Genomic DNA, 72,089 nt, shown 5'->3' with positions numbered 1-72,089 from the left:
TTGAGTGGTTTAGCCCAAAGGCTTGACCAAAGTTTCGCGGAGAGACAGACAGATGGAAATGTCCAGAATAAGGGTGCTCTGAGAGCAGCCAACAGACAAACACATCGACGGAAATACTGATAATAAGGGTAGATAGACTAGATTGACTACCCAATACATACACACACACACACACACACACACACACACACACACACACACACACACACACACACACACACACACACACACACACACACACACACACACACACACACACACGTGTATATGTGTGTGTCTGTGTGTGTACGTGTGTGCGTACGTGTATATGTGTGTGTACATGTGTGTACGTGTATATGTGTGTGTGCGCTTGTGTGTACGTGTATATGTGTGTGTCTGTGTGTGTGTACGTGTGTGTGTACGTGTATATGTGTGTGTGCGTGTAAGTGTGTGCGTGTGTACATGTATGTGTGTGTACGTATGTGTGTGTACGTGTGTGTGTACGTGTGTGTGTGTACGTGTGTGTGTGTGTGTGTGTGTGAGTGTGTGTGTGTGTGTACGTGTGCACGTGTGTGTACGTGTGTGTACGTGTATGTGTGTGTACGTGTGTGTACGTATGTGTGTGTACGTGTGTGTGTGTGTGTGTGTGTGTGCATGTGTGTGTGTGTGTACGTGTGCACGTGTGTGTACGTGTGTGTATGTGTACGTATGTGTGTGTGTACGTGTGTGTGTACGTGTGTGTGTGTACGTGTGTGTGTGTGTGTGTGTGTGTGTGTGCGTGTGCACGTGTGTGTACGTGTATATGTGTGTATGTGTACGTGTGTGTACGTGTGTGTACGTGTATATGTGTGTGTCTGTGTGTGTACGTGTGTGCGTACGTGTATATGTGTGTGTACATGTGTGTACGTGTATATGTGTGTGTGCGTTTGTGTGTACGTGTATATGTGTGTGTCTGTGTGTGTGTACGTGTGTGTGTACGTGTATATGTGTGTGTGCGGGTAAGTGTGTGCGTGTGTGCATGTATGTGTGTACGTGTGTGTACGTGTGTGGACGTGTGTGTGTACGTGTGTGTGTACGTGTGTGTGTGTGTGTGTGTACGTGTGCACGTGTGTGTACGTGTGTGTACGTGTATGTGTGTGTACGTGTGTGTACGTATGTGTGTGTACGTGTGTGTGTGTGTGTGTGTGTGCATGTGTGTGTGTGTACGTGTGCACGTGTGTGTACGTGTGTGTACGTGTACGTGTGTGTGTACGTGTGTGTGTACGTGTGTGTGTACGTGTGTGTGTACGTGTGTGTGTACGTGTGTGTGTGTGTGCGTGTGCACGTGTGTGTACGTGTATATGTGTGTATGTGTACGTGTGGGTGTACGTGTGTGTACGTGTATATGTGTGTGTACGTGTGTGTGTGTACATGTGTGTGTGTGTACGTGTACGTGTGTGTGTACGTGTGTGTGTGTACGTGTGTGTGTGTACGTGTGTGTGTGTACGTGTGTGTGTGTGTGTGTACGTGTGTGTGTGTACGTGTGTGTGTGTGTGTGTACGTGTGTGTGTGTGTACGTGTGTGTGTGTGTACGTGTGTGTACGTGTATATGTGTGTATGTGTACGTGTGTGTGTACGTGTGTGTACGTGTATATATGTGTATGTGTACGTGTGTGTGTGTACGTGTGTGTACGTGTATATGTGTGTATGTGTACGTGTGTGTGTGTGTGTGTACGTGTATATGTGTGTGTGTGTGTGTGTACGTGTGCACGTGTGCACGTGTGTGTACGTGTGTGTACGTGTATATGTGTGTGTGTACGTGTGGGTGTGTGTGTGTACGTGTGTGTGTGTGTTCGTGTGTGTGTGTGTGTGTGTGTGTGTGTGTGTGTGTGTGTGTGTGTGTGTGTGTGTGTGTGTGTGTGTGTGTGTGTGTGTGTGTGTGTGTGTGTGTGTGTGTGTGTGTGTGTGTGTGTGTGTGTGTGTGTGTGTGTGTGTGTGTGTGTGTGTGTGTGTGTGTGTGTGTGTGTGTGTGTGTGTGTGTGTGTGTGTGTGTGTGTGTGTGTGTGTGTGTGTGTGTGTGTGTGTGTGTGTGTGTGTGTGTGTGTGTGTGTGTGTGTGTGTGTGTGTGTGTGTGTGTGTGTGTGTGTGTGTGTGTGTGTGTGTGTGTGTGTGTGTGTGTGTGTGTGTGTGTGTGTGTGTGTGTGTGTGTGTGTGTGTGTGTGTGTGTGTGTGTGTGTGTGTGTGTGTGTGTGTGTGTGTGTGTGTGTGTGTGTGTGTGTGTGTACGTGTGTGTGTGTGTTCGTGGTGGTGTTACGTGGTTGGGAGGGCGAGGAGGTTGGGAGTACTTTAGACCATAAGTAAAGAACGTAGGCATACACACACAGCAGGGACTATTATTACAGGCCGGTTCCACGTCCACTCCGACGTCTGGAAGAAGCTTCTCGTCCTGGAAGATGGCGCTTCCAGTGAGAGAGTTTACAAGGGAGGACGAGACGTATTATGACTATGAGTATTATTCGTTCACAGCGCCCGACACGATTTGTGAGATTGATGACGTCCAAGTTGGTGAATGTGAGGAAGAGTGAAAGAACAAATAAACGTCGTGACGCGTTCTCTATATTATTAAATAATTCCTTCCAAACAAACCCATAAGGAAATGATTTCCTGTTCCTCCGTTCGCAGAGAAACGGCTCCAGTGCGATTGTTCAGACGCTCCGAGTTCCACTGAAAAGGTCAGAGAAACGATCCCAAGAATTTGGGAGGAAAATGAATCACATCTTTGATTTTGAACATTAATTAAATAAGTACGGCAAACTAAACACCTGGATGATGCCGCGAGTTCATGGAGTTCACCTGTTTGGTGTCGTCTTCACAACCAATGAGTCGTGATGTTGGCAACTCACGTTCGAATCCCCTGTACGTGCTGTATGTACCTGTCAATCGTCTATTCATGTCTACGTAATCCACACCTGTGTCTGTCTACTGTTGCCCTTGCAATTCATCTTAAATGCCACTGACGTGTGTGTGTCCTCACGTCTTTGTCCTGTTTGTGGTTTGTGTACAAGTCCTTGTACGAGTTTACCATCAAAGTAATCAAACAAGACGGACAAACGTCTGATGAAGAGGAGCTACATGGATACAGCACAATGGAAATATTGATGATGTCCACACGTATTCGGGTCGATGTTACAACAAGGACAAATGTGTCCAAGAGACGCGTCCTAAAGATTGTCTTCACCAGAAGAAGAAAAAACAAGGACAAATGTGTCCAAGAGCCGCATCCTAAAGGTTGTCTTCACCAGAAGAATAAGAAAAAACAAGGACAAATGTGTCCAAGAGACGCGTCCTAAAGATTGTCTTCACCAGAAGAAGAAAAAACAAGGACAAATGTGTCCAAGAGCCGCGTCCTAAAGGTTGTCTTCACCAGAAGAATAAGAAAAAACAAGGACAAATGTGTCCAAGAGACGCGTCCTAAAGATTGTCTTCACCAGAACAATAAGAAAAAACAAGGACAAATGTGTCCAAGAGACGCGTCCTAAAGATTGTCTTCACCAGAAGAAGAAAAAACAAGGACAAATGTGTCCAAGAGCCGCGTCCTAAAGATTGTCTTCACCAGAAGAATAAGAAAAAACAAGGACAAATGTGTCCAAGAGACACGTCCTAAAGATTGTCTTCACCAGAAGAAGAAAAAACAAGGACAAATGTGTCCAAGAGCCGCATCCTAAAGGTTGTCTTCACCAGAAGAATAAGAAAAAACAAGGACAAATGTGTCCAAGAGCCGCGTCCTAAAGGTTGTCTTCACCAGAAGAATAAGAAAAAACAAGGACAAATGTGTCCAAGAGACGCGTCCTAAAGATTGTCTTCACCAGAACAATAAGAAAAAACAAGGACAAATGTGTCCAAGAGACACGTCCTAAAGATTGTCTTCACCAGAAGAATAAGAAAAAACAAGGACAAATGTGTCCAAGAGACGCGTCCTAAAGATTGTCTTCACCAGAAGAATAAGAAAAAACAAGGACAAATGTGTCCAAGAGCCGCGTCCTAAAGGTTGTCTTCACCAGAACAACAAGAAAAAACAAGGACAAATGTGTCCAAGAGCCGCATCCTCAAGGTTGTCTTCACCAGAAGAATAAGAAAAAACAAGGACAAATGTGTCCAAGAGCCGCGTCCTAAAGGTTGTCTTCACCAGAACAATAAGAAAAAACAAGGACAAATGTGTCCAAGAGACGCGTCCTAAAGGTTGTCTTCACCAGAAGAATAAGAAAAAACAAGGACAAATGTGTCCAAGAGACGCGTCCTAAAGATTGTCTTCACCAGAACAATAAGAAAAAACAAGGACAAATGTGTCCAAGAGCCGCGTCCTAAAGATTGTCTTCACCAGAAGAATAAGAAAAAACAAGGACAAATGTGTCCAAGAGACGCGTCCTAAAGATTGTCTTCACCAGAAGAATAAGAAAAAACAAGGACAAATGTGTCCAAGAGCCGCGTCCTAAAGGTTGTCTTCACCAGAACAATAAGAAAAAACAAGGACAAATGTGTCCAAGAGACGCGTCCTAAAGGTTGTCTTCACCAGAACAATAAGAAAAAACAAGGACAAATGTGTCCAAGAGACGCGTCCTAAAGGTTGTCTTCACCAGAACAATAAGAAAAAACAAGGACAAATGTGTCCAAGAGCCGCGTCCTAAAGATTGTCTTCACCAGAAGAATAAGAAAAAACAAGGACAAATGTGTCCAAGAGACGCGTCCTAAAGATTGTCTTCACCAGAAGAATAAGAAAAAACAAGGACAAATGTGTCCAAGAGACGCGTCCTAAAGGTTGTCTTCACCAGAACAATAAGAAAAAACAAGGACAAATGTGTCCAAGAGACGCGTCCTAAAGGTTGTCTTCACCAGAAGAATAAGAAAAAACAAGGACAAATGTGTCCAAGAGCCGCATCCTAAAGATTGTCTTCACCAGAAGAATAAGAAAAAACAAGGACAAATGTGTCCAAGAGACGCGTCCTAAAGGTTGTCTTCACCAGAACAATAAGAAAAAACAAGGACAAATGTGTCCAAGAGCCGCGTCCTAAAGGTTGTCTTCACCAGAAGAATAAGAAAAAACAAGGACAAATGTGTCCAAGAGACGCGTCCTAAAGATTGTCTTCACCAGAACAATAAGAAAAAACAAGGACAAATGTGTCCAAGAGACGCGTCCTAAAGATTGTCTTCACCAGAAGAAGAAAAAACAAGGACAAATGTGTCCAAGAGCCGCGTCCTAAAGATTGTCTTCACCAGAAGAATAAGAAAAAACAAGGACAAATGTGTCCAAGAGACACGTCCTAAAGATTGTCTTCACCAGAAGAAGAAAAAACAAGGACAAATGTGTCCAAGAGCCGCATCCTAAAGGTTGTCTTCACCAGAAGAATAAGAAAAAACAAGGACAAATGTGTCCAAGAGCCGCGTCCTAAAGGTTGTCTTCACCAGAAGAATAAGAAAAAACAAGGACAAATGTGTCCAAGAGACGCGTCCTAAAGATTGTCTTCACCAGAAGAATAAGAAAAAACAAGGACAAATGTGTCCAAGAGACGCGTCCTAAAGGTTGTCTTCACCAGAAGAATAAGAAAAAACAAGGACAAATGTGTCCAAGAGACGCGTCCTAAAGATTGTCTTCACCAGAACAATAAGAAAAAACAAGGACAAATGTGTCCAAGAGACGCGTCCTAAAGATTGTCTTCACCAGAAGAATAAGAAAAAACAAGGACAAATGTGTCCAAGAGACGCGTCCTAAAGATTGTCTTCACCAGAAGAATAAGAAAAAACAAGGACAAATGTGTCCAAGAGACGCGTCCTAAAGATTGTCTTCACCAGAAGAATAAGAAAAAACAAGGACAAATGTGTCCAAGAGCCGCATCCTAAAGGTTGTCTTCACCAGAAGAATAAGAAAAAACAAGGACAAATGTGTCCAAGAGCCGCGTCCTAAAGGTTGTCTTCACCAGAAGAATAAGAAAAAACAAGGACAAATGTGTCCAAGAGACGTGTCCTAAAGATTGTCTTCACCAGAAGAATAAGAAAAAACAAGGACAAATGTGTCCAAGAGACGCGTCCTAAAGATTGTCTTCACCAGAAGAATAAGAAAAAACAAGGACAAATGTGTCCAAGAGACGCGTCCTAAAGATTGTCTTCACCAGAAGAATAAGAAAAAACAAGGACAAATGTGTCCAAGAGACGCGTCCTAAAGATTGTCTTCACCAGAAGAATAAGAAAAAACAAGGACAAATGTGTCCAAGAGCCGCGTCCTAAAGGTTGTCTTCACCAGAAGAATAAGAAAAAACAAGGACAAATGTGTCCAAGAGCCGCGTCCTAAAGGTTGTCTTCACCAGAACAATAAGAAAAAACAAGGACAAATGTGTCCAAGAGACGCGTCCTAAAGGTTGTCTTCACCAGAAGAATAAGAAAAAACAAGGACAAATGTGTCCAAGAGACGCGTCCTAAAGATTGTCTTCACCAGAACAATAAGAAAAAACAAGGACAAATGTGTCCAAGAGACGCGTCCTAAAGATTGTCTTCACCAGAAGAATAAGAAAAAACAAGGACAAATGTGTCCAAGAGCCGCGTCCTAAAGGTTGTCTTCACCAGAAGAATAAGAAAAAACAAGGACAAATGTGTCCAAGAGCCGCATCCTAAAGATTGTCTTCACCAGAAGAATAAGAAAAAACAAGGACAAATGTGTCCAAGAGACGCGTCCTAAAGATTGTCTTCACCAGAACAATAAGAAAAAACAAGGACAAATGTGTCCAAGAGCCGCGTCCTAAAGGTTGTCTTCACCAGAACAATAAGAAAAAACAAGGACAAATGTGTCCAAGAGACACGTCCTAAAGATTGTCTTCACCAGAACAATAAGAAAAAACAAGGACAAATGTGTCCAAGAGACGCGTCCTAAAGGTTTTGTCGGCTAAAAAAAAACAGCAACAACTTCCGATATTTCGTCACGTGCCTTGATTAAGCCAATAGCGAAACGCGTTATAATGTCTTTATGTATTTACGATATATCATGTATTTACGAAATATATAATGTATTTACGAAATTACAATACGATAAATGGAATAATCTTTAAATAGTAACGTGAACTTTTCGAAACTTTAAAGCAAATGTCTGAATATATTTAAAAGTTCATGACAGACGCTCTCAAAAGGCACCCTCAATGTGAGGATGTGTACAGGTGTTTAGTATTTAAGGAGATCCGGATCTCATATATACAAGAGCCGAGTCCTTGAGGTTAAGGTTTTGGAAGAAGAAGAAGAAGAAGAAGAAGAAGAAGAAGAAGAAGAAGAAGAAGAAGAAGAAGAAGAAGAAGAAGAAGAAGAAGAAGAAGAAGAAGAAGAAGAAGAAGAAGAAGAAGAAGAAGAAGAAGAAGAAGAAGAAGAAGAAGAAGAAGAAGAAGAAGAAACCAATGTCACCCCCAGGGTGACCCGTATCTTGCCAAAAGGTGACCACGTGTGACTTCTTTAAGGTCACACTGAGGTGAACAGAGCTGCTATCCACCAGGAGCGACTCCTTGAGGAATATCTGCCTACGACAGATTCCGATGAGAATCGTTATACAGAGTAACCATGAAAAATATGCTTTTGCCTCATAACGTCACCAAATGACGTCATAATGTCTCAAGCTTGACATATCTAGAAAGCACTCATCGAGGTGTTCAATTTTAGGTATGACACGATATGGTTCCTAAAACTTGAAAATTTGACCTTGGGGTCAAATATGTTTGACCTGAGGCACTAACCATGAAGGTCAAGGCCAATCTCCACCAAAAATTAATTAGCTGAGCACCAGACCATGAACTATATTCCCATGAAGTTTGAAGACAATCCGATCAAAATTACTCAAAAAATAAGGGTTTCGTCGACTCCCCTGATTTGCGACAAAGTGACCTTGACCTTTGACCTTGACCTTCAAAAATTTTTGCACTGAAAGGGACCTCTATAGGCCTCTGATATGCGAAGTTACAAAAATTTCCGATGATAACTGTGCTCTGCAGAATTTTTTATACGTGATTACAGACAAACAAACAAACAAGCAAAAAAAAAAACATACAAGCTGACTAACATATCTTGCAAAAACTTCGTTTTGGCAAGATAACAACAAGAAGAACAAGAAGAAGAACAAGAAGAAGAACAAGAAGAAGAACAAGAACAACGCCGAGCTCTCTTCGAGCCACGTTTCGCTACGCGAGACGCGGCTAAAAACAGCTCGGGGAGACAAAGGGAAATAAACAAAGTAAAATACACGGAATGTTCTCCCTGGAAAGGTCGTGGCAGCGGAAACATCTCAGATGGATTTACCTGGAATTGGATATCGGTACCGCGAGACATTGGGGGTTGAGAGAGAGAGGTACATCAACACTGGCAGGAGACTGGTCGCTAGTTTATGGTGATTGTATGTTCAATGTTCATGTGTAGTGATTGCGATGACTGTGTGAGTGTCTTGTTAAAAAACAAAAGGTGAATGTGCCGTCGGTGTTTGTTCATTGCTCACCCGACAACTGCCTTCATTGCCTCGAGTCAATTGCCTCCAAGAAGACATTTTAATAAATAAACACCCTGGGAGCATTCCTGTGCCTCCCCCCCCCTAGTGAAAAACAAAATCGTTAGACTAATAGAGTGTGCAGCATGATAACCAAATGGCCTGTTCCCATGTCCAAATTCCTTGGTTTTCCTTGCACATATGAAAGGGTGCAGGTCCGAGTACTGTGTATAGAATGCTGTGGACAGTGCAGCATGCTTCTTTTATATTCTATTAATTTTAGCAAATATTAAAGTGATGAAAGGCTCATGTAGGAGCTACTATAATTACTACACATTGATAAACATCAGTGTATTCTTAAAATAATCACAAATATATTAGCAGATAAAGGACAAATATATAAGAGAGAGAGAGAGAGAGAGAGAGAGAGAGAGAGAGAGAGAGAGAGAGAGAGAGAGAGAGAGAGAGAGAGAGAGAGAGAGAGAGAGAGAGAGAGAGAGAGAGAGAGAGAGAGAGAGAGAGAGAGAGAGAGAGAGAGAGAGAGAGAGAGATATATATATATATATATATATATATATATATATATATATATATATATATATATATAATTAATTTGAACCTGGGTTCTGCGCATCATGATTCATGAACCATTCCTGAATCAGATGGGAACGTTATAATTAACAGGCCAACCCAAATTGAATGATGTCAAATTGTCCCAAATGCAGCTTTTCTGAGTGTGTTGAAATGTAAAACAACAGAAAAACCAGAGTTGGTGTCAAAGCCACCCAATGCTCGCCTGTTTATACATTTATCGTTTTTAAAAGACGAGTCTAATAATTAATATTTTTTATAGAGCATTGCAGTGAAGTATAATTATAAAGCAATATATGTATTTGTATTTTGTAATCAGTAACAAGAGCGCAAGTGAGCACAATATACGCCCTAACAAGAAGGTATATACAGAATTGTGCTACTACATGGAAAACAGCATCCTGGTTGCCATGGCAACCACTTTAGATGACAAACGTATGTCATGACACAAGTCTCCACAGTCTGTACCTATGTACCAATTATGAAACGTGAAAGTTGAAAACTTTGGGAGTTAGAGTGCGGACAGGAACGGATGGAAAACAGCATCCCGGTTGCCATGGCAACCACTTTAGATGACGAACGTATGTCACGACACAGTCTCCACAGTCTGTACTATCTACCAAATATGAAACGTGAAAAGTTGAAAACTTTGGGAGTTAGAGTGTGGACAGGAACGGACGGACAGACAGACAGACAGACAGACAGACGGACGACCGGTATCACATAATACGCCCCGATATATATATATATATATATATATATATATATATATATATATATATATATATATATATATATACATATATACATATATATCGGGCGTATAAAAAATAGTGTGGTAGATAAAAACATTAGAAAGGAAACTAGAGGGGGAGCACTCGGGAGAGTGCAAAACCTCCACTGCCAATACTGCTGGGTCACTCAAGTGAACCTTATATCATATTCATTAAATATGATGTAAAAGTGCTGACAGAGTTATAGTTCTTTTCTCTAACAATGTTTTTTTCTGGTTGGAAATCACTTAAAACATGTATAAATGCAAAAAAAAAAAAAAAAATTCTCAAACAATTTTTTTTTGGGGGGGGGGGTCCAGGTCCATTGGGACCATACTCTGTACAGAGCGTTGGTGCTGCCGAAGCAGTCTCCTTGGCTATTGGGCACAATCCTGGACAGGTCGCCACTCTGACGCAGGATACTTGAATGACTCGGTCATCCCAGCAAGCTGGTACTCATTTTGCCGACCTCGGAAGGATGGCAGGCTGAGTCAACCCCCTGGTGAATTAATTCAGCGGGCAACGAGGCTTGAACTCAGGACCCTCGGATCCCAAGCCGCCACTCTAACCACTGAGCCAACACCAGGCATGGGGGGGGAGGGGTGGTTGGAAATCACTTAAAACATGTAGAAATGCAAAAAAAAAAAATTCTCAATTTTTTTTGGGGGGGGCGGACCAAGTCCAAAATCTAATGGCATGATCCTTGGACCATACCTAACCCCCCCCACCAAGTTTCGTCGAAATCCGTCGAGGAGTTTTTCCGTAATACAAAAAATTTAACATTTTCACGCTCACGCCGGGGGTATCGCTGTAGCTCTCTGTTCTTCGAACAGGTGAACTAAAAACCACACAAACCTTGTAAATCCTGTGAAGACCACTACTTCCCAGTTGTGAAACCGGGATTTCTCTCGCGAAACGATGTAACAGCCTTCGACCCTGGCTCGGTGCTCAGGACTCCACAAAAAGCCTTTCATTCCGAGGTCGACAATTTGTAGGAATGTTTTATTTTTGCTCGTTGTCGATTCTCGGAACAGTTAATGAAAACAGAGCTCCGTATGCACTTACACTGCACGTGCTCTGATCCTGCAAAATCTTGTTTTGAGTCTCGCCACTCATTAAGCCATGGGGGGTGGGGGACAGATGGGGTACAGCCATGGGGGGTGGGGTACAGCCATGGGGGGTGGGGTACAGCCACAGGGGTTAAAGACTCGGAAGGTGAATTTACCCTCTACCCTGGAGCCTCAACCCATCAACCATCCTGGCAATTTGGTATTTGGCTCGGGTGGGAGTCCAAACGTCTAACTCCAACCCACCCCTCCATAAACGGTGTCACCCAATATTGTGGTTATTCACGCTTTGGTAAACCATCAAGAAAATTGTTTAAAATTAACCCGGGAGTGCACCATGGCAATGATGGGCCAAAATTCCTTGTTTGGGTATATCCAAAATCGAGTTATCAACTACTACTCACCGCTGAAGGTTGATGCCTTCATCCGGTCTGAGTGGTGTCCCACAAGCTGTTGAGCTTGAGTGCAGGTGAACACTGTCACAGGTTCAATAAGAAGCAAGAAATGGTGGATCATCAGTAGGCCAATTCGGCGTCACGTCAACAAAATAATATGATCCACTCGGTGGACTCGGGTGTCATAAATGACCGGTACCCGTGAGAATAAACTGCTCACTAAAAGGGGTTCGGGAATCGTAGTCCCGAGGTTGAAAAGAGCGAAGACCCACTGAAGATAGTCCCATGAACAACACACATGGTTCGAAGCTCTGCGTGATGAAGACAGCAAATGTGTTTCTGAAGAGAAAGCTGCGAAGGCGGTTTAACTCCAGTGAGCTCAAATTAACTTTATTTTAACTCCAGTGAACTTCAGTTCAACTCCAGTGAACTTTAGTTTAACTCCAGTGAACTTTATTTTAACTCCAGTGAACTTTATTTTAACTCCAGTGAACTTTAGTTTAACTCCTGTGAATTTTAGTTTAATTCCAGTGAAACATGTCCGTGAGTTATTTCCACAACTGTAAATAGCGAGCCGCCAGGCAGGAAAGCGTCGTCACAAACTCGTTAAAGCCTTCTCCGCTCGTCCCAAAAGGGGGCTGTCCTTAGAACCCAGTCGTAGTGTGGCACAAAATGATTGGTTAGAATCCAGATTTTAGAAAAAAAAAACATGCCTCCACTACTGCCATTGGTTGGACAAGTAAATGTAACAAAGTTAATGATGTAAAAGTACTAACAAGTTGGCACTGATGAAAAGTACACTACAAGGTTGTACAGGATTGTACAACAACTAATTACACTGTGTCGTCCGGTGGCGACTGTGGATCTTTTTAATTGCCATTCTGCATACGGAATATAAATACTTAAATTGGATTGATTCTCAACAAATGATTCACCTTCAAATGCTGCAGGTATAAGGGGCGAGGCTTAAGCCAAGCTCCGCCCCCTTCATGGCAGAGGGTCATCTGCCAGCACAGTGTTATTCTTTGTTTTACCATCAATTTAATTAAGAATTGCAATTTTTGTTGTGACGTTGACTGAGCACGTGTTACAATCATTTCATCGAGCAAATTTCAGAGCAATTGGCCCAGGGTTATGGAATTGTATAAATATCAAAGAAAATGCTTTACACAGACACAACTCACCCTTATCTACATAATAAAGCAGGAGTGTCTGTCTGTCTGTCCGTCCGTCCCCAAACTACTCCCTCAGTTTTGGGGATAGCCCTGCCAAAATTTCTGAGGAACCTTTTGAAGACCCAATAGGTGTTTTAAGGTGGGTGGGAGGTTTCATAAATTTCTCAATACAATTATGATTTTGATTTTCCATTCGTACAAAGCTGCTCCCTCTCGGCATGTAAACTGCATTCACAGGTTCGGCGTCTCTGTCAGAGGCTAACTCGTTTGTTCAGTGTGCCACACCTCCAATATTCACCTCCTGTAACAATTCAGGGATGCGGCCAGAACATTCACATTGTCCCACAGGGGAACAAGGCTGGCCCTTATAACCCATGCTTGGCAGCAGCAGACCTTTCCAGGTGGTTGTTTTCAATGGCCTTGCCGTATTCTTCGATGTGCTGGGTCAAACTCCTTCCGGTCTCTCCTATATATTCCACACCACAGGCATGTGGAACAGGTCAGGTCAGGTCAGGTATGGGAGCATGCGCTAGAGCAGCGCGTCGCAGCAAATATGGAACAGTAAACTCTTTGTGTTAGACTGTAGCCTTAGCACTGGCATATGGTCCTCTTATACACAAATACACTCGAGATGCTCCATTGGGGGTAAGAAGACAGAGACAAAACTGGACATGATGGTCTTCATTGGATCATTAGGTCAAAACACCACAGACAATGATGTTTTGCGTGAAGAAATTTCAATTAATCTCTAATGGATGGCAAGCAGTTAGAACCCAAGCTTGCCATTGGCTGATCGTAGAATTGACGTTATGTCACGAGGTCTCGCTAAAACAGCTTTGTGATTGGTTGACTGATTGTGACCACCCTCTCCACCCCAGGTATATCTGAGAAATGATTAACAGGAAATTTGCTTTTGACAAAGGCTGGTGGAGGCACGGTTGACCTTATGTTGCTGGCCAAAAGGTTGAGCCGTTTGGTACAACTAGAGGGTGGAGTATTTATTATGGATTCTGTATATACAATTCCCAACTACCCATGGATACTATGTGTATATATATATATATATATATATATATATATATATATATATATATATATATATATATATATACATACATACATATACACTACATATACATATATATCTTCTTCTTCTTTCGGCTGCTCCCGTTAGGGGTCGCCACAGCGGATCATCCGTTATGATCCGCATACTGATTTGGCACAGGTTTTTACGCCGGATGCCCTTCCTGACGCAACCCTGGTCGCCTCTTACGACACAGGGATAAGGATTGTGTTTCGCCATGATTCTGGGCTGCCCTACACCCTCTCATAGCGCGACCCAGCGCAGAGCTCCTGTCCTCAAGCGATCCTCCAACCCAAGCCTCCGAGTAGCCGGATTACAGGCGCACGCCACTACGCCCGGTATATATATATATATATATTTATATATATGTATATATATATATATGTATATGTATATGTATATATATATATATACATACACACACACACACACACATACATATACACTACATAGCCAAAAGTATGTGGACACCTGCTTGCCAACATCTCATTCCAAATTCATGGGTATTAATATGGAGTTGGTCCCCCCTTTGCTGCTGAACATCTTCCACTCTTCTGGGAAGGCTTTCCACTTGATGTTGGAACATTGCTGTGGGAATTTGCTTCCATTCAGCCACAAGAGCAGAATTGAGGTCAGACACTGATGTTGAGCAATTAGGTCTGGCTCGCAATCGGAATTCCAATTCATCCCAAAGGTGTTCAATGGGGTTGAGATCAGCGCTTTGTGCAGGCCAGTCAAGTTCTTCCACACCAATCTCGACAAACCATTTCTGTATGCACCTCGCTTTGTGCACAAGGGCATTGTCATGCTGAAACAGGAAAGGGCCTTCCCCAAACTGTGACCACAAAGTTGGAAGCACAGAATTGTCCAAAATGTCATTGTATGCTGTAGCATTAAGATTTCCCTTCACTGGAACCAAGGGCCCGAACCAAGAAAAACAGCCCCAGACCGTTATTCCACTTCCACCAAACTTTACAGTTGGCACTATGCATTCGGACAGGTAGCGTTCTCCTGGCATTTGCCAAACCCAGATTCGTTAGTCGTATCGCCAAATGGTGAAACATGATTCATCACTCCAGAGAACGGGTTTCCACTGCTCTAGAGTCCAATGGCGGTGAGCTTTACACCACTCCAGTCGACGATTGGCATTGCACTTGGTGATCTTAGGCTTTTGTGCGGCTGCTCGGCCATGGAAACCCATTTTATGAAGCTCTTGACGAACAGTGCTTGTGCTGACGTTGCTTCCAGAGGCAGTTTGGAATTTGATTGTGAGTGTTGCAACCGACGACAGATGATTTTCCACGCAACATGCTTCAGCACTCGCTGGTCCCATTCTGTGAGCTTGCGTGGCCTGTACCACTTCATGGCTGAGCTGTTGTTACTCTGAGATGTTTCCACTTCACAATAACAGCATTTACAGTTGACCGGGTCAGCTCAATCAGGGCAGAAATTTGATGAACTGACTTGTTGGAAAGGTGGAATCCTATGACGGTGCCATGTTCAAGGTCACTGAGCTCTTCAGGACGGCCCATTCTACTGCCAATGTTTGTCTATGGAGATTGCATGGCGTGTGCTCGATTTTATACACCTGTCAACAACGGGAGTGGCTGAAATAGCCAAATCCACTAATTAGAGGGGGTGTCCACATACTTTTGGTAATGTAGTTGTGTATAAATATATTTATCGCTCTTATTATATAAAAATATTCTATCCTACATTATTAAATCAGGCAATTCTCTACGTATCGTGTGTGTGTGTGTGTGTGTGTGTGTGTGTGTGTGTGTGTGTGTGTGTGTGTGTGTGTGTGTGTGTGTGTGTGTGTGTGTGTGTGTGTGTGTGTGTGTGTGTGTGTGTGTGTGTGTATGTACATATGAAAATCATCGAAAAAAAAAAACAAAGCTCGCCAAATCCCCACCAAATTTTGCATCCGTGTTGGTCGTACCCAGGGTCAGGTCATGGGCTCAATCCTCCACCCCTCCCCCCACCCCACTCCCTTGCAAGTGGAGGGGGGTAGGGGGGCTAATGGATAACGACCACTTGCCGATGCTCACAGAGAAAGTGAGTGAATTCTTCACTTCTAGTGAAGTGAATGCAAGCAAAGGGCCGGTGCGCCCAATGTCCACTCCTCGACTGCAAAACAGCTCAATGCTGTGAGATGCTCGAGGATGCAGCACCTAGTTGCAGCCTTGCTCGATGGAGCGGCTTTAGTAGTATCCTGACTGCAGAGTCGAACCCAGGACCATTGGGTATTGAAATGTCAGCCCCTCTTTTCTGAAATCCCTCGGATGACTATTTTTATTTTTCATTCACTCCTAAAGTCTGTAATGACCGGACCAATCGGAAGGCACATTATTTATAAAGGCACTTTGTAAATCCCAAAAGCACACCGTAGGCTCCCCACAAAAGCTCCCACACTTTTAAACCGCTGGTCTGTGTTATCCTGTTGAAAATTATGTCAGTGACGTAAACAGATCGCTTGGAAAATGGGATTTGAAAACAATTATTTGCAATGACTGTGTGGTCAACCCGAATTATTGCAATGAATGAGCTCAAAGCAGGAGGGTGAAGGATTTCGATTCGAATTTTTATACGTTTCATTTCTCTTTCGTGTCTTTCAACTGCTCACAATACCTTGATGTACATGTGGCATTCAAAATGATCTTTTAGAGTAAAGACCAAGGAATGCCACAAAAAGTATAAAGAGGTGTTTTAATATATAAAACCATTAAATAACTAGAAGGGCACTCGGTAGAGTGCGTACCTCCGCCACGTCGTGCCTGATCCACGAGAGCATGTCAAGCCCAATACATTTTTTGAAATATCATGATATACAGTACTATATCGTTTTTGGCCCTATCAATGGTGAAGAATCACTTAAAAAATTAAATAACTCTCGTATCCAGATCCTGATTCGGTTCTTCACCAAAATCTAATCAGTTCGTCCTTGCTACACACCCAACCAACGTGCCTACCAAGTTTCATCCGAATCCGTCCACAACTTTTTGAATAATCGTGGTATATATCGTTTTTGGCCTGATTTCTCAATGGTGAAGGATCACTGAAATAATTCTAGTAGTCACATCTAGATCTTCACCAAAATCTAACCAGTTCGTCCTTATCACACACCAAACCTGTCCACAAAATTTCATCCGGATCCATAAACAACTTTTTGAGATAACCTGCACACAAACAAACAAGCAAATAGACAGAAAGGGGTGAAAACATAACCTCCTTCACCTTCGGTGGTGGAGGTAATGAATTTAATGGTGGGTGGAAATGTTCTGTTTTCTAGGAGGTGAAAAAAATCATCGCCCTGTTTGTTTCGACCCAAGTGGTGACATAAATTCTCCATGTAATTGTATATTGTGTCACGCTGCCTGCTGTTCATGCTGGGAATGGGTATCACTAGTTACAATAAAATAATATACATCAATTCTCTGCACGAAAATTATAATATACAGGTATCTTTGTAACTTTGTATAATACCGTCTGTCCCTGTATGCACCGCCAAACCGCTGGACAGAATGAGCTGAACCTTGTGGTTGTACTCGGGGTCTGGAGTGAATCTTTTAGAAAGTTTCGATGGTTACGATCAATTTATGTTTTAACATTAAAGTGAGCGAATTATCAAACTCTAGTGTTTGTTGGTTTTAACTTGTATCTTAACATTAACAATTCTCTTTATGTAAACCCATTCGCTTCAGGCTCAACTTTTAATGCCAAACTTGGCACATTCAGGGTCAGAGGAGTGCTCAGTTACCAAGCAGCAAGCTAGCAGTTGTCAAGCCAGCCATTCCTTATCAACGTTTTCGAATTGAGTGCTTGCACGAGTGCTTAAGCGAACTTGGCGAGTGTTCTGCAAAAAACTTGGTAACTGAACATACCCCTGGGTCCAGACAGTGTCGGCAGGAATTATTCTGCACATATTATGAATATTTTCTCAATCGCTGAAAAAGCCATGCTTCCAAAGAAAACAAAATATTGGCAGGAAAACAAGTACAGTACCATATTTTCATGCAAATAACCTGCGGGTTATATGCTCAATTAGTTCCAAAAATTCCAACTGCGGAGTAGGCTCGTGCGTGGGCCAAGTTACCAAAAATGATCAAGGAGAGACAAAAAGAGGTACTTTTTTTTTCCTAGTTATATTGTAATATCTATAAATTTCAGTTTTTTTGCATATTTTACAAACACATGTAATTCCAAAGCTACTGTATTTAAGGAACCGGTCAATCATCTTCCATAAAGCCCAAAAACTCCTCGTCTTCTGTGTCGCTGTGAAACAGCTGGAGCAGCTCGGAGTCGGCAAGTGTGGGCCGGTCGCAATCCATGGTGCCATCACTGTCATCTTCTAATCTTCTTCTTCTTCTGCAGAAATCAGGCCACTTTTCTTAAAAGCATTCACAATGGTTGATAATTTAATAGCATTCCATGCTTATACAACCAAATGACAAAATTCGCCATCGCTGGCCTTCTTCATTGTCGCAGAGGCTGTATATTCGTGCTGGTCCTCCATCATCCATTTCTCCCATCACTCGTGAATCTTCAGTTTGGACACTGTTTATGGTGATGTCAAGAGGTTGTGGCTTCTTTGTGAGGCCTCCAGAAATGACGGCAATTTCAACCTCGATTATTTTTAAAGCTTCTTCTTTGCCGAGTTGCATTTATGGGCTGACATTGAGCCATTTGAGTATCCTGTGTCAGAGTGGCGACCTGTCTAGGATTGTGCCCCTATAGCCAAGAAGATTGCTTTGGCAGCACCAATGCTCTGCACAGAGTATGGTCCCAATGGATGGATTGATGAATAGTCGAATACCAGAAGCAACTTATTTTTGGTAAAGAAGGAAGTTGGTCATCACCGCCTTCAGCCTACTCTTCAATTTCATCTTCATTCATCCAGCCCTTTTTGTTGGCTCTCACAAAAACGCTGGCAGGGAAATTCTCTTTGGGCAGGGTTTTTCTTTTGAATATGACCATTTTCTTTTGAAGTTTCAGTGATACAGAGGTCCAAAGTTTTTCCATTTTTCCAACATGGCTGCCATACCATGTGACCAATGACGTCATAATTATCATTAAAATATTCTTCATGAGAAGTCACACATACAGTATGGTGAAAAATTAGTGTCAATTGGATAAGTGGTTGCAGAGAAAACAGAGAAAAGTGGCACGGACGGATGTATGTACAGACAGACGTACATACGGAACCTGAAAACAATACCACCGGCGACATTGTCAGCGGAGGAATAAAAAAGATGCATCTAAAAGCTCGCATCGAGTTTACAAAAAAACACCTTAATGATACTGCAGGCATGTGGAGAAACATTTTCTGGTCAGACAAGGTAAAATTGAACTTTTTGGTCCAAATTCAAAGCGTTACTTCTGACGCAAGCCAAACACTGTACACCATCCAGTAAATGCCATCCATACTGTCAAGCACGGTGGTGACACCATCATGTTATGGAGTTGCTTTTCATTAGCAGGGACTTTGAAGCTTGTCAGGAAAGAAGGGACAATGGATGGGGTAAAGTAGAGCAGAATCCTTGATGAAAACCTGATTGAGACACCCATGAATCTGAATCTGGGTTGGAGATTCACATTTCAACAGGACAATGATCTGAAGCACAAAGCTAAAGCCACACTGCAATGACTGAATAAGAAGAAAATAAATGTTCTTGAGTGGCCCAGTCAAAGTCCTGACTTGTACACAATAGAACATTCATGATGAGACTTGAAGATTGCAGTCCATCGACAATTCCCATCAAACAAACTTGGCAGAACAAGAGCAATTTTCACAAGTATAATGGGCAAAGATTTCACCATCTCACTGTGGAAAGCTGGTAGAGATCTAACCACAAACACTCATAGCAGTCAATGCTGTAAAAGGTGTTTCCACCAAGTTCTGACCGAAGGGATCGAATACTTTTACAACCAGTGAATTTTGATTTGTACATGTGTTTTTTGCAGGTATTCCTGACATGTAACCTCCTTCAACTATAACAGTGTCTCGTTTGATCTCTTCAGTTATGAATACAAAAGTTCATTTGGAAAAAATTATTTCTCTATAATTCGTAATTCATCTAAATGTGGCATTATTGGTTGGGAGTGAATACTTATGCAGGCCACTGCAGCCCTGCCCGGATTGGTTTATCACATTTTACCATCCAGAGAATATGAATGACAATTTATGATGTTTGACTGATATCCTACTTTGTAAAATGAGGCAATTCTTCCCATGTGTTTATGGTTGATAATTATAGAATCGAAAATGGCTGGGCCAATCTGGGAGACGACTTTCAATTTTCACCTGTACATGTGTAATTGGGCAAGAGGTTTAACCACTGATCCCTTTCTCAGGGAGGGGGTATTGACACCATATTTCACTCCAGGTGGGGGGTGGGGGGGGAGTGGACATTACTAGTGAATGCAAATTTTTAAAATGACCATTATTTTACATGACTGCCTTGATGAGAGGTGACAGGATGGCTCAGATGGAACGCAATTGCCTTTGAGCTGTCAGGTCCTGGATTTGATTCCTGACTCGACTGTAAACTGTTAGAATGAAAACTCACATGAAGGGTGCTGCTTCAAAGAGTTTGCCTTCCATTGGCTAGGGACGTTCAGCCATTCTGCCAGTATTCATGGGTGCTGTTGGGTGTAAAAATAATCCACAGTGTCTTTCGTAAAGAGTAGGCCATTGAGTGGCAACACCCGATCCAATTTCTAATTCCCAACCCTAAAGCATGAGTCACATTTGCTCTACGGCTCGGATATGGTGGCTGTACCCCCCCCCCTGAATTGACAGTAACGTGCGGAGGCCGCAGAGTTTCTGAGGTGGCCTCAGGGTGGCACTACACCATATGGCTATCTCTTACAGGCCGTAGGGGTCTCCGTGGAATTAAAGCGTGGAGTTATAACTTTTTTCATTTCTAGGTTGGCCGTAGCAATTTGACAAGCCAAGCTGTGACGTAGATGTGTTCCACGTCGACCGTACGTAGGGCGTACAGTGGGCTTGTGTTATTCGTGCGTTTTCCGAAGGCTCTTATCAATGAAAAATGAATTTTGCCAACCCCCAAAAAATTACGGCGGCCGCACTATTTCCACGCTCGCCTTAGGGCCCCCCTGTGGTCGCCTTGTGGGCACATTGAGGCTACCTTGCATCTGCCTTGAAAATTCTATGGCCACCGCAGGGACGCCCAAAGGTCACCGTGCGACATCAAATCAAAGACCGTATGGCACCCCCACGTTTTCAGTCTCCACAATTTCTAAATACCCCGTGCGACTACCCCAAAAATAAAAACATATGTGACTGCTACATTGTGTGACCGTGGAAATACTGTGGCCGCCCTATAATTGCTAGTGGCCGTAGATTTTTTAGACCCTACGGCCACCGAGCCAAATGTGACTGAAGCATAACCAGCCATGGACCTCATGTGGGTCATCGTCCAGCAGTGGCCCCAAAAGCACACTCAGTGTGCTCAAGGACAGTAATTCACCTAATGCCGTTATCCTTCACTGCCCTTGTGCGATCGGCCTTGCAAAAAAACACACACACACAGACACACAGAAAAAGGACACCTTATCCTGCACAGTCTTTATAAACAAGGGCATGGGTGGGGTCTGAGAGCAGAAAATTTGATTGGTTAAGATGACGTTAAACGCCGCAATATTTTGTCGAAGTACTGCAAAAGGGATGGTTTAAGAAAGTGCCAAACTGGCGATTTGTGTTCTACAGTATTCAAGCATGCAAGTAAATTTAAATAAAATAATAATTTTAAAGGTCGCAGAAATTATATTGGGGGGGGGGTTTGCTGCCGTTGCTGCAGTGCCTTTCACACAACCTTATTTAACACTTTGCATTAGTTCTTCATGCCTGTTGTTTGTGTCCTTTATGACATCCCCACAAACAGTAAGTTTCCTGTTTGGAATGATTTTACTCTTTGTTTGACTGCCAGACAAACTAAAAAAATTACCCACTCCTCTCTGTGATTGCACGATCAGGAAGAGATGCCATACAATTTGCTAAATTCTTAACCAGTCAGGCTAAACTACAGGTTCGTTTTCCGATTCATGTTCTGATTTCTGTTCAAAATATAACATTCAATTCAAATTAAGTAGTTCCTTGATCATCACCGGACGTCTGCAGACATACTGACTGACAGACAGACAAAGTGAATCAATTGCTTAACCCCACTATTCGTTTCATCCGCACGGGGTAAAAATTCAAAACTTTGAAAGCCCAGGCCCAGACGGAATTCCAAACTTTTGGCTAAAGCAACAGGATGCTCTCCACAATCACTATGCTCGAGCATTCAACAAACTTATCCAAGAGGAAAAGGTAATGGATGAGTGGCTTACATAAGGTAACACCTTCCTTATCCCAAAATCTGAAGAAACCCAACTACCCCACAAATATCGACCAATAACATGTCCACGAACAACATGCAAACTTCGAATGGGAATCATCACAGTAATGATGTACCACCACCTAACACAAGAACAAGAAGGCCAAGAGGCAGAATAAAAGGGATGTAAGAGAGGAAAAATAAACCACCTACTACTAAACAAGACCATACTTGAAAGCTGTAAAATGAGAATAATCAAATTGTTCACAGCTTGGATTGACTACAAAAAGCTTTTGATAGCGTTCCACATTAATGGATGATAAAATGCATGCAAATGCACAAGATAAATCCCGAAATAATCAAACTGACTGAGAAAGCAATAGGGCTTTGGAATACCACATTGATATTACAGGACTCGGAATGAAAGATCAAAATACCCGGAGTGAAGATATGTCGCGGGATCTTCCAGGGAGACAGCCTTTCCCCCTTCATATTTGCTTGGCCCTGGACCCACTGAGCAACCAAATTTTTTTAACATTGCTCAAAACACATCCTTTTTGCAGACACTAGATTAAAAATCCATGTTACTGTTCTAGTTTGCCTATTTAAAATAAATTCTGGTTAATGTGAATCTGGTTAATTTCAATTGATTATATTTTTAAAGTGTGTGGAGGATATTAAGTTACTTGGATAAAAGCCCATCAAAAAATGACAGGTTGGAGTTATTTTATTCAACTGAAAGATGTGATGTTTCATAGTGTAAGAAGCGTTATTTTAAAACACTACGTGTACAAATGTGATTCTATTTTCTTGATCTTTTGGGACATTTTGTTTCGATGGTACAGCCTCACGAGAGTGTTAAAGTCTGAAGCCTCGGCCTAGTTTCAGGTGTGCTTATATCTTCTTTATTTATTAGACATCCAATGGACGTAAATGAACACTCGTTTTACTCTGCAAATGTTGCACATCACATGCAGCAAATATCACCTTCATGTGCCATGTAGTTATTGTTTTATTTTTTGTAAAGCTTCTCAACACTGCCTTTGAAGCTTGGTTTGCAATTCACCATCTACAATTCCAATAGAAGAGATGTAATTACATTTTTATGGGGAAAAAAATTTCATGTTTTTATTTATCCTCAAAAATAGACCATAGTGAACACAGGTGTGTTAAAAGATTGGCCTTTAAAACCCTACTTAAATCCTCCTCATGAAGGAGGCCAGACAATTACACAAATACACAGATACACACTGTGCTTTATATTAATAGAAGATTATAATGCACTATATAAACTTATTATTATAATAACCTCATTAATGAGCAAGGACAAGGATACACCCTCACATTCAATAAGAGAACGTCCAAAGAGACAAGAAAGGTGACACATTTATTGTACTGTTTATGGATGATTTTAAACTATTTGCAACAAACGACGAAAAATTGGCAGAACAACTCAAATTAGTGAAACAGTACTCCGACGACATTCAAATGGAATTGGGTCTCGATAAGTGTGTCAAGTGCACATTCGTACAAGGAAGACCAACAAAAAAAGACAACATAAAAATTGACATAAATACAACAATACAGGAAATCGACAACAATGCATCTTCCAAATACCTCAGAGTATAAGAGGGCCACCAAATATGTCACAAACAAATGTGCAAAACAATTACCAAAGAATACCTGATCGAGGCTGATCCGGAAAACGTACCTGATGAACAAAATCAAAGCCATAAACCAACTTGCAGTATTAGTGTTCCAGTACAGCTATGGAATAATAAACTGACCACATGCGTAAATCAATAAAACTAGATATGAAAACAAGGAAAATCCTCACCACCCACAAAATGTTCCAGAAAAATCAGTGCATCCCAAGAATGTACCTGCTGAGACGAGAAGGAGGTCGTGGCCTGATGGAGCTCAATCAAGTGCACAGAATGACAACTGAAGGATTGGCTGAGTACGTGAAAAACTCAACAGACTACAGAATACAATATGTAAGCAAACAGGAAGACAGCAACCCAGAGAAGGTATCCCTAACCCACCAAGCAAAAACTTTCCAAAGATAGGTTTGAATGGAAGATGTCGCACATGAAACTGAAATAGCAACAACTACAACCCAACGATTGCAAAAAAGACAAAATAAAAATATAAGGCGAAATATCAACAGATATACGCCGACAACTGGGAGAAGAATAAAAGCAGGGAGGTTAAAAAAAAAGAGTTGGACAAATTGGTGATAGACTAAGAAGGCTCTTTGGAATGGCTAAGAAGAGGTCAGCTCAACTGTGATGGAGAACAAATCATTATAAATGCCCAAAACCAAGGAAACTACAACAATGGCTTTTTTAAATGGCAGGACTGAGTCAATCGGCCAAGTGTAGGTTCTGCAAGAAAGAAACAGAAAGCACAAGTCACCCCCTATCGGGATGTAAAAAAAAAAACTCATGTCAGAACAGCTGTACACATAAAGGCACAACCAGGTATGTAGAGTAATCCACTGGCACATCTGCAGAAATTTCAATATCCCAGTTCCAGAAAACTCATGGAAACATTAACCAAAAGCAATCATTGAAAACGAGGAAGTAACGCTCATGTACGACTTGATGATCCCATCGAGCATGAACATAGAAAACAAAACACTGCGACCGGACATAGCACTCAGATACAAAAAGGAAAATTAGGCATTGCTAATTGAGGTTTCAGTACCCAGTGATTTTGGTCTAATCAATTTAAATAACATGGAAATCAAGAAAATGATTAAATATCAAGATCACAAGAATAAAGTGAAAAAATATTGGAAGCTGAAGAGGGCCAAAATTGTACCAGTGATAATTGTAGCAACTGGAATGATAAAGAAGAACCTCATGGAGATATTGAAAAAACAAAAACATCCCTGGTAATATTACCACAAACAAACTACAGTCGGAAGCTGTCCGGGGCTCGGTGATGATTCTGAAAATAGTCCTCAGAATAAAACTCTGCGAACAAGAAAACTTCACAGCTTGGTCCATGAATCCTGATCCCTCACTGAAAAGGAGGTGGATACTTTGAATCTGGGGAATACTCACTTCCATCTTCTCTAACCTGAATATCTTACTATAATGGAGCATCTTATCTTCTATTTTTTTACAATAATGGAGCAAATGTGGATGACACCAAAACTCCAAAATTGACACGTGGCGGAAATAGCACCATGGTTGGTGGTAGCTGGTATTACAAATTATCTTACTTTATCATATGATATGGAGTATGATAGTGTTGCAGTTGTGGAAGGCCCCGGAGAGTCACATACATCACATAAGGGACCCCTGACATAGTTATCTCCATAGCAATTGTGTTCAACTAAAATACCCCTTCCCCTTGTATCAAGGGAAGGGAGAAGATGCGTTGTGAATGTAGTTAGAACCATCGCGTTGTTCTCGTCCTCATTCTCAAACACCCATACTCGAACCACATTCTTAAACCACATTCTCAAACATTCATTGTCGAACCACATTCTCAAAGCAGTCAAAACAATCCATTTCAGCAGTGCTTCAATCATATAATTGCCATTCCAGCGCTTCACTCGTCATTGCGGCATTTTCAGCAGTCCCAGTGTTATTGCCGGACCTCTGAGCTATCGCGGTCATGCCAGCCTCCCCACCCACCACACGCATGGGACCAATCATGATGGCTGGATCACAGAGTGCCAACCAATCAGCGTGGTGGGATGCCGAAAGATGGATGTCAGTGGAGGCAGTGGATGTCAGAAGGGCAATAAAAACCTGATGAAGCAGTTTATGGTGTATTCTGGAGTTCTGGAGTTCAGGTGCTGAGTTCAGACCCTGAAAGACTTTACATCTTGGAGGAGTTCCCATCCTGAAAGTGTTCTGTGAGAGAAAGTTCACATTCTGAAAGAGTCCCGAGTCCAAAGAGTTCACATCCTAAGTCCCGGAGAGAGAGACCTGGCCAGATTGACCGAGTTCCCAAAGCACCAAGCGGAACGAGCACTGCACCAAGCGGAATGAGTGCTGATCAAGGACTCCTCCGAACTGACCTCTCTTACACGTCTTTACACATGCACCTTATACCCTCACATCTCCCAGAGTGTACACCTCATTGACTCACCAGAGCTCACACAAGACACCACCGCACCACACCGTACCTCCCACCTGCATCTCTCACTTGCCTGCACCTTCCACCTTATTTGCTACACTTGAGTCATCTGGCTCATGTAAGGGTGAGGCCAGGTTCGACAGCATATCCCATCCACTTGCCTTTTCTTTGTCTATACCCTTCCTTATCTAATTTCCCGGAATGTTTGAGTGCCTATGTTTGTGTTTAGTATTAAGGTGAAATGTCAAACGGACTTTGAGTGAGGGTTAAGTTAGGGTCTAACGGACTTGGGACGGCCTAACAGACTTTGAGTGAGGATTTGAAGGTAAAGACCTTCTCTTGTATGACACTGCATCCTTCCAAATATGTTCTTTGATTTCAAAAGACCTGTTATTTCCAACCTGCTTGGGTGTCTCTTTCTCCATTGGTTAGACGTAGTATGCAATTAGTAGATGGAAGTTTCACCCCACTGTTTCAATATGGTAGACAGTAACCAAAGTCCGAAACAATAAATATTGGAAACATTGAGGGCACAGGATTTATCTGGGGTAACAAATTCACCGGGGGGGGCAATGTGGGATTGGGACGCGAGGACCCTACCAGAATTAGTCATTTGAGACGGTGCCTGTGGTTGCTTCGCAACTCGCCATGTCACAGCTCATCATCTTCAGAGTCAAAGGTCGGGAGTGTGGCCGAGAGAGGCCACTCATGACCCGGCCTGCAAACCTGTAACAATATTTTGTTACCAATAAAATTTCTTTCAAAAATGACCAAAAATTATAAAGTGCATTTCCAAGATTTTACCGCAGCACATTGCCCACTGAAGATGAGCCAAGAAGGGTACTCCCATCTTGAGGGTGGGATTGCCCGCTTATGGAGATAACAACAAACAACGCGTACACACACACACACACAATTTTTTTTTTTTTTACACCATCCACATTCTTTATACTTATCTTCCATTGTGATGTCTATAAATCTGTATAAAATGGACAATCCCATCATCTATCTTCCATCTAAATGGACAATCCCATCATGTGGTTGTCCATTTTATACAGATTTGTAGACATCACGATGGAAGGATAAGTATAAAGGATGTGGATGGTGTAAGTAATGTGAGGGTAAGATGCCTCCCTCCTCATCGCCATCGAACCCTCTCGTTATATGTTTAGTATTCTGAACAACTGCACCAAATAACTCTCTGATTGACGGCATAGCGAGCGATCTGAAATGTTCAGTGTACTGAACCAGAGAACCCAGGAGAATGTATGGGGGAGGAGGGGGGGGATGCTGACTCACCTTCCTTGCCAGGGACATCTTGCCCCACTGTAGATTAACTACACTTTAAGGGGTCAAGAGACAGAATATTCTTATGCATTTGCAGAGACAAAGATCCAGCTCTTCAGGCCCTTGTCACACTCCCCTGCACCCCCCCCCAAAAAGTCATCATATTAACGATTTATGGGGGGGGTGTACTAAAGAGCCCTTGCAACGGTCTCAGGGATAAGAGCTAGATGTTTGTCTCCAGCGCAGATCACAGCAGTTAATTACAAAGTGGCATAGACTCTAGGTGAGCGCACATCACAGTACGATTTCAATCATTCAGAGGAGCCTAATTCACAATGTTTCTAAACAAAAAAAGAAAGAACCCCAAACCCCCCACCCCCCCCCCCCAGCCAGGCAGCAGCAACTGGATCAGAGTCTGTGGGAAACACCACTAACGAGGTGAGACGTCTCTCAGGAGTTACGTCCATTACTGCTTCGTGAAGGTCACATCACCTTGGCTCTTCACAGCAGGCACGACACATGTCTACCACCAAGTACACCTGCAGCTTCAAACAAATAACAATTTAGTGGGACCCTGAAAGCAATGGAAGTACTTACGGACAAAAGAAATCGCGTCTCATCCACTGCGAAAAGCATGCAGAAACAGGTTTGGCCATTCATCATGGTGGATTATAGTGAAAGTGATTGGTGCACAAGGTGCACTACACCAACAGCGTGCTTGATGATGGGTCCTTGCTTTGGGAGTAAGAACAGGAGGGGGATTTACGACTACCCACGATGCGTGTGCTTTCTGGTTAACGTGTGATGAAATGGTTTGTTTTATTGCTGGGAGGAACTCTGACTTGGAGTTAAAATTTCCGGCACAGGAGAAATGATGGTTTACCTGAAATGTTGGTGGTGCCGTGAGGATCCTTGGGGAAGGATGTTGGGGAAGTTAGTGTATGTGTTGGGGTTGGTTGGGGGGGGATGGGGGGTGCAAATGGTGGTCGTTCATGGGTGATCAACCGCTCCATTTTACAAATACAGGTGCATGTAGGTAAGAGTGACGACGCCTTCTCGCTGGAATCACAGTGGTCTTACTTCTTTGTTTTTTTTTTGTTTTTTTTTTTTACAAAGGGGACATATATTTATGGAATACATAAATATGGAGGAATTTTGACTGCTACCTTCAGACTAATTGAGCATTGCAACTTGTACATAATGCCTCGTTCACACCACAAAGTATTCCGTTCCATGGAACATGCCAATGCCAGAGAGAGAGACAGAGAGACAGAGAGACAGAGAGACAGAGAGACAGAGAGACAGAGAGACAGAGAGACAGAGAGACAGAGAGACAGAGAGACAGAGAAAGAGAGAGAGAGAGAGACAGAGAGAGAGAGAGAGAGAGAGAGAGAGAGAGAGAGAGAGAGAGAGAGAGAGAGAGAGAGAGAGAGAGACAGAGAGAGTCCTGCAATGTTATTAAAGCCTGGTGCAAAACAGAAAGAACAAAATTAAGTTTCTGATAATGAAGCAAAATTAATGGAAAGGTACATAGGTACAGGTATGTCAAACATGTATTGACTTTGAATGCTCAACGTTTTGTCGAACAATGTACATTTGAGTTGCGGGAACAGGTATAAGGGGGTAACAGGAGTAAGGTGGACGGGTGATGTCATCAATAAATGGCAAGCATAAGTGTGTTGTTTCTTTGTAAAATGATAGCACGTGTTGAAGTGTTGCAGAAGGTGGTAAACGTGATTCCTCCCCTCCATAAATGTGTCTGAAGCCCTCCCACCATTTCTCCCATATTCATCTGTATAATAAGAGGCTTGTTCATCCGTCCCGTTGTCTGTGTGCAACATTCCATTCCACCAATTGGTTGGACAGTTCGTTTGACTCCACACACAATTTCCACGTGAAAAAATCATATGGCTGCCATGTTGGTGCTTGCTGCTATTTGATGCCAAAGACATTAAAATCAGAGCTGTCATATCTTCTTCTTCTTGCGTATGGCAGCTCGGCTGCCGGGGGAGCTATCATTTCTGGGAAGCGTGAAAGTGTCGCTGATGCAGTGCCCCTCTTCCAGTAGACACTGGTACTCATTCCGCCAACCGTTGGTTACTCTGTGTACTCCCACCCCATCCCTCTTCCTTCCACAGATATCCTATCGTCTTTGTTCCCCACTATTTTGTGCTTCCCTCCATCTCTCCCTTCTTGTCTCTTGCCTTATTATATGTTTCTGGGTATTTGCTCTTCCACAAGCCTCGACTTGGTATCCAAAAAAAATAAAATACATCAGGAGGAAGATACAGCAATTGGTTTCAGGTCTCATGGACATTTGAGAGTTGCAATTCCACGGAGTTTCTGCATATCTCACCAGATTGTGATTTGTGAGTTGGACAGGTGACCATGACATGTCGGAGCTGTTTCAATTACTGCTTCTGTGAAGTCGGTGAGAGCATGGCAGGGGAAGGGAAAGCGTTAAAGGTCCCATGACACTCAAAACTTTCTGGTTATTTATATATTAACTTGACCTTCCTAGTGAACAAATCACCCATGTTTCTTATTTAAATTAAAAAAATGGGATAATTAGACTAATATTTCAAACATTTCTGGTGCTTTTCACAACTTGCTATGCCCCGCCCCTTAAAAAAGTTGACTTCAGCGAATCTCAGCGTTGACGTCATCTGCAGAACCGCACAGAGTGGATTGACTCGAGATGTCACGCGCCGTACTTGTACAAATGCATTGTACACGTGTGTTTGCTATCTCACTGATCGTCTTGATTCCTGTGATTGTTTCGCGGAAAAGAAATTCTGCTTCTGAGCCGTGTATGCACAACAATCACGAGGCAATTATTTATCCCTTTACTACCTTGTCGTAGTCATGTACAAATCCAATACATGTATGCACAATAAAGGGCTGTACCATGTCCACAAAATATTAAATGTGACTGTTGAACGTTTCCATTAAAAAACAAACTTACAGGGACATACAAGTAAAATACTAAAGATTAATATTGCATCATTTCAAGGCGCAAGGAGATAATTATAAAATAAAACAATGTGAAAAACTTGCACCCACATTTTGCAGCTTATTGAATTGTTCGTTGAAACCAGCCTGCTGGGACAGGTACGATTCCACATACATGCAAGCCAGGTATGGCTGCACTCGACATACATGGGTTTATTCTAAAGTGAAGGTACTGCTTCCATTGGCTTGCTATTCATTAACATTTAGCCAAAATGCTGCAATAAATGAACAGGGAAAAATATGTTGGCACAACTATGAAAGACAAATTTATCTGTCCCATTACACGGCCTCATAGCCTTGGGACTCTTACGCATTGACTTATACATTGTGTGCATGCTAATACAAGTTACTTGTCAACTCTAGATTTCTAGACTAGTCCGATAAATCCGTCGTCCGTCCGACTAGTCCGATAAATCTGACGTGCTGTAGCTTTCTTTTATTATTCTCTTTTCTTCATTGTTTTCTACTGGCGCTACATGGCGACAGTAGGAATAAAATAAATAAAAATGCAACAGAACGTCAGATTTATCGGACTACTCGAGACAATTGTGTCACAAGGTGTGTTCTGCACACAAGTTTTCATCGTATCCGGACAGCGAGATTTCTTCGTTTTATGCGCGGAGGGATACGGCCGATGACATGCGCTGGCCTTGATTGTGATTCATTCGCCGCGGAGCAACATGTCTGCTCCGCTGCGCTGGTCACGTCGCCTCACTAAAATATTTCTGATATCGAGCAGTATGCAAGTCGAATTTACATTATTGAATTTCGAATATGATTTTATCTCACCAGTTGTTATTGCCAAGTCTTCCTTCGATGTCCTCCCGATCATCATGAACGCCGGGAATTTCATCGCCATTTTCCTCTGCTTGTCCTGCTTCGGGATCGAACTGGTAAGGCTGTATTCCATTTCCAGCTGCCTGAACTTCACCTCCCGTTTCTACGTTATCCGACAATTCTCTATGTGATTCAGACCAAAATCCTTCATTTCTCTCACACTCACTGTCGCCACCAGACAAATCAAAGTCCATGTAATCCATTATTCAAAACCAAATGTTCGATTTTTTTAAAGCAGAAATGAACGAAGCGATTGAGTCGACCAATCGAATGTGGAAACACACAGAAAGCCAATAGAATCACGTAGACCACCAACCCGAGTAATTTACGTGCAGCCTTTGTAATCCTGTAGTTGACGTCATGTGGGTTACGTCCCTTTCAGGAGAATTTTTAGGGGCGTTCCCGAAGAGGTTTGTTTTTTAATTTTACATTTTACAGAATGAGTATTGTGAAAAAACTTTGTCAGATCTGAAATCACGATGAAAACCTCCTATAGGACACACACACACACACACACACACACACACACACACACACACACACACACACACACACACACACACACACACACACACACACACACACACACACACATGCAATTTCAGTACTTTTGGGTGTCAGGGGACCTTTAAATACTCCGTTTTTTGGATGAGGTAATGAAGAAATATGTAATGATCGATGTGGGAATGCCCGTTTGCTTTTACGAGTGGGAGAAGTGAGGAGGGGGAGGACAGAGCTGGGGTTATGAAGGAAGGGGGACAGAGTTGGGAGGGGATGTTGAGGCTTTGGGGGGAGGGGAATGAGTACTTTTGGTTAGTGGGGGGGTTGAGGAGTTGGTGTGGGGAAAGGGTTTGAAAGCTTGAAATGGAAAGGGGATTGTCACCTTAAGATTGGGAGGGACAGGATGAGGACTTGGGGTTGGGCAGAAGAGAGCAAAGATGGGACATAGCTGGGAGCAGGAAGTTGAGGCTTTTGGTGGGGGTGGGGGTGAGGACAGTCTGTGGGTGAGAGGGTTGAGGAGTTGTGTTAGGGAGGTGGAAATGGGGTTTGAAGGCTTCGAGTGGGCAGGGGATTGACTCCTTTGGGGTTGTGATGGAGAGAGTGAGGACTTGGGGTTGGGAGAGGGGTTGATGACTTGGGTTTTGTGAGGTGGGGGAAGTTTAGGACTCGAAGTCACATTTTACATTGCACGGATGTTCCTCGAGTCCCTGAGAGTCCTTTCTATTGTTCCCTTCATAATCTGTCTGTCTGCTTTTATAAATTGTTTCCAGCTCCACAAGCCACTGAATTTTCCCCTCGGAAGGAAAGCGAAAAGCAGGGCCTTGCGACTGTGTAAGGTAAGAGCCACACAGGTATTGTAGTTTTTTGGTATTGGCACAGGTATTGGCAGTTTATGGAATTCATGAAACCTCTCGAGACGCACGGAACCTCAGAAGCTGCTGGAAGCTATGAGAAGCTATGCATGGCCACAAAGTAGTAAAGGCCGAGGGGCATGAGAAATGTGAGTTGAGTTGAGCTGAGTGGAGGTAACTGTTCAGTTCCATTTCTGCGGACCGGAAAGGACCGTATGGCTTCCGAGGACCATCTGTCACAAAATTGGTGACCGTCTGGGTGGAGGATTTGACTAGATGTCCACCCATGGCCCACCATTACAATATTTACTGTGGTACAATGAAGGACTAGTCTTCTTGCTCGCTTGGCTCATGGTGAGTCACGTGACCCAAGACAATGGGGCATACACAAAAACTGGTTGCTTAGCAAGACCAACACTTGATTTAATTGAGTTATTTACCTTTTTTCAGAATACAACCACAAATCTGTTTCGTCAAATAGAAAAAGCTTCAATCTATTACGTCTGCACGTAGGATGCACCCAAGTAGTTGCTTGCAGTGTGCAGCAAGAACGCCCTACGAGTACATTATATATTTACCGCTGATACTACAACTTCGTTAAAGGCCCTGATAATTCCCAAATGATTGTGGAGTTGTCTGGAGATGATATTTTGTCCCAGGTCTTTCACCAACCGGCTGGCCTGGCCTGACATTCGACTGAAGGTGATTTGGGGAAAGAGTTTGGAATCTGTTCAGGTCTTCATGAAAAACCCAGTGGGATCTTAAACCTCCACCAATGGCGGATTGGTCCTCCAGGTTAACGACCTTCCGCTGGACTGCGCGCGCACGCACACACACACACACACACACACACACACACACACACACACACACACACACACACACACACACACACACACACCGATGGCTCGCCCTGTATGTGAAGCACCAGGACAACAGTTTATAGCTCGAACAGTTGAGATTCGAACCCAGATGAGACGGCTCCACGTTGTTTACCTCTTGGTCATCCAGCCAACCCAAACAATATATTGTTGTGGTTGACCAAATTCGCAAACCACCATTCAGGTCCCTTAGGTGAGATATCTCGGTAAGTGTATGTGCAGTTAGGCCCAAACCCGTTGTCTAGAGGGAATAAATGTCATTCATGAGGGCTGCGACTCTTCAGGATAGCCATTTTTCTTTTACTATCTTTATTTTGGACCAACCGCCATTATTACCACCACCAACCACGTCTCAACAGCCATCACAACAACAACCACCAACCACAACGCCGCTTCACCACAACCGCCACGACCTTTACCGTCACAACTCGCCACCATCGCATCACCGTCATCTCGCGCCACTCGTGGGCACCGATGCTGGACTCGTGTAGGGCGCGCACCGAGCAGCGTGTTCAAAAGCATTGCGGACTTACCGCAGAAAAACGGATCAAAAACGACTCACGCCCACTTTTGTTCCGTCCAATCGGTGAGCGAGGGGCGGTTTGGCCCCGCCTCCAGGGCGTTGGAGGGCGGTCGCTATATGCAAATTCATGGATCAAAAAGCATTCACGCCCACTTTTCCTCGGGCCAATGGGGAGCGAGGTGAAAGGTCGGAGGCAGAGGGTCAAAGAGGAAAGAGCGAAGCCACGGGGCTTATAAAAACGACTGCGTTCGTCAGTCGAGTCAGTTGAGTTCGCAGGAGGAAGAGTTGAGTTCGCAGGAGGAAGAGTTCGCAGTTGGAAGTGGAGAAGGAGTGCAGTTGGGAGTTCGCGGAGTCGGAGTGAAGAGGACGGAGCTGTGGAGAGGCGGCGGCGGCGAAGGCGGACGAGAGGGTGCTCGCGTCGGATTCGGGGAACTGCGGAGAGAAAGGCCGGCGGCGCGACCGAGGTCGTGGTGGAGACGCTCGTCGCGGGACCCGCGATTTTGTGAAATCCTCCTTTCCACGAGCATCAGCAACCCCCTCCTGTTTACCCCCACGCTGAGATAGTGCGACAAAAGGGGGCCCCCTTCCCACCCCCTACCAGACACTGTCCGCGAGGCCCGCGGAGTTGAGGCACCACCGCCGCTCCGCGTCTCATCATCAGACGGGTAGGCCCGACACGGTCTCGGCCCCAGGCCCGCCTACCCCCTCATCCTGGAGGGTGGTTCTCTTTTCTTTTGCTTTGGGAATGTGTGTTGTCGGCGCCGTCTGTGAAGTAAAACTGTATAAGTGTTGCCGAGTGCCCGGTAGTCGGATAGATCTGCATTGTCGCATTTGCTTTTTGTCTTCTTATTTTCCATGTGCTTTTGGTGGAATTGTATATGTGTGCTTTCCGTTCATCGCGAAATAAATGTGCTTATTATTGAACTGTTTTCCCGCTTCGCTTCGTCATTTCTTTCATTGAATCCCCATCTTGCTTCACGTAAAGGGTTGGTCGTGGGCTAAGACACCCGATAATTAATCGAACCGTCCAGGCCGACGAATAACACCGCTCGGTTATCCCGATAGTACGGAACGGGTCGCTTAAGTGGCCTGTGTCCGAAGTCGACCTGCGGCGAGGTGCGATCGCCCGATCTACCCTCCGTGTGGGTAGTTAGGTAGGTCGAATTTGGCGAGCAACCCTATCCCACGCGGGGGCCGATTGGCTCGATCGTGGTGAGACCGAAAGGTCCACCCGTGACTGGTTCCCGGCGTTAGTCCGAGAGGGTCACGACTGGATTGTCCGTCCGGTGGGCGACGTGCCGCGATTCGAGTTACGTGGCCGTCCGCACGCCGGCGGGCGCGAATCCGCAACAATATTAACTTATGTATTTGTTTAAACATCTCATGCATATATCATAAATGTAAGCACCAAACTGCAATGAACAAAACACATGAACTACGCAGAATCGATAATAAATGAACATACCAGAAACTGTGACCTGGAAGCATTCATTCATCTTTTGTTTCATGATAAACCTCGTCCACCCTCCCTCTGCAATGGCAGAACCAGTCACACATATCAACACAGATGTTTATCCCAGCTTCACTGCCTTTTCATTGCTTTACCGATGGGCACACAACAGTTGGTCAAAGGGAGGCTGACTGCACGTGATATCACCTGTTGTTGATCAGGTGTACTTCTGTGCATTTATTTATACTTTGACGTACGACTGCGTGCAATCTGTTTTTATTTAAAGCTTGTTCTGAACAAACTAGAGGGCAGTAGGTGGAGCACATACTTCTGCCACGTAATGCCTGATCCACGAGAACACATCGGTCCCAATACATTTTTGAAATATCATGCCGTACAGAACTATATCGTTTTTGGCCCTATCTCTCAATGATGAAGTCACTTTTAAAATTAAATAATTATCATATCCAGATCCGGATTCGAATCTTCACCATAATAGAATCAATTCTTCGTGATCACACACCCAACATGTCCACCAAGTTTCGTCCGAATCCGTCCACAACTTTTTGAGATATCGTGCTATGTATCGTTTTGAGCGATATCTCTCAATGGTGAAGAATCACGAAAAAAATTCGAGTAGTCGGATCTGGATCTTCACCAAAATCGAATCGATTCTTCCGTGTCACACACCCAACCTGTCCACCAAGTTTTATCCGAATCCGTCCACAACTTATTGAGATATCGTGCTATATATTAGTTTAGCCATATTTCACAATGGTGAAGAATCACTTTAAAAATACCAGTAGTCGAATCCGGATCCGGATCTTCACCAAAACCTAATCAGTTCGTCTTTGTCACACACCGAACCTGTCCACAAAATTTCATCCGGATCCGTTCACAACTTTTTGAGATATCCTGTAAACAAACAAACAAGCAGTCATAGACTGGTACTTACGAAATCGTCAACTTGACCTCTGACCTTGTCTAATAAAAGCTGTTTCTAGAGAAGGTAGCGACGCAAACCAGAAGTTTCTATGATTCTGTACCAAACCATCAAAAATCGTAACGTCGACCGAAGCAAAAATCTCCATTTCTCCACGCAATTATTTAATATTATTTTATCAAAGTCACAAAACCGTAATATTCGGCCATCCACCAATAATCTTTACATAATCCGACGGCTTAGCGAGTCAGGCATGCGACGATAACCTTTATTGGGATAAAAAGTGACTTTTAAACACCATCTTTATTGAAAACACCGTCAGCGCGCACACGGAAAACCTTTACGTGACTCAACGACGCGTCTGCTAGAGCGCGCTGCACCACGTGACGAGCCGTGATGCGGCGAGTGAAATATTTTTTATACAATCTTAAAACGTCTCCAAAACATCCGATTTTTACCAGAATTTCGACAACCGAGTGTTAAGCGCCCTAAGCGATCGCAAAAAACCGAAGACAAAATTAAAATCGAAGTTAAAACGAACTCGTAACGTCGACCGAAGCAAAAATACTCCATTTCTCTACATGAATTTACGGAATTATGTTTGATCTCACTGTGACCTTGACCTTTGACCGATTTTGACCAAAATCTAATCAGCGCTAGCCATCACCCTCCTGAATCACGTGGTGTAATTTGACATTGGTAGCTTCTTCCATTCTCGAGTTATCGTGACTGCAAACAAACACACAAACAGAGGATGGAAGTCATCAATATACTTACGAAATCTTTATATTTCATAAGTAACAAGCAGTCATAGACTGGTACTTACGAAATCGTCAACTTGACCTCTGACCTTGTCTAATAAAAGCTGTCTCTAGAGAAGGTAGCGACACAAACCAGAAGTTTCTACGATGATTCTGTACCAAACCATCAAAAATAGAATGTTTGACCTCACTGTGACCTTGACCTTTGACCGATTTTGACCAAAATCTAATCAGCACTTGCCATCACCCTCCTGAATCACGTGGTGTAATTTGACATTGGAAGCTTCTTCCGTTCTCGAGTTATCGTGCCTACAAACAAACACACAAACAGAGGACGGAAGTCATCAATATACTTATGAAATCTTTAGATTTCGTCAGTAACAAATGAACAGAAAGAAGTGAAAACATAACCTCCTTCACCTTCGATGGCAGAGGTAAATATTTTCATTTCTTCCACATTTCATTCAAGCCTTGAAAGGATTTTTATTTATTTATTTGTTTGCAGCCTGGGGTTGCATCGTTTTTCGGGAGAGGGGGTGTGCTGCTGATGCAGTGCCCCCATTACCAGTAAACTGGTCCGCTGATGCAGTGCCCCCATTACCAGTAAACTGGTCCGCTGATGCAGTGCCCCCATTACCAGTAAACTGGTCCGCTGATGCAGTGCCCCCATTACCAGTAAGCTGGTACGGTAATTATTTTGCTGACCTCGGAAGGATGACAGGCTGAGTCGACACACCTGGTATCAATTCAACGGCTGACAGGGGTTTGAATTCAAGACCCTAAGATCTTAAGCCAGCCTCCTTGACTGTTAAACCAAAACAGGGCATTTAAAGGGATGCCAGAGGACGAGTGTGGTTACAGTGGGAAAAAATATTGGTTGGCAGATGTGGTGGTGGATCGGATACTGGAGATGTGTTGGGTCATAGTCTTCATCGTGGTGGTCATCTCAAAGAGACCCGCGGACCCCGGAGATACTCGCCGATCGATCTTCCGTGTGTGACCCAAAGATCTTTCACACCGAAGATGTTGTGTTGGTGGTGGTGGTGGTTGAAGAGGGAGACTGGAGGGTAGGTGGAGTGGTTGGCGGTTTAGCTGGGAGCTTTGTTTCAACATCGTGCGGTGTCCATAGTTGATTGGTGTTCTGGTGTTCTGCACGAAGGCAGGTTCAGTACTGCTGAAGCAGAGCAGTTTCTTGACAAAGGTAAAACTGGGTGGTTTGCCATTGCCTTCCCTGCAGAAGTTATGGTAGGAATTTGTAATTTGTTCATGGTGCCGGCGATAGCTCGCCTCTTCTTCTCGAAGAACACCGTGGAATTTTAACGTCCATCAACTAATTCCGGCAGATGGGACGTCCGTTTAACATCCATCCGATGGACGGTACGAACATTGATGAATCACCCTGCCTGTGAAACACCAGGATGACAGTTCATAGCTGGGTCGGGATTCGAACCCGTACAGTTTAGAGGCGAGGTACCTCGAGGTCATCATGTCAGTCCCACAGTTTACATAGGCACGTCAAGGATCAAATTATTTGTTTTATAAAACACTCAACAGGTTGTTTCGTCAAATACCAATAGGCCTTATTCAGATGACGTCACCGGTCACGTGACTGTGGCAGCTCCGCCATATTGAGTGGCAATAAAGTATTACCGCGTCCATAACAACCCATAGTCTCCACTTCAACTACACCGTTATTTCCAAGCAAGCGATTTTTTTTCTGCAAATCGGTAAGAGTTGTTGTGCCCCGGGATGTACTCAGCGATATACTAAAGGCTCTGGAGGGCAGTTTTACCGCTTTCCCGCCGAAATATTTGGATATCGGTTCTGAGAAGAGAAAAATGGCGACCTGGAGAACATGACTGGTTGTGTCGCCTTCATTTTGTCTCCGGTATGTAACTAATTTCTGATACGTTATTTCAGTAGTTGGTATTAAATAGCTGGTGGTAAAAAATATTGTCTGATTTGTATCATTAAAATGCATTATATCCCTTGTTTTATTGACAGAATGAGATCGGCTAGATCACCTTTCTAACAGCTGCCTAACGCGCACAGTTCTGAGGTGTTTCACTACAGAAAGTCACATCGATATGTATAATACATTAAAAACTATCACTTGTAAATACCCAAAGCAGCGTGGCATTACACCGGATGTTTGTCATGGAAAAAATATCATGTATCTGTAAGCCAACTGACGAACGAAGATTTTATACAAACTCAGCATTTAGACGAGAGGTTCACTTGAAATTAACTTGTGGCAGCAGTCAGGTTAACAAAAGTGACGCTGGTTGCTGAACAAAACAAGCAACAACGATAATACAATAATCGTGAAATGAAAGAAAACAGGCTTAACCTTTACCTCACGATAATACAGTTGTTGTCACCTTTCGTCGAGATTATGTCACTAACAAACCCGGCGACATAACACGAGTAAGCGTCCATACTCGTGAAGGCTTTCAGGCTGGCTTGAGTGTAAGGACTCGGCGTTTCAACAAGGTAAACATAGATGTCGGGGAAAACGATTTGAGGACAAAATTTCCTTTCTGTTGTCCATTTATTCTTTGAAATAATATAAGGATCTTCACGAAGACCACACAGCTTCAGTTTATCGCAGTACCTCTTCTTAGAAATATCATATAATCCATGGAAATAGGCCAGAAGTTCGCGTGACACGTGGTGCGTGGTCGCCATGATTTTTTGCCACTCAATATGGCGGAGCCTTACCTTCCGCTGTGACGTCACTCGCTTAGTGCAGAGAGACCAAAGTAGGATGTGGAAGAAACGTCATTTCTTCCCCCACACTGGAACTTATATTTTAATTGAAAAAGGCTCTTCAATAAAAGTACAAAAAAACAACAGAAAAACATGATCAGGATAATGTTAGTGATATATTAATTATTGTGATTTGCACATATCCACGTATCCCCAACCACCACTCCCATTCAATGTAAGCTATCAATGTGTGTTCAAAAGCTTCATCAATATTCCAGACTATCACTCATCATTGACAAGTTGAAGGGATCAGAAATGATAGATATAAACAATGGCATGAACAAAAAACTGTCAGTTGTTTTTAATGGCAGTTGTACCTGACGAGTTTATTTTAATCATAGTTGTACCTGAGTAGTTGTTTTTATGACAGTTGTACCTGAGTAGTTGTTTTTAATGGCAGTTGTACCTGAGTAGTTTATTTTAATGATAGTTGAACCTGAGTAGTTATTTTTTAATGATAGTTGTACCTGAGTAGTTATTTTTTAATGAAAGTTGTACCTGAGTAGTTTATTTTAATGACAGTTGTACCTGAGTAGTTATTTTTTTAATGGTAGTTGTTCCTGAGTAGTTTATTTTAATGATAGTTGTACCTGAGTAGTTATTTTTTAATGATGGTTGTACCTGAGTGGTTTATTTTAATGACAGTTGTACCTGAGTAGTTATTTTTTTAATGGTAGTTGTTCCTGAGTAGTTTATTTTAATGATAGTTGTACCTGAGTAGTTATTTGTTAATGATAGTTGTACCTGAGTAGTTTATTTGTTAATGATAGTTGTACCTGAGTAGTTTATTTGTTAATGATAGTTGTACCTGAGTAGTTTATTTTAATGACAGTTGTACCTGAGTAGTTATTTTTTAATGATAGTTGTACCTGAGTAGTTTATTTTAATGACAGTTGTACCTGAGTAGTTATTTTTTCATGATAGTTGTACCTGAGTAGTTCATTTTAATGACAATTGTACCTGAGTTGTTTATTGTAAGGACAGTTGTACCTGAGTCGTTATTTTTAATGATAGTTGTACCTGAGTAGTTTATTTTAATGATAGTTGTACCTGAGCAGTTATTTTTAATGACAGTTGTACCTGAGTAGTTTATTTTAATGAAAGTTGTACCTGAGTAGTTATTTTTAATGATAGTTGTACCTGAGTAGTTTATTTTAATGACAGTTGCACCTGAGTAGTTTATTTTAATGATAGTTGTAACTGAGCAGTTTATTTTAATGACAGTTGTACCTGAGCAGTTTCTTTTTTATAATTGTACCTGAGTAGTTTATGTCAATGATAATTGTACCTGAGTAGTTTATTTTAATGAAAGTTGTACCTGAGCAGTTATTTTTAATGATAGTTGTACCTGAGTAGTTTATTTTAATGAAAGTTGTACCTGAGCAGTAATTTTTAATGATAGCTGCACCTGAGTCATTGATTTTAATGACAGTTGTACCTGAGTAGTTTATTTTAATGATAGATGTACCTGAGTAGTTTATTTTAACAATAGTTGTACCTGAGCAGTTATTTTTAATGACATTGGTGCCTGAGTAGTTTCTTTTAATGACAGTTGTACCTGAGCAGTTATTTTTAATGATAGTTGTACCTGAGTAGTTTATTTTAATGATAGTTGTGCCTGAGTAGTTTATTTTTATAATAGTTGTACCTGAACAGTTATTTTTAATGACAGTTGTACCTGAGTAGTTTGTTTTAATGACAGTTGCACCTGAGTAGTTTATTTTAATGATAGTTGTAACTGAGCAGTTTATTTTAATGACAGTTGTACCTGAGCAGTTTCTTTTTTATAATTGTACCTGAGTAGTTTATGTCAATGATAGTTGTACCTGAGTAGTTTATGTCAATGATAATTGTACCTGAGTAGTTTATTTTAATGAAAGTTGTACCTGAGCAGTTATTTTTAATGATAGTTGTATTTGAGTAGTTTATTTTAATGATAGTTGTACCTGAGCAGTTATTTTTAATGACAGTTGTACCTGAGTAGTTTATTTTAATGATAGTTGTACCTGAGTTGTTTATTTTAATGATAGATGTACCTGAGTACTTTATTTTTACAATAGTTGTACCTGAGCAGTTATTTTTAATGACAGTTGTACCTGAGTAGTTTATTTTAATGACAGTTGTACCTGAGTAGTTTATTTTAATGACAGTTGTACCTGAGCAGTTATTTTTAATGATAGTTGCACCTGAGTCGTTTATTACAGCGCGGCGACATCGCGCTGTTATATAATTGGCTATTCTGTCCTGTGTCTTCTGTCACACTTATGGCCGAGTAAGTCCCTTTGATCTGAGGGCTATAAATACAAATTTGTCCAACGTCACAACTCTTCCCATCATGCATGCTAATTCACCGTGTCTACATTTAAATTTTATAACTGCAAAATTGTTTCATCATTCTTAACTGAGACTTTTACTGCCCCCAGCCGTGCGATATCGAAGTATTCGCTTCTTGTTATAATGATAGTTGTACCTGAGTAGTTTATTTTAATGATAGTTGTAACTGAGCAGTTTATTTTAATGACAGTTGTACCTGAGCAGTTTATTTTTTATAATTGTACCTGAGTAGTTTATGTCAATGATAGTTGTACCTGAGTAGTTTATGTCAATGATAATTGTACCTGAGTAGTTTATTTTAATGAAAGTTGTACCTGAGCAGTTATTTTTAATGATAGTTGTACCTGAGTAGTTTATTTTAATGAAAGTTGTACCTGAGCAGTTATTTTTAATGATAGTTGTACCTGAGTAGTTTATTTTAATGATAGTTGTGCCTGAGTAGTTTATTTTTATAATAGTTGTACCTGAGCAGTTATTTTTAATGATAGTTGTATTTGAGTAGTTTATTTTAATGATAGTTGTACCTGAGCAGTTATTTTTAATGACAGTTGTACCTGAGTAGTTTATTTTAATGATAGTTGTGCCTGAGTAGTTTATTTTTATAATAGTTGTACCTGAGCAGTTATTTTTAATGATAGTTGTATTTGAGTAGTTTATTTTAATGATAGTTGTGCCTGAGTAGTTTATTTTTATAATAGTTGTACCTGAGCAGTTATTTTTAATGATAGTTGTATTTGAGTAGTTTATTTTAATGATAGTTGTACCTGAGCAGTTATTTTTAATGACAGTTGTACCTGAGTAGTTTATTTTAATGATAGTTGTACCTGAGTAGTTTATTTTTTTAATGATAGTTGCACTTGAGTAGTTTATTTTCATGACAGTTGTACCTGAGCAGTTATTTTTAATGACAGTTGTACCTGAGTAGTTTATTTTAATGATAGTTGTACCTGAGTAGTTTATTTTAATGATAGATGTACCTGAGTAGTTTATTTTTACAATAGTTGTACCTGAGCAGTTATTTTTAATGACAGTTGTACCTGAGTAGTTTATTTTAATGACAGTTGTACCTAAGTAGTTTATTTTAATGACAGTTGTACCTGAGCAGTTATTTTTAATGATAGTTGCACCTGAGTCGTTTATTACAGCGCGGCGACATCGTGCTGTTATATAATTGGCTATTCTGTCCTGTGTCTTCTGTCACACTTATGGCCGAGTACGTCCCTTTGATCTGAGGGCTATAAATACAAATTTGTCCAACGTCACAACTCTTCCCATCATGCATGCTAATTCACCGTGTCTACATTTAAATTTTATAACTGCAAAATTGTTTCATCATTCTTAACCGAGACTTTTACTGCCCCCAGCCGTGCGATATCGAAGTATTCGCTTCTTGTTATAATGATAGTTGTACCTGAGTAGTTTATTTTAATTATAGTTGTACCTGAATCATTTATTTTAATAATAGTTGTACCTGAGCAGTTATTTTTAATGGCAGTTGAACCTGAGTAGTTTATTTTAATGATAGTTGTACCTGAGCAGTTATTTTTAATGACAGTTGTCCCTGAGTAGTTTATTTTAATGACAGTTGTACCTAAGCAGTTATTTTTAATGATAGTTGTACCTGAGCAGTTTATTTTTTTATAATTGTACCTGAGTAGTTTATTTCAGGGATAGTTGCACCTGAGCAGTTTATTTTTTATAATTGTACCTGAGTAGTTTATTTTAATGATAGTTGTACGTGAGCAGTTTATTTTAATGATAGTTGTACGTGAGCAGTTTATTTTAATTACAGTTGTACCTGAGCAGTTATTTTTAATGATAGTTGTACCTGAGCAGTTTATTTTTTATAATTGTACCTGAGTAGTTTATTTCAGTGATAGTTGCACCTGAGCAGTTTATTTTTATAATTGTACCTGAGTAGTTTATTTTAATGATAGTTGTACGTGAGCAGTTTATTTTTATAATTGTACCTGAGCAGTTATTTTTAATGATAGTTGTACCTGAGTCGTTTATTTTTATGATAGTTGTACCTGAGCAGTTATTTTTAATGATAGTTGCACCTGAGTCGTTTATTTTAATGATAGTTGTACCTGAGCAGTTATTTTTAATAATAGTTGCACCTGAGTCGTTTATTTTAATGATAGTTGCACCTGAGCTGTTATTTTTTAATGATAGTTGTACCTGAGTAGTTTATTTTAATGATAGTAGTACCTGAGCAGTTATTTTTAATGATAGTTGCACCTGAGTCATTTATTTTAATGATAGTTGCACCTGAGTAGTTGTTTTTAATGGCAGTTGTACCTGAGAAGTTATTTTTTAATGATAGTTGTACCTGAGTAGTTGTTTTTAATGATAGTAGCACCTGAGTCATTTATTTTAATGATAGTTGCACCTGAGTAGTTGTTTTTAATGGCAGTTGTACCTGAGTAGTTATTTTTTAATGATAGTTGTACCTGAGTAGTTTATTTTAATGATAGTCGTACCTGAGCAGTTATTTTTTAATGATAGTTGTACCTGAGTAGTTGTTTTTAATGGCAGTTGTATCTGAGTAGCTTATTTTAATGATAGTTGTGCCTGAGTAGTTTATTTTAATGATAGTTGTACCTGAGCAGTTATTTTTAGTTACTATATTTCATGAAGTTATTTATAGTTCATGAAGTATTAAGGCTCTTCCAAGAGCATTTCCTGAAATATTCAGTTCTAACTATCTCTTTCTTGAAGTCCATCTTTTTAACCGTTATTTCATCCAAACTTACTTCTTTCACAAAGGTTGTTGTTTGTCATCATTGGGGATATACTTACAGACAATAAAGCACATGTTGGAGTTTTTGGGCACGAGGAATCATCGCATAACAATATCACTCAAAATGCACAGCAAAACGAAGGGAGATAACTGGAATAGTTTGGAATAGTCTGAACACATCAGTTTTGAATAAAAGTCCAGACACGGCTTTACACCTCGATGCAACAAACTGCCCAGCCAGACACAGCAATAAACACGAGGTCCATTAGCTTGTCCCAAAACTTCTATTAGCATGAGTGAGTGGCTGTATGTACCATTACAAGGAGCTCGAACACGACAAGCCCCCTACCCCTCCCAACAGACCCATATGAAATATTCAGAGAGAGAGAGAGAGAGAAAGAGAGAATAGAATGCAATTTCTGTTCCAATCCTTCACAGCTCCCCATGGGCTAGCAGGATAGTTTCGGTCCTGGAGGTATGCACGCGAGTCTCTGTAACCGTCTCGCCTGGGTTCCAATCTCGGCCCAGCTATAAACTGTCATCCAGGCAGCTCTCGGTAAAGCAAACAGTCTTAGGTTGTATTCATAGGAAGATAACCATAAATCATAAATCAAAAGAGGTAGTTTTAACATTGGAGGAATGTAGTGAGGCATCACCTAGAATATTATGTCCAGTTTGGGTCACCACCTCTCAGGAAGAACATAGAGATAGTACAGTGTACAGTGACTAGATTGATTCTGGGCCTCGCTCGACTCTGCTATGAAGAGCAACTTAAGGATACAGGACTTTGTACATGAGAAAGGAGGAGGCAATTATGAGGTGAGATGATAGAGATGTTTAAGATCATGAAGGGTCCAGAGAAAATCAGTGCGGAAGAATTCTTCAGCAGAATGGACAGTGATAAGACCAGGGGCCATATCCTGAGAGTGAAGAAGAGGAGAGTTAAGATAGTCTTTAGGGGAGGGGTCTTTCATTCAGGGAGTAGTTAATGCATAGAGTGATCTACCTGGAAAGGTAGTGGCAGCAGGAACTGCACCTAGGTTTATAGTGGGAATTAGCTAGGGGCCTCGAAGCATTGGAGATAGAGGGGTATCGGGATGTTGGCAGGACTTTTAGATAGCTTGTGTATGAATGGGTGATTGTGAACATCTGTGCTGAGTGTGATGGCTGTGAGAGGGACTTGTCAAGGGATAGTGTGTGATTGGTGTTGCATTTTCTTCACCTTAAAACCACCTTCAGCCACTCCCCCTCCCCCCAAAAAATAATTTTCTATTTTGAACACCCTGATGATGTCCGTGAGCCTGTCTCACTTTTCTCATCCCCACTCCTCGCCCCTTATCTTGACGGATTTATTGAATCTGGTGTTGGTGTGGCACAGGCATGGTGGGTCGAATGGCCTCCTTGTGCCTCAAATTTCCTCCTTGTCATCCCGGTGTTTCACGGGCAGTGCGATTCATCAATGTATGTGCCGTCCCACGGATGAACGTTAAACTTGGTGTCCCGTCTGCCGCTATTAGTTGGTAGGTGTTAAAGATCACACGGTGTCCTTCACAAAGAGTAGGCAAGCTATCACCAGCACCGTAAACAAATTACAAATTCCTGACCTGCCCGAGCCTACAGGGGGCACTGCATCAGTGGCACGGCTGCACTCCCAGCAATTATGAAACCAAAGGTCACAGGCTGCCTACGAAATGAATGAATGAACTGCTCTCCATCCCTCCGCCCTCCAAAACAGAAAACTCAAAACGTTCAATTCATTCATTCCATGATGTAGAGCTGTTGTCAGTAGTGTATGCTACAAGTATCATCTTATACAGCTGTCCATCGACCATTCTCCCAGATCATCTTCACCTGTAATTCTTGTGACTTGGGCCCACACCTGCGACTTGATCAGATGTCAGCAGGATAGGGTACCAAAGGGACGTCTCCACCTTCCGTTGCACCAGTGTCACGTGATAGCTTCTCTATTTACCTGCAATCCTTCACACAACGACTACAGATCTCCCAATCCCCACAACACAGATCTCTTTTATGGAGCAAAATGAAAAAAAAAAAAATGATAGTAAAAAATAAATAATTTTTTTTAAAAATCACAGGACTGGATTCTTGAGCGAATGACAATAAATAAATAAATAAATCAAAAACACTTTCATCACAACTTATATTCATAAGTTTATTCGTTCCTTGGTAACGATGTAAACTTCAACATTGGTTCGATGGTCAGAAATATGCTTTTCATTTATTGGCTCGCAAATAAATAAATTAACATATAAATGACAATGGGAAACACTCAACGTAAAGAGTTTGGCCCTTTTTTTTAAAACCCAAGTGAAAGTGTCTGATGATATACCTGGTCTACAGTTTTACCTGTAGAACTCTCTTGTTACCCTGTAAGGATAAAAAGCCTTTTTCACTCGCACCTATGAAGACCCACAGGAAATGCCGTCTCCCCCATTCTCTTGCTACTTCCATGAGTCAGAAAATTAAAAAAAATTGAAACATCTGCCCTTTTTTTAAAAAGAAGAAGAAGAAGAAGAATAATGATTAATGGACAACAAATAAACAATACTGTTCATTGAGGAGGAATTTTACAGGGATAATAAAAAAAAAAACAAATAAAAACAAGAGCTCGGTTTCAACTGCGACAGTCTATCATATCACCCTGCAGGGTCGCGTACATTTGTGATTTACAAACTATGTACATACTATAACATTTATTAATTGCAAATACCTTCTCAATGCAAACATGTTGGTTTTCGTTGAAATAATTTTTCTTTAATTTGGATTCATTCATTTAATTGTTTGTTTGTTTTTTTTTCTTTTTACAGATTTGAGACCCCCAACCCATGTGCTCGAGTAGGTTCTTGCTGGCAGCGGTGACACACCACCTCAAACCCATTGCTAACGAGCTCAACATCCTGTTCCATTCATAACGCCACACGCGTTCGCCCTCCCCTACCGAAAAGCAATTCTTCCAAAACAGCAAGACTTTTCTTTGCGTGCAAAGTATACAAGTGCAGAGAGTTAATGTGTGCCGATTTCAGGGCTGCGTCTTCTCATCCGCGTTATAACTGCAGAACAGGGGTGGGGTGGTGGGTGGTTGGGATCCGTGGGGCTATTCCAGTTGATCAGGCAAAAAGTCTGCAGAAAAGGAAAAGAGCGTTCGTGAAACACCATAACATGCACCTGTCACCAAGACATTTCCTCGTGCTTTATCTTCATTGCTCGAGTCGAAAACCGAAATCATTTCAGTGATGCAGATACTTTTAAGAGGCTACAACGAGCGGTTGTTTCTGCAGATTTCTGGCCTTTTCCCATGGGATGATTCAGGCCTGGGTGTTAGCACTCATGCACACAGATGGAACACACACACACACACACACACACACACACACACACACTATAAAGTACTTCACTCTAGTCGAATTGTATGCCGAACGGTATTGCGTGTGCAGATTAATTTTGGCAAAATTTCCTGCATCTTGAATTATCCCAAACATGCACAGCCATTATCGAGCTCACCCACAATAGCTTTATTTTTAAGGCACTTCAACAAATCCTCTTGTACCTCTTAACGGCTCAAACTTGATCTGCGTTTAAAATTACAACTAAACCGGAGGTGCCTTTTGTGCCTAATTACGTGCGGACGTGACAGTCCTGCTCTCGAGACAGATGGTCTACAAACACAAGCTAAATACGTACAGCCTCTGAGTAGAATTTCAAAAACATAAAATTATTTTAAAAAACACCCTCAACCTTGCGGTTAAATGTAGTCGCCGATAGGCTATGGAACAAACGACGGCGAAAAGTGCATCAATGTTTTACGCATTTTCGAGAGGGATTGGGGGGGAGGTGTAAGACTGTACTCGAATACATATAAACATGTTACTAGAGGCAAATCGAACAACTGAACACATGGAAGCCATATCGCACAGTTCGATGGAATGTATCAGCGCGGCCACACATCAAAGGCTGGTTTTTGGCAGACACAATATGTTCGACTCTTGTCCTATAAAAGTGTAAGTTGCCTTTTATGTGAAGCAATGTTGTTCATTGACCCGTGATGCCGGGAAGCGTAGTCCTCTGGGTCTTATCGATGGACGAATAGGTCCTTCTGATGCATGTGGCTCTTCCTTTTGCTCACGGTATTTGCTACATGTAGATCTGTACCTCCTTCACCACAACCTCTTAGAGTCCTCTCTCTCTCTCTCTCTCTCTCTCTCTCTCTCCCGACTTGATCCTTCAGATACTCTAAGTTCAGGAAAGACTTCTCCAGAGGTGGACATCATATGGGAGGAACAAAGGGAAGTTGAGCAAAGAAAAAAAATGGAAAAGAAATCACAAGGTATGGTTGAGGTTACAGCAAGTAGAACAAAAGTTATAATGACATTGGACAAAATAGGAAATGCAAAGATGGTCGTGAGCTATGAATGGTGAAAGGAATGCCACTATTAAGTAATTAATTGATTGATTCTCGAGCAGCTTTTCTTGAGCCGAAGAAGCTCAGCTGAGTTAGCATGAAAACCACGCAGCTGTCAACGGTCTCCTGTAACTCTTTGCTGTAATGACGTTGTTCCAAACGTGAACCTATGGCGGTATACTCCCGAGCAGCTTACGTGCTACCTCGGACGTCAGGAGGACGTGTCGGCAGTCTCGTCCAATCCAAAGAGCGGCGTTCAGCCAAGTTCGGCCTGAGGTTTCTTGGTGCCAACCGGTGGGTCACAGTGACGTGCGGACAGGCAGCAAGGACTACTATCCGCTTCCTTGTCAGATGTTTCCTGACAGGACCGGCAGTCGAGCATGGCAGGGTCGACCGAAAGAGAAGGGTTGCCGGTGAGAGGAGACACTGAGGCAAGAGATTGCGTCTCGCACGAATCCCGTGATGGACACACAAGTTTCTCGGCTCGAAATGCATCTCCGTTGGTTTCTGTATCGGAAATGCAGCGCCGAAAACGGCCCATGGCTGCGTGCGGCCCTAAAAGCCCCAGCGGTATCCCAAGGAGTGAAGATGCGGCAGAGCTGGTGGACCCGGCGTAACAGTCTTCAATGGCTCTCCTCTCAGCCGTGGCATGCCCGCTCTCATTGGACTCAACGTCTTGCACTTCATCTGGATATGCTTTTAACCAGGCACCCGTAGAATTATACCCACTATGGTAGAAGGCTCCAGTAGCATCTGAATAGGCACCAAAAGTATTTCCAGGGTAGGTGGCAATGTATTCCGGATAGAGGGGCATGCCAGCGCAAGGATACTCAAAACAGGCGTCTGCAGGACGGGTTAGTCGTGGGCGCTTAATGTATGGGAGGTAATGTTGGGCAAGCCACTGTGCTGCGACACCGGGAGATTCCCCATCCGCCTGCAGGCAGCACCCCGGGGTGCACCAGTCACTGCGCATGGCGACATGGACGCGTTTCAATAGGTTGTTGATGAGAACCGAGCGACGCAGGAACAGCTCTGGGTCATCGATGAGCCGCAGTTTCTCCAATGACAGCTGCAGTATCTGCGTGCGGTCCTCACTCGCACTGCAGGCCTGGTGAGCACATGACAGGCGTTACAAGCCCCTTGGCCAGTATACATAATGGGGCCAATAAAGGAGCACTTTGGGAGCTGCTAGCTCATATGCCCAAGATATATTGCATCAAATCAGCGATTACCAAAGGATGTGAGCAGGTACACTTGGGGTTATCAAGCAGGCCAATGACACGCTCTATCTGCAACATTTTAAGCCGCAAAGCAAGCACATCATTCGCTCACTCAAAAAACAAAACACATCGACTTTAGTTCTGCATTGCGAGTATTAACAGAGCATTTCATGGGATAGAGTTACCATAGACAAGCAGCTATACAAATAGCATACCTGAGCATGAGATAATGGACTAGTCAGATGTATACATTTCAGATGGGAGTCCTGGTCTGACAAACGACGCAACATACATGTAACAGCATTGATAACTGGACCCTCTTGTGCACTCTGAGTGCAAAAGAAGAGGAAGACACCAAACACTCACATTCTGCCGATAGCCCCGGCACGGAGGATGGTAATCTTCATCTTCCACGTGCTTGCGCTTAAAATATGCGACTTTCGACGTCGCCAGGAAGCTGGAAAAGCCCCGGTAAGCAGATTCTGCGAACACAGCGGAAGGCGACAGGGAGCTTCCGTCAGCCTCATCCGACACCTTTATCAGATGAGGAGTTGTGATGCACCCGAGTGCAAAGTCCACTCAAGGTCACCCATGCACATGCAGTTAGTACCATGAATATTTCATGGTTAAGTCTGATGGTTTGGTTGGCAGGAGTGGGATGAGGGAGGTGGGGGGGGGTTGGGACCTTATCGAGGAAGGTGGGGAACGGGGGTGGCGGTAGGTGTGTGCGTCAAGCACCTGCCCGCTCGGCACATGGTGACCCTAGCAGGTTGCATGACCGATATGGCTGCTCCCACGTCGGCGAGTAGTCGGTCACGTCTGCTCGCTGATCCTCGGGAAGGCTGCATGTTCTACTCATCGGTAAGACCAGGGTCATTTCTCAGAGCGCTGCTCCGGGTGATGCTGGAATACAAAACAGCCGCTGGGTGGGGGAAGCAGTGGGAGAAGCAACCGGGGAGGAGAGTGCTGCTGAGAGAGAGAGAGAGAGAGAGAGAGAGAGAGAGAGAGAGAGAGAGAGAGAGAGAGAGAGAGAGAGAGAGAGAGAGAGAGAGAGAGAGAGAGAGAGAGAGAGAGAGTGGGGAGGAGGTAAGGAAGAGGAGGGCAGGGTTCCAATATGTATGTCGAAGGGAGATGAGGAACAGTAAGGGGAGATAGACCATTGCTCCATTTACTTAGACACACTCATCCTGGGGATTCGGTTTCCCTCCTCTGTCAGAGCATCTTTATAAGATCAGCGTGTAACGAATCAGCACGCCAAGATGGCTCATTAACACACCGTGGTCTAGTGTATCGTTTACACAAACAAGCCCGTCCTTTCACTTTATATCGCTTACACCACCAAGTGTCGTCCCAACACAGCAGTGGGCCTATTGTAAAGGGACGGGACAAAATAAGCTGCAAGACCATTTATACATGGTCTGTCTGACTCTTGATGTTGTCTGAGAGCAAGTCGGTGTTTGTATCAACATTAAATTAAATTTTAATTGGAAGGGAGGGGTTGTGTCGAATCTGGAGGAGCTGAAGACCTAGGTAGACGAGATCGTCAGGAAACACCTTTTTTGTTTTTGAAGAGGCCGAAAGGCTCACGGACGGAACTCGGTGGTGTAGCGGGTTCGAGTATGGGAAGCGAGTGGTTCATAAAGAATGTAAAGGCTCATGGAAGAAAGAGCAAGATAACAAGCAGAGAGGGCAATACGGCGACGATGGAGCAAGCAGGAATAGGCGGACGAGGCTCACAGACAAATACTGGAACAGGCAAACAGGAAGGACAACGATAAATCAGGGACACAGAATGAAATTTGTTGAAGTCTAAGGAACAGACAATTTATATTATCAAATGGTTGTCGTTGCGTGGCATCAATATGACTCGACGTCTTTCAAAGGGCCGTTTAATGCGTCAGCGTTTCCACGTGCGGGTCCTGTCGTGTCAGGAACATCGCACGGCCAACGCTCGCGACCAATCGAACCCGTGAGCTCTCGGCACGACTCGCACGTGGACCCGGGCCAGAGAGGACGCGCGTCTCGCGAATCTGGTTGGTGCCCCCGGGGCACTTCTTGCACGAGCCGTGCGTCTCGCGACGCGCCCTCGGGCGGCTCTCGTTGGTGCCCCCGGGGCACTTCTTGCGCGAGCCGTGCGTCTCGCCTCACCTGACGCCGCACACCACTCTCCTGTATTCAGTGCTCCGCTCATCGGACATTCGAATGGGATTTCTTGTAAAAACAACTCAAAAGTAACAACCTGTGCGGAGTTGCGTCCTCAGTGCTTTGAGTTGGCCAAGCAGTTGAAGACCGTTAAAGCAATAATTAGAAAGAGGAAGCACTTCATGAACGTTACGTAGCAAAATCAGACACCTTGGAAGATCTCTCACCATGACCACTCCAGCCAGGAGATGCGAGACCGAGAGGTAAACCTAGTGGAAAGAAACTTCACCGGGACGGGCACTTATACACGGATACACGAGCTGCACGTCCGAGTCGTGCGTACACCATGCGGGGTATCCGTGTACGAGGTGCTGAACGACCTCCTGACCACACGAGCCGACACCGACTTCGAGGAGCACGTACCGTTTAACCAGAACACCTTGGCTCATGCCGTCCGTCTCTCCCTCCGTCACCTGGTGTGGTCATTAACTCCAGTGTTTTATCACACCTACAAACAACGACACACGTCGTCGTCGCGGCAATTAGAGATAACATCATATCGATCGTCGCTGATTGTACTAATGAGCACGGGTAATTGATCGGTTTATTTATTTAATACCCGGCGTACAAACGACAATTATTTCCGACTTATAGCGGATTCCGAGCACAAAGCTCTCAATTCAAACCCCCTCCATGATCATTGTTTGGACAACGTCTGCAAATGTCACCCGAACGGTCTTAAACTTGGGGGGGGGCGCTTGTTTTGAGGGCACTCTTGTGACGTCACAGACGTGATCACACTCCCAGCTGAAAAAAAACGGATCAAACCCGCGGCCCGTTCATTGGTCAGCGACTGGGTTCGAGGCGTTGCCCTTGGATACGTCCAAACACGTCGAAATGACACGTGGAGCGATCGATCGATCCCTCGATATCGATGGGAGGATTCCGATTCTGAAACAACCGGTAAATGGGATAATGGCGGACCGTCTGTGTGAGCCGTTACCAGGGTCGCAGCCAACACGCACGGTCCGGCAAATCGCCGGGCCTGGAATACGGCTTGGGGGCCGTTGTGAGGTCGATACGCCTTGCTGGGACCGAGCGAGCCTGGTGGCCCCGGTAGACCGTCCCCGGCCTGGTGGCCCCGGTAGACCGTCCCCGGCCTGGTGGCCCCGGTAGACCGTCCCCGGCCTGGTGGCCCTGGTAGACCGTCCCCGGCCTGGTGGCCCCGGTAGACCGTCCCCGGCCTGGTGGCCCTGGTAGACCGTCCCCGGCCTGGTGGCCCCGGTAGACCGTCGGTGACGTCTCCACGCCGTGTCCCCGGCTCCGTGTGCGGGGGGTCGCTTGTGCGGCGCGAATGACCTCCCGAGGGTCCGTACGCGGGAAACGGGCGGCGCCACAAGAGAAACAACGGTCCAGAGCGTCGGGAGGCGGTGAGTGGAAAGGTAAGGTTGGTTGGTGGTGGTTGGTGGTGAGAGAGGCTTTTCGCATCGGGGAAATAAAAAAACGGGGGAAACGAATCAAAAATGCCTCAAGGAAACTGTCGACGCAATTTGAAAGGGGTTTGAGGAATGGATGGAATCCCTTGTGGGTGAGGAGGCTCAATAAGGGGGTGAAGAGGCGCGAGAATGGTGTCGGGAGCGGTGTTCGCATGGGGTTGGGGGTGAGGGAGGGGGGGACATCGGTTGTCTCTCTGTGATCAGGCCAAGAGCGGCACGGCGGAGGCTCCAGCCGCGGCGAAATCACCTCTGCAATATCCACGGATGCGATTAAGAGGGGTCCGGGGTTAATTCACGTCGCGACGCGGGGGGCGGGGGGGGGGACGGGAAAGGGAAGAAGCGACGAGGATGGGTTGTTCCAGTGGAGGGAGGGGGCACACGAGGGGAGGGATGGGTGTGGGCGACCGCGTGCCACGTCGCGGCGATCAATGCCCGCTCGATGGATGACTCCCGGCCCGCCCGCGGCTCGGGGTCGCCCCGCTTCGTGTGCTCCACAGCGTGCCCGCGGGGCACCTCATAGCGCCCTCGGGGCTGTCCTCTTATCCTGCTCCCTCCCCCACCTTCCCCATGCATCAGCGACGCGTCCATTGAGAGTAGACGTACCTTCGTGGCGAAGCGAGCTTGGAAGCAGGGCTTGCAGGAGATGGCTGCGGCGCGCCTGCAGGTGGAGAAGGAGGGAGGGAGCCAAGGAATGGGGGTGAGGGAGGAGTGTGGAGGGGGAAGGGAATCCAGAGACAAGAAGGAGGAGGAGGAAAAAGAGGGGGTGAGGGGCGAAGGTGGCGGCGAGCGGAGGAGGGAGGAGGGATGCAATGGAAAAGGAGACGGGGAGTAGGGAAGGAGTGGGGGGGGAGGCAATGGGTCCCTTGGCGCACCAAGTCACGGCCCCAACACACAGCGGTGGCATCCACGGGTGGCGGGTGATGAATTCCACGAGTGTGCTTTTTGTACATTTTCTTGTGCTTTTGTGGAGTCTGTGATTGGAATTTAATCCCTCCGAGGGAAGGATAGACGGGAGCCCTCCAAGCAATCCCTGATTGAGCGTCTGTGGGGCACGATTCGAGCATTGACACCGCACAACGTGGCGCTCCGACGATGACGGGAAGGAGCGGGGTCCGCGAATGGAGTGTCTGCCCCAGGTGAGGGCTAGTCCCTCAAACCGCGGGTCATTAGTGGTGTGTCCTTGGGGCACTACCTCAACATACTACCCACGAGTTTCACCATAAACGAGGTCATGCTGACCGGAGTGCCCAGGGTGCTCACTCAGCACGACCCTCTGAACAACAGTTCATCCCTCCCCCACCACGACCGGTTGAGTTCCAACGCCGTTTGTCGTTGAGTAACAAGATGAACTCCTCGCTTGGTAGATCTACTCTACCAGTCGGTTCGTCGTGACTGTTCCTGCCACGACAACATTTCGTCCACCCTCTCCACCATGAATATCTCACGCCTGTAACTGCAACACTGGTGGATGATAACGGACGGATTGCTTGAGCGCAAGGTCCATCTGGAGCACGTGACGTGCCCATTCCATCGTCCAATTAACATCCAGTTTATGATTATGACATTCGCTTCTTCACAGATCGCCACACGCTGCTGAAACAGTTTGTTGGCAATGGTTGTCCTGGGTGGTTTGCCATTGCCTTCCGAGCAGTAGTTAAGGCCGGAATTGCTAATTTGTTCAAGGTGCCGGCGATAGCTCGCCTACTCATCGTGAAGGACACTGTGGAGTCTTTAAAGTCCACCAACTGATGCTGGCAGATGGCACACCCGGCTTAACATCCGTCCGAGGGACGGCACACACATTGATGGATCAGCCAACCTGCGAAACACCAGGACGGTAGTTTATACCTGGGTCTGAATTCAAGCCCGAGCGAGACAGCTTCGAGGCGAGTGTGGGTACCTCCACAGCCATTTACCTGTACAATATTGATTGCACTGTATGTACTGTACACTGGAAGAACTTGATTGTGTCACATCAATTAGCACAAGTTTGTTTTAAAACTAATAGATATCAAATTGCAACCCCTTCCACCACCCCCATCCCCACAAAACATATAATTCACAAGACAAGAGATTGGACCCAGTAACCTCAATGCAGGAATTTAATTCAATCATTTTGTTTTTGTATACATGGTCGAGGCTCGTTGAAGAGCTTGGGCACAATGAAAGGAAGCAAAATGGAAAGGGGGAAACACTAACAGCAGAGTAGAAGTGCGAGCGAGATCAAGGGGAGGGGAGAAGGAAACATGGGGTGAACAAGCTGAACTAAAAGGGAGCACTCGTTAGAGTACAAAACCTCTGCCGCCAATACTGCTAGGTCACTCAAGTGAACCTGATATCCTATTCATTCAATTTGACGTCAACAGTGATCACAGAGGCATAGTTTGCAACTTTCCCTTTTACATACTCTTCATTCGTCATAACTAGATTCCTTGAGACAGAAATTGATTTTACGTGGGTATATCCACCTGAAGTTCCAAAATCAGCCGCAATTATAATTTTGGCATGTTTTTTTGTTGGAAATCACTTATAACATGTAGAAATACAAAAAAAAATAGAAATTTTGTTGAAAAAAATTTGCAATTTTTTTTCTCTAACAATTTCTTTTTTGGGGGGGTGGGTGGGTTGGAAATCACTTAAAACATGTAGAAATGCAAAAAAAAAAATTCAAATATTTTTTCAAATTGGTCGTCATAGCGGCCATATTGGATTTTGGACCAAGTCCAAAATCTAATGGCATGATCCTTGGACCATACCTAATCCCCCCACCAAGTTTCGTCGAAATTCGTCGAGGAGTTTTTCCGTAATACCGTCCACAAACAAACAAACAAACAGAAAGGGGTGAAAACAGTAACCTCCATCCATCTTCGATGGCAGAGGTTAATGATACACTGAAAGTAGAGGAAGGGAAAAGTGGGGATGAAACAGAAAAGTAACAAAACAATTGACAACAAAGAAACAAACAAAAGGAGGTGAGGGAGAGAGAGAGAGGGGGGGTTGGGATCACAAAACCTGGAAAAAGGGAGTGCGTGGGAATGGGGTCAGTTGGGGTAGAAGAGATCAAAAGTATTTAAATAAAAAACTAGAAGGGCACTCAGTAGAGCGCATACCTTCACCACGCAATGCCTGATCCACGAGAACATATATGGCCCAATACATTTTTGAAATATCATGCTATACAGTGCTATATAGGTTTTGGCCCTATCTCTCAATGGTGAAGAATCACTTACAAAATTAAATAATTCTAGTATCCAGATACGGATTCGGATTTTCACCAAAATCGAAGCAATTCGTCCTTGGGACACACCTAACCTGTCCACCAGAATCCGTCCACAACTTTTTGAGATATCCTACAATATATCATTTTTAGTCCTATCTCTCAATGGTGAAGGATCACTTTTAAAACATCTACGAGTTGGATCCGGATCCGGATCGGGATCTTCACCAAAATTGAATCTATTCTTCCTTGTCACATATCCAACATGTTCACCAAGTGTCGTCCGAATCCGTCCACAACTTTTTGAGATATCCTGTTCACAAACAGACAAACAGCCAGAAAGGAGTGAAAACATATCCTCCTTCACCTTCGGTGGTAGAGGTAAAAAAAATCAGCTGTTCCTGGAGGTTTCCTTTGCTGGGAAGTGAATTTCACAGCAAAGACTCAACCATGAGTCCAAGGAGCTTTCAAAAGACCTTCAGGATAAAGTTGTGAAAAGGCACAGATCAGGGAATGGGTATAAAAATATTTCAAAGGACTTGAATACCTCTTGAAGCACAGTCAAAACATTATGAAGTGGAAGGCATATGGTACCACCAAGACCCTGCCAAGATCAGGCCATCCCTCCAAACTGGATGACCAAGCAAGGAGGAGACTGATCAGAGAGGCCACCAAGAATGCATTGGCAACTTTGAAAGAGCTACAGGCCTTTATGGCAAAGACTGGTCACTGTGTGCATGTGACAACAATATCCCAAGCACTCCACAAGTTCGGCCTGTATGGTAGGGTGGCAAGAAGGAAGCAATTACTTAAAAAGCCGACCTTGAGTCCCGTTCAAGTTATGCAAAATACCACGCTGGAGATTCTGAAGCCATGTGGCAAAAAGTTTTATGGTCGAACGAAACCAGGATGGAACTTTTTGGCCTAAATGCAAAACATTTGGCACATATCCAACACAGCACATCACCCAAAGAACACCATCCCTACTGTGAAGCATGGTGGCGGCAGCATCATGGTATGGGGATGTTTCTCATCAGCAGGGACGAGGGCACTTGATAGGATCGAAAGGAAAATGGATGGAGCAAAATACAGACAAATCTGAGAGGAAAAGCTGCTGCTCTCTACGAGAAAGCTCTTCTCTACGAGAAATTTCCCCACGTGGAAATTGGGACGGAAGTTCACCTTTCACCATAATAACAACCCGAAGCACACAGACAAAGCTACATTGGAGTGGCTAAGGAACAAAAAGATAAATGTCTTTGAGTGGCCCAGTCAGAGCCCTGAATTAAGTCCAATCGAAAATCTGTGGAATGACTTGAAGATTGCTGTCCATCATCACTTCCCACACAACTTGACTGAGCTTGAACAGTTTTGTCCAGAAGAATGGGCAAATATTACCCAATCAAGGTGTGTAAAGTTGGTGGAGACCTATCCCAACAGACTCACAGCTGTAATTGCTGTCAAAGGTGCTTCTACCAAGTATTAACTCGGGGGGGGGGGGGGTGGACACTGATCCTACCAAGATATTCTAGTTTTGTATTTTTAATTAATTTTCTGAAATTTGTCGAATTTGTTTTTCATTTGGAATTTCTGAGTTACGATTTGTAAATAAAGGTGGAAAAAGTCTGATTTAATGTCATTTAATTCCAGGCTGTGAGGGAACAAAAGGTGAAAAATTTGAAATATGGTGTAGACTTTCTGTTGGCACTGGAAATGCGTGCGCGCGTGCGCACACACACACGCACACACACACATTGCTACGGATGTGGGGGGGGGGGGATTCGGACGAGCGCGTCCATCACTGTCCGTAACCAGTTTGGGTTTTCACACCCTACTCTCGAAAACCAAATGTTACAGATTCGGCGCCACCCTAACCACCGCCGTCTCCGGGGTTATAACGCCGGCTGGTTCGGCACAATTCTCGGGTTACGCGTCTCGAACCACGATACCAAAATACACCTGTACCTTGCCAGCTGGGGGAATAGACCCCGGTTACAGACCGGTTTTGTCAGAGACCGAGCGGAGTCTAGCAGTCTGTAACCATTTTCGTTTTTACATCCAAATTGATCGGATCGTTCCTCGACGCGGCACAAATTAATTCAAAGCGGCAACTTCATACGAATCAGCCAGATGTATTGGGGACATCGGGGAACACGACACAAGCAAAGCATTCACGACAATGTTATAATTAATCTATAACCCGTTCTTAACTAGGGAGCTACGGATTATGGGTTTCGAAGGGGACCCGAACGAGATAAACCTTAAACAACATGCAGACAAGACACGGACAGCATGCAGACAAGACACAGAGTACTTGGTGATGTTTCATGGACGAGAGGAACATGTCAAAGGCACAAATGTGGCTCGTGACAAGCCGATGCCCACGGATTTGAGCCCCAAGCTCGAGCACGCCGCGTGGAAAAATGTCGCTCGTCCATGTGTCGCAGCCCTCACGCACGCAGCCTCGGCGCGTTCAGACCCCGCGAGGTCGACTGCACCAGACCGTCAGGTCGATGGTGGGTTTCAGCTGATTTCGCACAAGGTCCAGCATACAAGTCCAGGCCTGGCCTGTTCACCAAACCAGGCCAAATCGAGGTGTTGGGCTCCGGCAGGCGGATCGACAAACGTGTCGAGGACCTTCTCATGAAAGTTGATCGCCGACTCGAAGTGCAGGCAGCCTCTAGTCGTTTCTCCTGCCTCCTTCAAGAAGCAGATCACAGACAGACACAGCCGTCCCCATACACAGCAGATCACGACCCCCACCAGTCGTTTCTCATCCAGCCGAGGGCAGACTCGGCGCGCTCAGGTCCAGTTTTCTCTCCCGACCGATTCAACACTGCCTTTCCTTTTCTCGCTCGTCTCGAAGCCCACTGGCTCCTGCCTTCAGTTTCACTTCCTTCTCTAGGCCACTCCCCCTCTCAGCGCTGGGCGGGGACTATCGTCTGGAGAGAGGAAGGAAGAACAAGAACCTCTCGGTCCACCACCAATATACCAACGATGAACAGCCTCTCACACCTCCCGACACACATGTAGCGTCCATTTACTGAACAACCTGGCTAAACATGCATTTAATGGGGGATCTGGGCTAATCCTATATTTAATAGCACACTAAGGGCCATTTCCGCAACAATATATATTGTTACAGATCTGGAAACCATTTGCATTCAACATACAGATGTCCAAAAAGTCAGTTATGTCGTTAAGTATGTGTGTAGTCGGATCCCTTTCCTTTTGTCTAGTGGGAGAATCAAAGGCATGCGTTGCAATTTCTTTTAGTTAGGTGATTACATTTAACAAGCCATCTAACAACCATCCCATCTGCATGACCCCTCGGCACATCACGATCCACCACCAACCAGCTGCCTTCTCGCACCCTGACGTGCCAAGGCAAGATCTCACGGTTCCGGTTTCTCGGCTCCCACAAACGTTGTAACTCTTTCAAGCCGACCTTTGTAACATTGATACTGTTGCTCGTCAAGTATGAACCCACGTGGAAGAGTGGCTGGGGTTTCCCGGCAGGGGCCGTTGCAGCGTTGATACTGTTACTCGTCAAGTATGAACCCGCCTGGAAGAGTGACTGGGATTTCTCGGCAGGGGCCAAGGCCCCGCCCCGGAAGGGTGGGCCGGAGGACCCTGTCCAATCAAAGGCGGACAGCAAGATGTGTTTCACCAAGGGCCCCTCCCCGTTGAGGGAGGTTAAAAAAATCCCTGAGCACTCTCTGAGAGCAGAGTTTTGGGGGTTGCTACGAAGGGGTTGTTATGAAGGGGTTGTTACGAAGGTTGTTCTGAGGTTTTCGACGGAGTTGTTGTTGAGCGTGCAGTTCTTTTGAAGCGGAGGATTAGGCAGAAGGCCGTGAAGGCGGCGATCATGTCTCTGCTGGCCCTCTTCAAGGAAAGGAAAGAGCGACCCTGACCCCCCTCTGTGGACCCCGCCATTCACCACCCGAGCTCCGCCACGAACTTCGAGTCCTACACGTGTGACTGGGGACCAAACCAGTGACCATTGTCAGGTGCCGCAGCATGAAGTACCCTCTTTCTCCGACAGCCAGGTACCCATCTGAACTGTGACCCCCAGCTTGTCTCTCTCCTTGGTTGTGAGGGTCCAATAAAGAACTCTGGGTTTCTTTACATTTTGTGTGTGTGTCTGCATGTGGGCCCGTCTTTAAGTAGAACCGAATAAGTGTTTTTGGATCATTGTAAATACTTCTTGCATATTCACGTTAAGTGTCACTTTGTGTCTTCATTTACTGCAAATAAATCATCACAGAAATGTTCCCAGTCCGTTTCCGTCCCTTCTTGCATTGGTCCAGTATGGTTCGGATCTGAGTTTCGGCGGGTTTTTATACCCGATAATCCATTCATTCCAGCCAGCACGGCTTTGGCAGTTTCCGCTCGGCTGCACCCAAACCGGAGTTGGTAGTTGGAACTCTACGCAGTTGGTAGAGTGACCCGGTTCGAGCAAGACGTGCCGAGGGCATGGTTTCCCCGGTAGTCGAAATCGCGTAGTTAATTAGGTAAATTGGTTATAGACAAATAGACCCGACGCTACGTGGTTGAAATATTGGCGACCACGGTCGGTTCAGCGACCTGCCGCGTCACGGAATTATCCAGAGCGACGGTCTACAATTCTGGGGAGTTTGGTGGGAGACGACGCAAGCTTTCCCCACCTCCTGGTCGTTCTCGCCACCGACCCCTGGCCCGTAACAATAATATTGTTGCGAATTCGCACCCGCCGGCGTGGGGACGGCCACGTACCTCGGATCGCAGCACGTCGCCCACCGGACGGACAATTCAGTCATGACCCTCCGGGAACTATCCCTTGAGTTAGGCGTTTTTCTGTTCTATCTTTATTTTGAACCAACCACGTCTCAACCGCCATCACACAACGACCACGCCACCACCACCATCTACGCTCCCACATCATCGCACCACCGCCATTCCCAAACGGCACCATAACCATCAAACCACCACCGAAAACCCTCCACCACCTTCACCTCTCTCCTTCTACGGCCATCCCCGCACCACCTGTGAACACTGAACTTCGGGCTGTCTCGGCCCGTTCGGCGATTATTGCCGAGCGCACTGAGCCGCGAGCGCAAATAGCGGCCTTTCCGAGGGAAAATTCGGATCAAGAACGCTACACGCCCACTTCTCCACCGTCCAATTAGCAAGCGCGGGGTGGCTTGGCCCCGCCTCCAGGCGCGTCTGTGTGAAATCGATATATGCAAATTCTAGGATCAGGGGAGGTTCACACCCCTGTTTCCTCCGACCAATGGGCGAGCGTGGCTCCGCCCCGGGGTCATCCTGATCCGAATATTTGCATATTTGCTGCTCCTGCCAGCCTATAAAACAGCGAGCGCAAGGCGAATCGTGGCAGAGTGAGTCAGTTTTGGTTGGAGAGTGGTAGAGAGCCGGGGGAAGAGAGTGTCATCGAGAGAGTTGGGTTCTGGAGTCGGCTGAGAAGAGTTGCGGGAAGAGGCAAAGGAGCTCGGGTCCGAGGCGAGAATGACGGCGGTTGGCGACAAGGTCACGGTGTGGGATCGCTCGTCGCGGGACCCAAGCCAGCCAGCCATTCTCCTCCCCCAGGGCATCAACAATTCCCCCTTTCCCCCGCGCTGAGATAGTGCAAAAAGGGGGCCCTGTTCCTACCCCACTCCAAACGTCATGCCAACGAAACCCGCCAAGGAGCACGGAGTCGGGGCACAGCCACGCGGCCACATCTGCAGCTCGCCCGCCAACGCGTCACGAGGACGCGGGTAGGACCCCCCCCCCCACCTGGTCTCGCGGACCTGGCCGCTCCTCCAGGTCATACGCACAATTGGCCTACAGGCCTGTCTGCCCCCTTGTCTATGAGGGTGGCTTCTTTCCTTTGCTTTTGTGTAAATGTGTGTTGGCGCCGTCTGTAAAGTAGAACTGTATAAGTGTTGCCGTGTGTGCGCGTAGTCGGTAGTAACTCTGCGTCGTTGTTGCTTTTGTTTTGGTTGCTATATGTGCATTTTGACTGTTTGGCTGTATATGTGTGCTTTCCTTGTGCTGGGAAATAAATGTGCATTGCGTGAACTGTTTTCCCGTTTCACTTTGTCTTTTCTTTATTGACCCTCCATCCTGCTTCACGTAAAGGGTTCGTAGTGGGTGCAAAATGCCCGGTAAATAATCTGAACCATCGAGGTCGACGATAACACCGCTCGGTTATCCCGATAGTGCAGAACGGGCCGCCCAAGCGGCTCGTGTCCGGAGTCGACCTGCGGCGAGGTACGATCGCCCGGTTTACCATCCGCGTGGATACTTAGGTAGGTCGAGTTTGGCGAACAACCCTATCCTACGCGGGTGGCCGATTGGCACGATTGTGGTGAGGTCAAAAGGCCCACCCGTGACTGGCTCCGGGCGATTGTTCCCGGAGGGTCACGACTGAATTGTCCGTCCGGTGGGCGACGCGGTCGCAATTCGAGTGACGTGGCCATCCGTACGCCGGCGGGCGCGAATTCGCAACAATATACACACACACACATATATACATATATATGTATACATACATACACACACCTTCCCGTTCTCTTTGCTGTCACGAAAGAAATACCACAATGTAAAGTGTAATGCTCAGTAAAGTTCCGCGGATGTATATATTGTTTGAAGTTTTTTTTCACTGCTCGCGGAGCGCCACAGCTGCGCGCCGACCATTACGCATCCTCTCGCGCTAATAAGCAGGATGCGCTGCTGAGGTGATTCTTTGCAATTTTCCGACGACGAGCAACGGACGACTCCAGAGAAATAAAACACACGAACCATTCCATGTTCGTCTGCGATCGACACTCCGTGGAGAGAGTGGCGGGTACGGCCCGGGGAACCACCATGGAGGATTCTGCGGTAACACACCGCGACCACCGGTTTACACAGCGCGGCGCACATTCTTGAAGGGTCGTCGTCTCGTGACACAGCCCGTCCCACAACACCGTCATTATGACCACGCGTCACTTCATTCGGTCCTTGTTCGATCGGATTTTCACGCCGCAGGCTGGTCACGTGATCCTCGTTTAAAATCGAACAACCGAGCCTCTGGTCCTGGTCACCGATACCGTAAACGTGTGTTCGAACCCTCGGCACAACCGACCAGGTAACCCTGAAGGCATGACCATGGAAGGTTCAGGTTCAGCTTCAGGTTCAACGTTTCGGTCATGCAGCGAATGATCGTCAACAGGGACTACGTTTTGTGAACCCGAATTCCAATGCACCACGAGGGACGCGGTGAGGCTCGGTGTGCACCTGAGTTTGAAGGAGACAAGTTTCCATCTGTTTATTACGTACGCAAATACGGCGGGATATTCGACCCTCCATCCACTTTGTCCCTATTTTCCCCACTCCTCGCACACCCCCTCCTTCTCTCGTATCGTCCTCTTTTTCTCTTCCTTTTGTCAATTTATTTTTTCCTTTTTGACCCTCCCCCATGATGAGTACCTCAACCCATTTGTGAGTACCGTAGTTAAGTGTTTTCACTTTTCATGTTGTAAATCAGTTCAACATGTTAACTTCAATGGATGGGCCAGGAAGCCAACGATGACGTCATCATGCAAAACTCACAAAAAAGTGTGGAGAAAACTGTGTGTGTGCGTGTGTGTGTGTGTGTGTGTGTGTGTGTGTGTGTGTGTGTGTGTGTGTGTGTGTGTGTGTGTGTGTGTGTGTGTGTGTGTTAAAGAACAAACAAACAGTTGACAATCACCTTGTGGCATTTATTAAGTTTTTTTTCTCAAACGTATGTTATATTTAATTAACCATGCCATGACCAAACACACAAGCTTTCAAAGGCAAATGTTTTCAGATGCAGACAGCGGCACGTCACCCGGATCTCACCCAAGTGACCCATTACTCAGATACATCTCACCCACGTGACCCGTCACCCAGACCTCACCCACGTGACCCGTCACCCAGACTTCACCCACGTGACCCTGGATATCGCCAGGCCCTCTCAAACGTTCAGAGGCCTGGGCCACGACCAGCTTGAGGCCCTTGGTCATAATAAAAATACAAGATGGCGCCAAATGAAAACAAAATAAGACAAATAAAAACAGCACATTCGCACAAAACTAAACGAATGCCCCCCCCAAAGCCCCCCCTTTGAGGTTTAGCCCTTGGATATCACCCACCTGACCCATCACCCTGAAACTCACTGCTCACCCACGTGGCCCATTACCCAAGAACTCACACACGTGACCCGTCTCTTTGGACTTCACCCACGTGCCATGCACAACCACACAGTGCCAGGGGGCGCGCGCGCACGCACACACACACACACACACACACAATTTTTATCACAAATCTCTGATGCTTACAAAGTTGAATTCAAAAGGAATTTCAGACATTTCTCCCAAAGCTCGATGCAGGTTGTTCTCGTGATGGTTGAAAGTAAATCGGGATGAGTTTGAGCGTGTGCACACATCATTTGTCCTGTTTTCGGCTCACAACAGCTCCATCAAGAACGGCAAGCAGCGCATTTCCCTCCGCAAGGGCTTGCAGCACAGCAACAAATACAACAAACACCGTGTGAGCAAATCGGTAAATCTTCTTATTCACAACAAATTGGTGTTGCAGTCACTGTAATTCCCCGGTGAAGGAGAGGGATCCATCTCTGTGTGCATTGAACGATGTGATGGGCGTAAAGCATTCTGTGAGCATGATAGACATGCAGGTGCACCTAAGGCCCGACTACTGCGAAGTGCAAACAGGTACTACCATTGAACGTGTCTTCCTATACAAATGAACGTTCTATTCCAATGCCATGACAAATGAACATAAAACTTGGGATCAATCGGCGGACACTCGTTTGCCATTGAAAGGTAACTCTTTCACGGAAGGGAGGTGAAACAAAGGTATGATAACTAAGGGTATTAGGATGATGTAGTGTCTGATCATCCCTTGAATTGCATTTGTCTAGCTTTGGACGTTGCTCTCGTTTTGTCTAAGTATCACATTTTGTCCAACTGAATATGCTTGTAATGAGTCTCAGTTATAATCCTGACTGGGAGCCATGAACTCAACCAGTCTGTGTAAATGCCAATCAATCAAATGTCCCGTACTCTGATTACAGAGCGTCGGTGCTGCCGAAGCAGTTTTTCTTGGCAAGGGTTATACTGCGTGCTTTGCCTTTGCCTTCACAGCACTCAGTCATTTGTAGTTTGTTCAAGGTGCTGGCGATAGCTCGCCTATTCTTAGCGAACGACACCGTGGGATATTTTAATGTCCACCAACTAATGCCGGCAGATGGGGTGCCAATTTAATGCCTATCCGAGGGACGGCACATGCTGCCTACGAAACACCAGGATGGCAGTTTACAGCTGGGTCGGGATTCGAACCTCAGCTAGATAACTTGGAGGCGAGTGTGCATACCTCTGTCCTCCGAGCTATGACAGTTATCAGATGTCTGGAGACTCAAGACGTTTCTCAAATTAAAAGTTGTATTTACATATTAAAAGAAATAGAGGGGAAGCAATCTGGAGAGTGCAAAACCTCTGCCGCCAATACTGCTGGGTCACTCAAGTGAACCTTATATCTTATTCATTAAATATGTCAACAGTGCTGAGAGTTATAGTTCTTTTCTCCAACATTTTTTTTTGGGGGGGGGGAGGTGTTGGAAATCACTGAAAACATGTAAAAATGCAACAACAAAAAAAATCGAAATTTTGTTGAAAAAAAAGTTGCAAAAATTTTTTTTCTCGAACAATTTTTTTTTTTGGGGGGGGTTGGAAATCACTTTAAACATGTAGAAATGCAAACAAAAAAATTTTTCTCGAACAATTTTTTTTTGGGGGGGGGGACCAAGTCCAAAATTTAATGGCATGATCCTTGGACCATACCTAACCCCCCCCACCAAGTTTCATCGAAATCCGTCGAGGAGTTTTTCCGTAATACTGTTCACAAACAAACAAACAAACAAACAAACAGAAAGGGGTGAAAACAGTCACCTCCATCCATCTTCGAATATGGCGGAGGTTAAAAATTGAGACTTTAACACAAAATACATGATCACTTAAGCTCAAGATTTTTGGGTTTTTTTGTTGTTTGTTTTTTTTACACCATAATTATACTTCTGTGACACCTGCCAAACAATGCACTATACAGAACGATAATTCAATTGCAGGCAAGAAAATAAATCATCGATAGTTGGAGGAGAAAGCACTACTTTGGAAACTGAATGAATCAGATCACAATCCTCTCGTCGACAGAGTCAGACAGTCATTGTCTAAAGTCAGACAGAGTGGACAAGTCTCGAGTCGATTAGTCGGCTTGACTCGAGTTGGACAGTCATATACTCTGGAGGTAGACACAGTCATATAATGCAGTCGTATAATGTGGAATCATGCAGTTGTGCACTCTGGAGTCAGACAGTTTTATAATGCGGAGTCGTACAATGCGGAGTCATACAATGCAGAGTCGTATTATGTGGAGTCGTATAATGTGGAGTCATACGGTCATATACTTTGGAGTTGGACAGAGTTTTATAATGTGGCATCGCATAATGTGGAGTCGCATAATGTGGAGTCGCATAATGTGAAGTCGCATAATGTGGAATAGTATTATGTGGAGTCGTACAGTCATATACTCTGGAGTCAGACAGAGTTTTATAATGCGGAGTCGTATAATGCGGAGTCGTATAATGCGGAGTCGTATAATGCAGAGTCGTATCATGCAGAGTCGTATCATGCGGAGTCGTATCATGCGGAGTCACTATCATGCGGAGTCGTATCATGCGGAGCCGTATCATGCGGAGCCGTATCATGCGGAGTCGTATCATGTGGAGTCGTGTAATGCGGAGTCGTGTAATGCGAAGTCGTATAATGCGAAGTCGTATAATGCGAAGTTGTATCATGCGGAGTCGTGTAATGCGGAGTCGTGTAATGCGGAGTCGTGTAATGCGGAGTCGTGTAATGCGAAGTCGTATAATGCGAAGTCGTATAATGCGAAGTCGTATCATGTGGAGTCATATAATGTGGTCGTATAATGTGGAGTCGTACAGTCATATACTTTGGAGTTGGACAGTTTTATAATGTGGAGTTATATAATGTGGAGTCGCATAATGCAGAATCGTACAGTCATATACTCTGGAGTCAGACAGAGTTTTATAATGCAGTCATATAATGTGGAGTCGTATAATGCGGAGTCATATAATGTGGAGTCGTACAGTCACATACTTTGGAGTTGGACAGAGTTTTATAATGCGGAGTCGTATAATTTTGAGTCGTGTCATGTGGTGTCATACAGTCATATACTCTGAAGTCGGACATAGTCGCATAATGTGGAGTTGGACAGAGTCGTATACAATGTAGTCAGACAGAGTTAGACAACTGGAGGCTGTTGAGGGTTCAGTAAAGCTAAACATCAAAACTTGGTCTTTGAAACGTGATCCTGAAAAGAAAATGTGGATAGTGTAGGTCTTAGGAGGACTCGGTTCCACCTTCGAAAACGTGCAAAGTAGATACAACCAATGAGAGAAGCTAAACACTAAATTATATATCAATAATTCGAGCCAAAGTTTTCTCCATCAACCCTTCGCAATGCACTAATTGCCTTCCCCTGACATGGAGATGATGATGGGTGTAGAAAAGTCCTTTCTGTGTTGTCAAATGTCACATGCAAACGCAAACCTTTATAAAAGATGCTCGTTAGCACCAATTTGCAAGCCAGGTGCAGAGGTTGTGGGGCCGTCAAATGAACAGATGTAAGGCAAGGTCTTACACCGCCTTTCTCTTCACACAACAGCCCCTGAACTGCTCTACATGTTCTTTTTTTATTTTAATAAATCTCCTCTAATCCTCGCCTTGCCATAGTTTTCAAATTAACCAATTATAAAAGCCAACAAAATATTTTTGCTGTCCCCATTGCATTTCTGCAAGTCCATTATGGGTTTCCATGGTTGACTACCATTATTTTCCTGACGTTACCGGTGGAGCGACGACTAATTGAAAGGCATGCTCATTTCCATTTTAGAAGATATGGGAGGCTTTTGTTATTCCATCATAGACCAAACTTTGCATCGACCTCATGCACTTTTGTCGATGCACTTCCACATTGATGAACAAGCACCGTTGATCATTAGGCAGCGATACGTCTCACGGTCATGACCAAGAACCTTTCGTCATCAGTCTCTGCCAAAAGGTCTATTTCCTGGCATTCCACTATACCTCCTGTAGCTGGTGCCAGCGACAAACCTGAGATCCTTTGCACCGTTTCATCTCGTCCCAGTGTGTGCGCTCCTCTTCAACTCTGCTGTTTGCTCCAAGGGACACTGAGCCCACGATCTCCTTTCTCTTCATACTCCTCTTGCTGAACACAGACAGTGTAAGGATAATGTCGGACAACTGGAACAGAGCCACCTGGAAGACAAACGTTTCCTTGTACACGGGGTTTGGCTGCCCCCGGCGCAGGGATGTTTTACTTTGTGAAATCTCCTGTCCCGTTGAGTCCTGTAGCGTCAGCTTGACATACGTGTCTGTGATGGAAAAAGAAATAAGAAGAGAGATGAGAAAGTAAATGGCAGTTTACCTCTTTTATAGCTTGTACATCATCTGGCATTATCATTTATTGTAACAGTTGAGAAACAGCATTTCTCTTATTCTTCGATATTTTCATGCTCGATAGGTTTTGGAAATAAGAAGTTTACACGATGTGGCTAAAGAGAATTAAATTGAAAGGTGAAGTCAGTGTTGTGATTTCTTATTTATACCACATCATACAAAGACAAAACAGAATTTCAAACTCTGAGGCATGTAATAATCCTCAAAGGAGCCATCTATTTATCATACATGCAAATATGGCAGAATTTCCGACCCTTTTTGGACATAGCTGCATGGCTGATGCAGTGCCTCCTGTAGGTTAGAGCAGGAATTTGGTCAGGGTATGAGTACTCACCTCCGGAATGGGAAATCAAATAGTACCCCTGAAAAGATAATGCCACCCAAAAATCCCGGTCCATTCGTCGATTCATTGCTCAACGAGATCGAGGATCATGGAAGAGCAGGGTCACAATAGAACCACCGACTTCGCAGACTCAGAGCGGGAGCTCGAACTATAATGCTGCCAATCGACTGATTTTTGCTTTTTGGCTTCAAAACCAATCGATTATAAAATCGAACAACGAACAACTTTCCCTCCTTTTAATGCCGTGTTGATAGCAATCGGGTGATTTCGAGATGGTTTCATATGAAGTTGCCGTGTTTAGCCGTCGCTTCACTGATGGGTTTAATCGCAAGATGGCATTTTGTGCCTCACAAACACATTGCATGTCCAGTTTTACCTTCTCTATGCATCTTGGCCTCCGCTAATCCCTTATTTGCTGGTCTCCCTCAATTTTGTCCTTCAACTCTGCTGTTGATATTTCCCCCCTCTCTCTACGCTTTATGCCTGGTGTTGGCTTAATGGTTAGGGTGGTAGGCTTTGGATCCTAGGGTCTTGAGTTCAAACCCCCCTCAGCTGTTCAATTAATACCAGGTGGGGTTAACTTGGCCTGTCATCCTTCTGAAGTTGGCAAAATGAGTACCAGCTTGCTGTATCCTGTGTCAGAGTGGTGACCTGTCCAGGATTGTGACCAATAGCCAAGGAGACTGCTTTGGCAGCACCAACACTCTCTGCACAGAGTATGGTCCCAATCTCCTCATCCTCTACTTTTTCTTTTGTTCTATTGTGTCCTGATCCATTCAGTGTTCTCACTTTTCCACAAGCCTTGACTTTGTATACAAGTGAAGCACCCCAAAAAATGACTTTTATGGCACGTAATTACCTCCGCCACTGAAGGTCGATGGGGGTTATATTTTCAACCCAGTCTGTTTGTTTGCCTGTCTGTGAGCAGGATATCTCAAAAAGTTGTGGACGAATTCGGATGGAACTTGGTGGACAGGTTGGGTGTTTGACACGGATGAATTGATTAGATTTTGGTGAAGATCCGAATCTGAGAATTTTATATATTTTTTTTAGTGATTCTTCACCATTAAGAGATGGGGCCAACAACGATATATAACACGATATCTCCAAAAGTTTTGAATGGGTTATGACTAAAACTTGGTCGATGAGTTGGTAAGTAACAAGAACAAGCCGATTCGGTTTTGGTTCAAGCTTTTAGATCCTCGTGGAGGATCTCGAAGTCTTACTCACGTTGTTGTTCTTGTGGGCTTTTTTGTTACACAGCCTACAGTTTTCATCGAAACTTCCTGAAACTTGGCGTATATATATATATATATATATATATATATATATATATATATATATATATATATATATATATATATATATATATATATATGTATATATATATATATATATATATATATATGTATGTATATATATGTGTATATATATATATATATATATATATATATATATATATATATATATATATATATATATATATATATATATGTATATATATATATATATATATGTGTATATATATATATATATATATATGTGTATATATATATATATATATATATATATATATATATATATATATATATATATATGTGTATATATATATATATATATATATATATATATATATATATATATATATATATATATATATATATATATATATATATATATATATATATATATATATATATATATATATATATGTGAAGATACCTTGCGCAGACAGTAACCATCTCCGATTTTGAAAATTCCTTCAAGAAAAAAGTTATGACGTCAAAATATCTCTGCTAAAGGCCCGGTC

At 44.0% G+C, this 72,089-nt stretch overlaps 2 protein-coding genes and 1 long non-coding RNA gene across 12 annotated transcripts in view; all 3 read right to left on the bottom strand.

Annotated features, from left to right (window-relative positions):
- Positions 1 to 23,075: 23,075 nt before the first annotated feature.
- On the bottom strand, positions 23,076 to 35,485 carry LOC147011699 (uncharacterized). The gene is made up of 3 exons (XR_015052067.1): positions 35,344 to 35,485; positions 26,587 to 26,712; positions 23,076 to 24,275 (listed from the first exon to the last, which is right to left on the bottom strand). It is a non-coding gene; the product is annotated as an uncharacterized LOC147011699 (long non-coding RNA).
- Positions 35,486 to 47,258: 11,773 nt separating this feature from the next.
- LOC147011698 (SERTA domain-containing protein 4-like) lies at positions 47,259 to 54,964 on the bottom strand. 4 transcript variants are annotated; one of them, XM_085856254.1, is made up of 4 exons: positions 54,760 to 54,964; positions 51,257 to 51,440; positions 50,885 to 51,000; positions 47,259 to 50,406 (listed from the first exon to the last, which is right to left on the bottom strand). In XM_085856254.1, the coding sequence occupies exons 2-4, from the start codon at positions 51,393 to 51,395 to the stop codon at positions 49,555 to 49,557; spliced, it is 1,107 nt and encodes a 368-aa protein (XP_085712380.1). In that variant the 5' UTR covers positions 51,396 to 51,440; positions 54,760 to 54,964; the 3' UTR covers positions 47,259 to 49,554. The 4 variants fall into 4 exon arrangements, with proteins under 4 accessions (XP_085712380.1, XP_085712379.1, XP_085712378.1 ...); XM_085856253.1 differs by having other exon boundaries at positions 51,257 to 51,421; XM_085856252.1 differs by lacking the exon at positions 54,760 to 54,964 and adding an exon at positions 53,084 to 54,733 and having other exon boundaries at positions 51,257 to 51,421.
- A 10,112-nt stretch (positions 54,965 to 65,076) lies between these two features.
- LOC147011697 (synaptotagmin-14-like) overlaps positions 65,077 to 72,089 on the bottom strand; it is a 248,794-nt gene continuing 241,781 nt past the window's right edge. For 6 of the 7 annotated variants that reach the window (XM_085856244.1, XM_085856243.1, XM_085856247.1 and 3 more), the window contains one exon: positions 65,077 to 69,851. In XM_085856244.1, the coding sequence (XP_085712370.1) occupies positions 69,538 to 69,851 (314 nt within the window). In that variant the 3' untranslated portion in view covers positions 65,077 to 69,537. The remainder of the gene's footprint in view (positions 69,852 to 72,089) is intronic. The other variant, XM_085856249.1, reaches the window with a different exon arrangement.

Source organism: Eptatretus burgeri, chromosome 15, assembly GCF_056783735.1.
Source record: "Eptatretus burgeri isolate ZD-2024b chromosome 15, Ebu_testis_v1, whole genome shotgun sequence".
Taxonomy (NCBI): Eukaryota; Metazoa; Chordata; class Myxini; order Myxiniformes; family Myxinidae; genus Eptatretus; species Eptatretus burgeri.
The sequence above is the reverse complement of the archived record's forward strand: the minus strand, read 5'-3'. Positions and strand labels throughout refer to the sequence as shown.

Coding starts and splice junctions, on each gene's coding strand:
- LOC147011698 (XM_085856254.1), bottom strand. CDS start 51,395: ATGACCCTGGTCTTACCGATGAGTAGAACATGCAGCCTTCCCGAGGAT. Junction 51,001..51,256: donor ACCATGTGCCGAGCGGGCAG/GTGCTTGACGCA, acceptor CTGTGTTCGCAG/AATCTGCTTACCGGGGCTTT. Junction 50,407..50,884: donor GCCGGGGCTATCGGCAGAAT/GTGAGTGTTTGG, acceptor TGTGCTCACCAG/GCCTGCAGTGCGAGTGAGGA.